We start from the raw sequence: 68,621 nt of genomic DNA, 5'->3' as shown, positions 1-68,621 counted from the left end.
AATGGGGTGGTGCTCTAGCTGATTGTGGTTGAAAGGGGTTTGTCAATGTAAGTCATGTATGTCACTGATTAACACAACAAATATAAACAAGATCTTGCGTAAACTACAACAAATATACGACACTTGTACCAAGAGTTAATGACAGAGCAGCGTATAAGGGAAATAACCTATTGCAGGCTACAGACTGTAGTTAATAGTGAGATACTGATGCTCTTTCATCAACAGTAACAGGTGTATCACACAAACACCAAGGCCAACAGTGGGGGGTAAGGGATATGGGGCATTCAGGGTTTTCTTTTTGTGTGTCTTATTTTTTTTTCTTTGGAGCAATGAAAAGGACCTAAAATTGAGTGTGATGATGATTGCACAACTAAGTGATGATGTTCTAGACACTGGTTGTATACTTTGGATGGATTAATAGTTTGTAATTATATCTCAATAAAATCTGAAAAATTTTTGAAAAAGAAAATAAGTGAAGCTCTGACGCAGCACCTGGATGAACCGTGAGGAGCTCTTGTTGCGTGAAATCAGCCAGATGCAAAAGGACAGATATTGTGTGATCTCATTTATATGAAATAATTGAATATGCAAATCCATAGAGATAGAAAGCAGATTGGAGGGTAGCAGAGGCAGGGATGGGGAAGGGAATGGGGAGTTAACACCTAAGGGGTTCAGAGTTTGTGTGAGGCTGATGGAAAAGGTTAGGTGATGGATGCTGGTGATGGTGGAACAGCCTGGAAATCTAAAACCAGTGAGCTGTATACTCAAAAATCACTACCTTGGGAAATGTTACATTTTATGCATGTTACCACAATACCTTTCTTTATATATATAAAAAAGACTATGATAGCTTTTTTTTAAAAAAAAGTCTATGAACAACTATATGCCAACAAATTAGAAAACCTAGATAAAATGGAAAAATTCTTGGAAACACACAAATAAGCTACATTGACTCAGGAAGAAATAGAAGATCTCAACAAACCAATCACAGGTAAAAGATTCATCGGTCATCAAAAATCTTCCTACAAAGAAAAGCCCAGGGCCAGATGGCTTCACTGGGGAATTTTATCAAACATTCCAAAAAGAACTAACACCAGTCCTGCTCAAACTTTTCCAAAAAATTTGAGGAAAAAAGGAGCACTACCTAACTAATTTTATGAAGCTAGTATCATTTTAATACCAAAAACCAGGTAATAGTTTGTGTGGATGCTATAAGAAAGGAAACCTGTTGGCCAATCTCTCTAATGAACATAGATGCAAAAATTCTCAACAAAATACTAGCAACTTGAATCCAACAACACAATAAAAGAATTATACACTGTGACCAAGGGGGGTTTATACCAAGAATGCAAGGATGGTTCAATGCAAGAAAATCAATTAATGTAATACATTAACAAATCAAAGGGGAAAAATTGCATGATCAACTCAATTGATGCTTAAAGCATTTGACAAAATTAGACGTTCTTTTCTGATAAGAACACTTCAAAGGATAAAAAATAAAAGGTAACCTTTATTTGATATGATAAAGGGAATATATGAAAAACCAATATGATAAAGGGAATATATGAAAAACCAATAGCCAGCATCATACTCAATGGAGAGAGACTGAAAGCTTTCCCCCTAAGATCAGGAATGAGACAAGGATGCCCTCTGTCACCGCTATTATTAAACATTGAACATTGTGCTGGAAGTTCTAGCTAGAGCAATCAGTCAGGAAAAATAAATAAAAGGCATTCAAATTGGAAAAATAAGTGAAATATGAGGAATTCAACCCACCTGGAGGCAGTTTATTGCAGATGTATTGGTGATTGGAGTTCACTTGTGCTCCTGGCACGATGCCTAGGTCTGCACAAATCTCACCCTCCTAATCAGCAGGAGTTGGTGACGGTGCTGCCGGGCACCTTGTCTTTAATCTCACTTAATTTTTATTAAACATGCTCCATACTTTTGTCGAGAAAATGGTTTCTTTATCCTAAAGATTATTATCTTTTTAAAGGGTTCTTATATTTGCATGAGTGTTTATTTTGTCTCTGAGGTTTTCGTACTCCATATTCTAGGACATTTTGTAATTTGGCTCCTTGCCAATATCATTAAAATCTTACTAAAGTGTAAAAAAAGAAAAAAGAAAAAGAAATTCACAAAATATCACCCTTAGATTCTGCTAATTATATGCTTATGTGAGGCAAGGCTCTGTGTGTTTTGACACCTTTACAGAGTTTTATGGAGTTAAGTGGTATAATGGTGTTGGCTGATTGTTGTTAGATATGCTGGATACAGTGATGAGGGAAAGGGATGAGCTGAAGGCTTCAAATTTGAAACTTCAGTACCATATGAACGATGTCAAAGATTCCTGGTGTGAGCTAAAAGAAAACCTTATTTCCTGTGGTGGCAGACTTGAGATCTCTGAAAACCAGACACAGAGCCTCACTGTGCGAGTAGCAGATTTATAACATAAACTAAAATCTCAACCTTGCAGGGTGTCTTCTGTTAAAATCCTGAAATGTGAGATGATGATATATGGCTTGATAATGATGGTGATGGGGAGATGGGATCCCCGGAACCTGCTGAGCCTTTGTTAGATAGACCTGCGATGGACTGCCCTGAGCAAACAGCTTCCCAACCTTCAGTCTTCCCAGAGAAATCTGCCATCTGATCGCCACCTGACAAGATGAACCCTTCAGTACCTGCCAACCCTGTGACCACCTCCCTGGGGTAACAGCTCTCACTGTTTCCTGTTGTTCCTCTGTCTGGAACAACTAATCCTCTTTTACCAAATGAAACTGCAACAGAATGCCCTGAGATAACTGGCTTAAAAGACACTTCTGATTCTTTTCGTGACCCACCCCCACCACCCCTTATTTCTTCCAGACCCATAACTAGACTAAAGTCCCAACAGGCCCCTAAAGGTGAGGTGCAAAGTATCACACATGAGGAGGCACGTTATACTCCAAAAGAACTGTGAGAGTTTTCCAATTTATATAGAGAGAAATCAGGGGACTGTGTGGCAATGGGTTTTAAGGGTGTGGGATAATGGTGGAGGAATATAAGGCTGGATCAGTCTGAATTTATTGATATGGGCCCACTAAGCAGAGATTCTGCATTGAATGTTATAGCTCAAAGGGTTAGAAGAGGCATTAGCAGTTTGATTGGATGGTTGATTCAAACAAGCATCAAAAGGTGGCCGACATTACCTGAGGATGAAATGCCAGAACTGCCCTGGTATAATGTAGATGAGGGGATCCAGAGGATTTGAGAGATTGGAGTGTCAGAGTGGATTTATCATGCAAAGCCTGCTCTTACACCCCAGGAATGTCCAGAGGATGCACCTTTCACCAGAACAGTGAGAAATAAATTTGTGAGACCAGCACCATCCTCCATGGTCCAAAATGATCTTAGTCTCCCTAGCAGCTTTCTGGAGCATCTCTTCATCACTATTGGCCAGTCATGTAATAGATCTGATTCTAGTAAAAGCATTCAACAAGTAAGCAGCTGTGTTTCCTCTGTCATCTAGCATTTTGTCAAAGGAAAAGATGTAGTCATGCAACCCGGTATGGGAAAGATCAGCACATTTGATACAGCCGTAAGCAACAGATGTCTGAGCAGCTTTCAATTCTTCTGGAGTTAAGACCTTGTCTCTTTCTTTTTCCTTCAGTTTGTCAATGGATCGTTTTAGTCCTTCTTCTAGAAGGTCTATGAGGCGCAACATCTCACCTGGATGTATTTTAAACTTTTTCTTGTCCTCCCCCGGCACAACAACAAATCCAGCATGTGACACTTGAGTTACTTTAGGGTCATACGAACCAGTCATTTGAGCAGCGGCAAACACTGTCTGGAAATGCAGAGACTGTCCACTGTCCACTACATAGATAACCATGTTTGCTTTTTTCTCAAATAGTCTGTTTAAGAGCAGCCAGGTCAGATGCATCATAGGTGTAACCTCCATCCAATTTTACTATGGTTAATGGTACAGAATACCCTGGTACAACACAATTTTTCTGCCATCATCAACTTGCACAAAACCTTGAGCTTCAAATTTCTTCACAACATCATTCACCCTCTTGATAGAAGGACTGTCCCCTTTCTGTTAACGAGATGCACAATGCAGCATGGATTTGATTGAACTCTGGGCGGGAAGCATCCCAGATGAGCTTCCAAGCTCTTATGATGTCTGGATTTTGCTCTGGAGCAGAACTACACACTGATATGCTCGCCTCTTAAAATCCTCCTCAGTATCAAATCTCTTTTTGGATTCCTTATAAAAGGCCTGAAGATCCCCAATAGGAGGTGAAAAGTTAGATAATCTGGAAGTTTATCTTGCAGGTGAGCAATGAGCATACCAAATTGAGTCCCCAGTCTCCTACGTGATTTAACCTTAGCCCACCATACCCTGCAAATTCAGAGGTGGCACATGCTCTCCCCTAGGATGGCTGGCCTAAAGTGTCCTACAGGCATCTCTTCCTCTCCCAATGTAGCTAAAAAGTCAACTACAACCTTTTTATTCTCTCCAAGAGTAGGCAGTTGAACTCCATTGACCAGGAGATTGGTCAGTTGTCCTGATACAAAATCCTGTCTTAAGTGGACATTAATAAAACCAGGACCAGCAATTTCAACTTTTCCAATATATTCATTGTCTGGAAGGTGTTTGGTAATGTCTTCAGCAATTTCTCTTGGATTAACTTTCTGTTCCTTGGTTTTGAGCATCTGAGAAATACCTGTGGCACTGTTACACTGATAGTCTCCCAACTTGGGCTGTTGACTTGGTGTGACTATCAGAGGACGATTTTCCAAATCTGGATATGCAGTCTTAATGGCACAACCAAAGACCTCTTGTAGGCGGCCATTGATGTTAATCATATTTTGGGTTGGTTTATTCCTTTCTACTTGAAGACTCTTTCGAAGAATATTCAATCGATACTTTAATTTTAAATTCTCTTCTCACAATTGCTCCAAATTTGGAGAACCTTCTAAACAGCCACAGTTTTTCAACCGATTGATCTCAGCAGTCAGAAACTTAATTTCTTTTTTCCTTGGTTCAAGAAGGCCGATGATGTTCAACGTTTCTCTCTCAGCTGGAAGGGCACATGGCAAACATGGTGGCATCTGCTGGCTTTCTCGTGGCTCTACAAAAAAAGTGCACCCTGTTTGTTAACTGTTAAGTTGGAGAGCCAGCCCTAGGGCTGCACCATAACTTCTCAGGGATGTGACTATGGGCAAGTTACTCTCTCTGCTTGAGAGTCCACATCTGTAAAGCAGGGCTAACTTAGGGTACCTGCCATAAGCTTGTGGTGAAATAATCATGTAATGAACTCCCTGGTGGGGGCTGCCCTCCAATCCACTAAATTGTTATGATGATCCTTTCAAGACATAGTTCTAGCATTTAGATCTATCCCCCACAACCCTTTCTCAGAAAGCTACTAAAGGATCTACTCCATGAAAAGAAGGGAGTAAACCAAGAAAGAGAAAAAACATACACAGGAACATAGATTGCAGAAGCTGGAGACCCAGCTAATGAACAAAGGACTCCCCAGGAAAACCTGGCTGGCTGTTGGGAAAACCTGGCCGGCTGTTGGGAGAAGAACCCACTGCAGGCAGCCCAGACCGGAGGCAGCAGGACAGTAGTGCCAGGAAGACGAGTCCACAGGAACAAAATTACCTGAGGAATTAGACCAAACTAAGAGTTCCTTTATTCTGTCAGCAAATCTGGGAATGAGTTAGTAATAGATACATATTTTTTTTCAATGCAAAAGAAAAAAACACAGCAGGAAAACAAATAGTTCTACATGAAAGAAGATGGGATCTTGATGAGCCGTAAGGCCAAGTGTGCACAGCGCTAGAGGTGCAAACTCAGTGCCACCCACTGGGGGCTGCACCAGGGGTTGGGGGGTGGGCAAATGGGGGCAAGAGGTAAAGCAGAGTGGAGTCCTCCCAGAACGGGAAATCAGCACCTCACGTTTAAAATTGAGAAATCAAGAAATAGAGAAGTGTATGTGTGGTAGTCAGGTTCAGTTGTCAACTTGGCCAGGTGAAGGTGCCTAGTTCTGTTGCTGTGGACATGAGCCAATGGTACGTGAACCTCATCTGTTGCTGATTACATCTGCAGTCAGCTAGGAGGCGTGCCTGCTGCAGTGAATAACATTTGACTTAATTGGCTGGTGCTTAAATGAGAGAGCTCAATGTAGCACAGCCCAAGCAGCTCGGGATTCCTCATCTCAGCACTCGCAGCTCAGCCCAGGCTTTTGAGATGCAGGAAGGAATCACCTCGGGGAAAGTTGTGGGAACCCAGGGGCCTGGAGAGAAGGCCAGCAGAGATCACCCTGAGCCTTCCCATGTAAGAAAGAACCTCGGTTGAAAGTTAGCTGCCTTTCCTGTGAAGAACTAACGAAATAAATCCCCTTTTATTGAAAGCCAATCCGTCTCTGGTGTGCTGCATCCTGGCAGCTAGGAAACCAGAACAGTGTAATTTAGAAGCACCACAACAACAAATGCAGGAAGACTCCGTGAAGGTGAGGGGAGAACTCAGTGGCGGTAAGGAGTGAGGCAGGGACAGCTGTTTTGTTGTCAGTCTTATAGAACAAATTTACTTTATACATGACCTTAGCCAAAAAACTAAAAATAAAAATTTGAATGACAAATACTGTTCTAGTTTGCTAGCTGCCAGAACATAACACACCAGAGATGGATTGGCTTTCAATAAAAGGGGATTTATTTAGTTGACGTATAGTTCTTCAGAGGAAAGGTAGCTAACTTTCAACCGAGGTTCTTTCTTACATGGGAAGGCTCAGGGTGAACTCTGCTGGTCTTCTCTCCAGGCTGCTGGGTTCCAACAACTTTCCCCGGGGTGACTTCCTTCTGCATCGCCAAAGGCCTGGGCTGAGCTGCGAGTGCTGAGATGAAGTATGCTGAGCTGCTTAGGCTCTGCTGTGTTAAGTCTCTCATTTAAGTGCCAGCCAATTAAATCCGACATCATTCCTTGCAGCAGGCATGCCTCCTAGCTGACTGCAGATGTAATGAGCAACAGATGAGCTTCACCCGCCATTGGCTCATGTCCACAGCAACAGAACTAGGTGCCTTCACCTGACCAAGTTGACCCCTGAATCTAACTACCACAAATACAAAGTCATAAAACATCAAAATCAACACAGGTGAGTGCTCCTCTTGGAGGAGGGGAGAGGCAGAGCCCCACCCAGCAGTGCCTCTGCACCTGCCCCCCCACCTCCAGGACCCCGGCTGGGCTGGTGAGCCCCAGAACCCCAGCCTGCTGCTGCCTGTGAGTCCACCAGCCCCACGTTCCTCATGAGTGTCCACTCCACTCCAGGTTCCAGGGTCACTGGGACTGGCAGGGGGCAGAAAGGACGAGGCACACCCGAAGCCCTGGGTTCCATGAGACAGGAGCAATGGACGCACATGAGCATCAAAGCCCCACAAGACCCACCAGCAGTGATGGGACCTGCCTTGTCCGGGTGAGGGAGGAGGCCCAAATTGTTCTCACTGCTCCAGGCATGAATGCTTTGTGGTGAGTGCTCCATGGTGAATGCTCCAGGGTGGAGCTCCATGGTGAGTGCTCTGGGGTGAGTGCTCCATGGAGAGTGCTCCGTGGTGAGAGCTCGTTTACTGCCCATTCTGCTGTGTGGGGTCTTGGCAAGAGGTCCCACTGCACACATCTGGGCCTTTCTCTGACTTGCGCTCTGGGTCGCCCTGGCCACTGCCCCCAGCTCTAGGGGATACGTCCTTCTCAGTTCTCCAAGGCAGCTGTGCCAGTTCACACTCCCAAAAGGCACTTTTTTTTTTTTTTAACATGGGCAGGCACCGGGAATTGAACCCGGGTCCTCGGGCTTGGCAGGCAAGCATTCTTACCTGCTGAGCCACCATGGCCTGCCCTCACTTTTTTTTTTTTTCAACAATGAAAGATACTTTCATTGGTTCTGTTAAAGACAAATGCAAATGAGAATACCTTATTCAGAAAATTAATTTTCAGAACTGTCTTAAATGAAATAAATATACCTAATACAATCTCTTTCTAAAAGGACTTATGAGGTGGACAATGCTAAAAACCATGTTCCTCGCTTGGGAACTCCTAGAACTGGTAAAACCCTTAAAAAAAAAAAGATTTTCTTATAAAGGATATTTAGTCCACCCATATTTTCTTAAAATTTGCACTCTCCACAGAGTACTCACCACGGACCACTCACCACGGAGCTCCACCACGGAGCACTCACCACGGAGTGTATTATCTTTAACACCCAAATGTTTCATATATATAATTAGGTTCACTTAATTTAAAATTAATGAAAAGATATTGTCCCGGTCTGAATCTGTGGTGGACCCCAGAAAAGCCATGCCCTTTGATCCTCATTCAATATTGCTGGGTGAGAGCATTTTGATTGTTTCCATGAAGATGTGACCCACCCAATTGTGGGTGGTAACTTTTGATTAGATGATTTCCATGGAGGTGTGTCTCCACCCACTGAAGGTGGAGTTGTTTACTGGAATCCTTTAAAGGAGGAAACATTTCAGAGAAGGTCCCTTTTGGTAGAGCCACGAGAAAGCCAGCAGACGCCGCCATGTTCGCCATGTGCCCTTCCAGCTAAGAGAGAAACTTTGAATGTTGTTGGCCTTCTTGAACCAAGGTATCTTTCCCTGGATGCCTTAAATTGGACATTTCTATAGACTTGTTCTAACTGGGACATTTTCTTGGCCTTAGAACTGTAAACTAGCAACTCATTAAATTCCCCTTGTTAAAAGCCATTCCGTTTCTGGTATATTGCATTCCGGCAGCTAGCAAATTAGAACAGATATCAATACCCAATTTATAAGAAAATAATCCAGAAAGTAATTTAGGCATGGTTATTTATAGAAAGAGTTTTATGGAACAATGTAAATAACATGGTCAAAAATGTGACAAAACCTTTCTAATAATCCGCATTTTCAGTACACTTTATATAGAACAAAAGATGTTTCATGTGCAGTAACTAGATGAATCTAACAGCCAAACATAAAGCACTTGACATGGTAATAATTTCACTTTTATTATACTAAGTGTCAGGTCAAAGGTGAGTGGCATCCACATGCGGGGAGACAGTTATCACTCAAATTTCTCAATTATATTGAGAAATAAGCCAAATGTGACTGGCCATTGCTGCAACCAACGTTATAGTTTCTTCCAAGTATATGCAAATCTTTTAAATGGGCACATATACAAATGTATAAAACAAATGAAATAGAACTATTTAAGAGACTAAAATGGCTTTTAAGAATGAACTACCTGCTGCTCCATCATGAAGCCATCTCCCGTCTTCACCAATCTGTCCTCCATCCTTAGCTGTCGTCCATTGCCTTGTAGGCTGGCAGATCTTCTGGAAGCTTCACACTGCTGTAGGAAAGGAGTGCTTGGCCGATGCTGTCTCTAAGAAGAAATGTCTTGTTCTCTGGGCAGCTGCCACACTTTCAGACATATTTCTGACTTTCAGATAATTAACAAATTCTCTGAAGAAAAGGAGACCAAATACAAAAAACATCCACCAAAGCCAATACTGTCCATTGAAATACCCAGTAAAGCGATCAGAAACCTGGCAACAAGGATCCATGCGAGAGCCCCAGACAGCAGCACGCCTTCCAGCCACGGCACTGCCTGTGCAGAGGGACGGACAAAGCCTCAGCCAGTAGAGAATAAATACCGTGGAAAATGCTGGCATGAAAACGCTACCGCTGCCCACTCTGAGCCGATCTGGCCCACGAAGGCCGTCTCCTGGTGGCCATGCTTCCGTGACCTGTCCTGCTGCGGCTCTAGCTGTCTCGACCTCCTCACGTGTCGGAAGAGAGGTGGCGGCACCGGGGGCACAGGACGGAGCTCTGCAGCCACGGTGGCAGCAGCCGCCATGTGCCAGCGTGGGAAGGTGGAGGCGGAGTCCGTGTCCCGGCCTGGTGCTGGCCGCCGCATGCGGGTCTGGGGCTGGTGGCTGTGCCACGCCTGTGACAGAGCTGTCCTCCTCTCCGGGCGGCCCCGGCACTTCCTCATCCCAGTCTTCATCCCACGCAGCGGCCTGGGGCGTTCACACTGTTATTCAGCCCACGTGCTCTAACAGGTGGTCTGGAGCGCAGGAGCCGTCAGTCGCCGTGGCGAGGGTCCTGTCCCTCAGGGAGGAGGAAGTTTTCAGCGCTGAGCCACAGGACCATCCGAAGTCCCTCCACGAACACACCTAAGGCCTTCACGCCAGCCCACGAGCTGCTGGAACGAAGACACGTGTCCACTCTTCGGTGTGCAGAACCAATGCCAGCGCTACTTTCTCATCCTCGTGGCACCCAAAGGGATCCTTTCTCCGGAGACACCCACGAAGGATGTGGCTGGATGACATACGAATAAGACGCGGGGTTGGCACGTCAGGGGCCTAGAGACGGCCCGGCCCAGCCCCAGGGTCTCCCTGGAGAGGTCAGGATAAACCTACCGCTGGTGACCAGATTTGCAGCTCTTACATAGGAAAGCGTCCACCTTTCGCCAGCCGTGGAATTCGTCACATGGAGGCTCCATTTGTGGAAATCGCCGTCAGAGGTTCTGGCACCAGCAAGTCACCAGAGCAGTTCTGGAACGTTCTGCCTTGGAGCTGTAGTGCCAGCGAGCCTCGTGGCATCACCTCGGCCGCGTGTGCCCCCACGGGAAACCAGCCCTGGCGCCAAGCGCAGCTCTGCAGCACTGGGAGGCTCAGGCAGGCGAGGGGTGGCCATGGCAGGCAGCAGGCCCCGGGCCAGCCCCCGAGTGCCCCGAGGGTGGCGGCGCCAGCTTCCTGCTGGACTCAGCCTCAGGACCCTTCTGTGGCCCCCCCATCTGTGGGGGTCCTAAGAGGTGGTGGGCGCTTGGCCCCAGCTGGCCGCCCCAGGGTGAGGACAGCTCCCCCCTCCCCCACGCTCCCACCCTGCACTCGGACCGTGGCACCAACCTCATCCTCACCCCCACCCTAACCCCACCCTCCAGTCAGACCCCACCCGGGGCCCCTCAGCTCTGCAGGGGAAAGGGGGCACTTCTTAGCTGCACCTGAGTCACTTTCAGTTTCTCTCCAAACCAAGAGAGAAAGGCGCCCTGGAGCTGGGGTGCCGCCCTGGAGAGGGGGCACGGTGCAGTGCGGGGGGCTGCTCACTTCCAGGCTCTGCTCCAGGCACAGCGTGGCGCCCAGGCCCTTCCCAGTCCGTGGGCAGCGCCAGCCCTTACCCCGCCTTGCGTGGGCTCCAGACCCACCCAGCCTTCCTCCCACTGCCCCAGAGCCCATTCCCCACCCCACAGGGCTGGCCCCTGGCAGGAGGCGGCAGGTGGCATCCCAGCACGTGCCCATGAGCCCCCAACACCGGGCCTTGCTGGGGATCCCCTGGCTGGGACCCAAGCCCTGGGCACCGCTCGGCGAGGCTGGGGTGAGGGGTGGGGCCCAGGCTGGGATGGCACAGGCAGCTCAGCAGCCCCAGGGAAGGGAGAGGGGTGTGCTGTGCACCCCAAGTCCGGGGCAGGGTGCAGGCTCGGGCTGGGTAAAAGCCCAGGAGAAGCAGCAGCGGCTGCACCCTGAGGCCTGGGTAGGGCTGCAGAGATAAAAATACAGTCCCAAATTGTCTCCCAAGGCCACATTTGTGGCCCAACCGCAGGCTGCCGCCCTGGGACAGCCCTCCCAGGGCCTGTGGGCACAGGCGGGGGCCAACAAAGGCACGCAGGTCTGGGGCTGGCCTGGGCAGGGGCTGGGTGCTTAGCAGCGCCCTGGCTTTCCCCCCCCCAGACACCTGCGCCCCACAGAAGTGCCAGGGCTGAGCTGCCACCAAGTGGATCCACCTCCCGGGGCCGCCAGCTGCACCCTGGCTGCCTCCCAGCAGCTGCGGAAGGGCAGAGGCCTGTGCTCGCAGCGTCCCGGTCCTGGGGCTGGGCCGGGCTGGGCCAGGTTGGCCAGTCACACCCCGCGCACTCAGCCAAGCCAGATTGGGCCATCCATCACGCTGTCCTCGCCGCCTGCCTCCAGACAGTGGCACAAACTTAGCCTCCCACGACCCGGAGGAGAGTGGGGTGAGCCGTGGGGCAGCCTCCCACGGCAGGGGTTGGAAGGAGCATGGGGAGCAGCTGCTCTGCAGCTGCAGGCACCAGCAGGGCCGCGCAGGGAGGTGCAGGAACAGAGCCCAGACTCGCTTTGGGAAGGAAAGGCTGCCCCCAGCCCCTGCCGGCGCCTGGCCTTGGCCAACTCTGCAAAGGAAGCCAGGACCCAGGAAGGCTGCTTCCCCCACTGGGCCCCCCAGGCGCTGGGCAGTGGCCCCTGACTGCTCTGCTTCTAGGTCTGGCTGCCAGGGGCCAGCTACAGCCTCCTGCGCCTGACGGCTCAGGGCCCGCCTCCTGGTTAGCTGGGGCTGAGCTGTAGGACATGGGCTGACCTCACTGGGCAGGGGGCCACCTGTCTTACCATCTGGTCCTACCATCATCCCTTCCAGGCCAGAAGTGTTGGGAAAGGCCTGCTCACCTGAAGGCCCCAATGAGGCCTCAGACATGTTTCTGACCAACAAAAACAGCCCCCAAGGCCTCACTGCAGCCCAGGCAGGGTTGGGCCCGGGTGAGTAGCTGGGCCCCCCCTCTTCTCTGCTTCCGGAGAGAAGACACACCCTGCTCTCCCCAGCCCACTGGAGGGAGGATGGGAATGGGCCTGAGTCAACACTACTGTGCCCCAGATTCTCCTCTGGCCACAACCCAGCCTCCCCGAGCCTTGATATGGGTACCCACGGTGCTCCCTTGTTAGAAGTAACGAATTCTCCTCAACCCAAGGAGGATCAGAAACCCCTACACTGAGGTCAAGAAGTCACTAGAAGCCTCTGGCTCACACTGATGGACAGGGATTCTCCTGCCTCCCCAAACAGATAAGCCTTCCTCAAGCAGCCCCCTCCCCACACTCTTCAGAGCCCCAGAAATGGCAGCCAGCCAGGTAGCTCCTGTGGCCATTTGTGGCCAGGCCCAGCTGAGCAGGCGGCTCAGAAGCTCACGCGAGCTGTGAGTCCTTGGAGCCTCCAGTCGCCAGCTCCTCCCTGTGGGTGCTGCCTGCTCCCTTACCCTCCCTTCAGGGGTGCCCCCACAACACCCTCCCTGACTACCAACCTCAACCCCATAAAACCTAACCTGCCTGTACCCCCACGGCTGCCTGGGCACTCCCGAAGCCCTGGAGCCCCTCAGCACTTTTGGCACCTGTGTAGCAAGCACTGAGTTGGCACCAGCAGGGACCCGAGTGCCCCAAGGACAGGGCTGCCCACTGCTCACCACAGCCCCCCCCCCAGGCAGTGTCCCCAGTGGCAAGGCTCCTCTTCCCACAGGCCCAGCACTTCAGGATGGGCCCGGGCAGCTGCTCCCAGCACCAGGAAATGTGCCAGCCATGCAAAGGGACAGCTGATGTGCCACGCTGGTCCCATGGGCTTTTGGGAACCCAGAGACTGGAGCAGCCTCGATTCCAGGTTAGCCCATCCCAGGCAGGATAGCCCAGCCTAGGCTAGCTGAGCTCTCAAACTTTATTACAGGGACCGCCAACAGCAACTGCGGGAAGGGGGGCTGGGGCAGCACCAAACTCATTTGCTCCGCAGGTAGATCTTCGGTGTCTGCCAGCCCTCCGGCGCTTCCTTCAGGCCCGCCTTCCGCCACATGCGCTTCAGGTCTTTCTCAAACTTGATCTGTAAGGAGAGAGAGAGAGAGAGGGTCACTGACTGGCTTGTGGTAAAGCCAGACATTCTCAGCTCCTGGTCCCACATCAGCCGGCGAGGGCCCTGCGCTCACCTGCTTTCGTCTCAGGCGCCCTTCCCGCACTTTCCGCCGCAGGAACCGAGTTCTCTTGACCAGCTTGCGGTACTTGTGGTGGTTCATCTTCCGCCGGCGGATCTTGAGAACGTTTTTGCACTGCAGGTGGGGTGCCTCCCAGACCCCCTCATGTCCCCGCTCGGCCTTCTCACCCACTTTGCTGAGTGGCCATTCATAGAGCTGGACAGAGGCTATAGTCTCTGGGGTCCCAGGGTCCAGTTTTGGCAGGAGGTAGCGGGAGGTAAGCCAGCTCTCCAGGGGGCTGATGGACATCTTCCTGGGCACCAGCATCTCCTCAAGTTCCAACTGGGCCCGCTGGCCGGAGAAGGAGGCAGCCCCATGGGAGCCGGCTGGTTGTGTGCTGTAGCAGGACCTGCTAGCGTGGCTGCCCAGCACCCCTGAGACAGGCCAGGACAGACTGCGGCCTGCAGGAAATAAGACAGCAGATTTCCCACTCTGGGCTCACACCAGGCCTATCTGGGCTGGAGAGCAGCAGAGGCACCACAGACTGCAGTCGTCCAGTGGCCCAGACTCCCCCTTTGTGAAGCAAGGAGGTCTGCCTTTTCAGACTCCCTAAGCCCAGCAAGCATGAGGCGGGAACAGGTCAAACTGCCTGTGGGGAGGCGCAGCAACTGAGGGCACTGGGCCCCAAGTCCCTAACCCAAGCGTGACTCCTGCCCACCTGCCCCCACAGGGCCTCTTACCTGCCCGGGGAGCAACCCTGACCAGCTGCGAAGCCAGGCGCGCCAGGAACATTGTCTGAGGGTAGCGGCGGCCGCAGGTGCCCGAGGGAGCTGGAACACAGGCGGCGGGGGGGGAGGGCGAGGTCAGGCGGGAGCGGCGGGCAGCGCCCTGAGCAAACCCAGGCAGGCCAGGACTGGGGACTCTGGTCCTGCCCCGACTCCCGCATCCCATCACTCCCTCCCAACGGCCAGATTCGGGTTCAAGCCCCGCGTGCGTCAGGCCCCGGCGGCGTGGCTTTGGGCACATCACTGCGAGCCCCTGAGCCTCAGTTTCCCTCCCTGAGAAACGTCAGCCCAGAACGCGGGGAGGCGGCGATGCTCAAGCGTGCGGAGAGGCAGGCCCGGCGCACTGCGGCGGGGCGGATGGTGGGGTCCCAGGACCTTTTCGCTCCCTCCGCTGCCCTTGGGCCCCCCGCCGACCCTCCCCAGGTCGGACCGCGGAGCCTCACCCCGACCATTCCGTGGCGCGCCACAGCGACACTTCCGGTCCGTCCCCAACGAGGCCCCCAGCCCCGCGCGCGGCCGCCGGACGTTCCGACGCCCAGCGCCCCCTGGCGGCTCAAGGAACCCGCCTCGGCGGGAAGCCCGGCCGGGCCCAGAAAGCAACGGTTTCCGGCGAGAAGCACCACCCTTCCGCCCACAGGTCAGCCGCAGCGGGCCAGCTCCGCCTTATCCCTTCCGGAGGGGGAAAACGACATTTCCCATAATCCCCCACGGCCGGGCTTGTGCGCCTGCGTGTCCAGAATTCGCCGCACGTCCGGCCCAGTGAGCGAGCCGGTTTCGTAGCGGAGCGAGCGCTCGCCGAAGCGTGCGGAAGTGGCGTCTCGGGACGACGGAAGTGGCTGGAGCTTCTGGCCGGAAGCGAGGACCCCGGAACCTGCGGCTGCGTGTGCAGGGCCTGGCCGACTGTGACCCTGGGCTCGTGGCGGCGCGGCCAGCTGCACGCTCATGCTGTTTGACACCCAGCCGCGCCCTTGGCCCGCCTAGCCTGGAAGAGCGGACGCTGGGTGTGCGGACAGAGCGCGGGCGCCCGTCCAGGAAGGGCTGAGCGGGCCTCAGGGTTCCGTGCCCATCCTCGGGCTGGCAGCGCCCGCAGCCCCATTCCTGGGGCGTGGCAGCCGCCTCTTTCCAGCCAAATAGGACTGTCCGAAAAACAAAAGCAGCCTCCGCGTAGGATTGAGTTTAGTCAGGCCCCCCATGCTGGTCCCCAGGGGACGTGGCTCCTGAAGCCCCGCTTCACCGCTCTCGTCTGGGGCGGCCCAGTTGTCCTCGCTCGGTTTGGCTGGGGTGGACAGGAATCGCCGGGTGGACTCCTGAACTCGCGGGGGCGTCCCGTGGGAGAGTGAGAGGGGGTGCTCTGAAGGCCCCAAACGTTCTACAGAAGGATTTTCCAGGTGGCTGAGCGGGAAGTGGCCAAGCCGGGTCATCACATCCCTAGCCCTCAACCTGGCCAAGCTGTTCCAGACCCAGCCCTGCAACCGAGTCATAAAGAGCCCCTGCCCTCCCTTCCAGAGGGCTGCCCCGGGCTCCCCAGCAGGTCTGTGCACATATTCTGTGAGCCCACCTCTCACCACAGCTGCTCAGCTTCGTGATTGCCGAGGAGTAAAAGCAAGCTAGTACCTGGAGACCCTGACCTCGGTGTTCAGCTGGGAAAACAGAGAATCCTGTCAGGCAGCAGGTCCTCAGCCAGGCAGCAGGTGATGGTATTGAGAGCAGTCTGGACAAGGGCAGAACGCGCCCAGGCACGGTGTGACCACACAGATTTCCAGCCTTATGCATGGCTGCATGCAGGTAGAGTAGCCCCCACCCTGAACCAGGTACTGGTGGAAGCATGGGGTGTTGAGGGCTGGAAAAGCCACAGCATACCCCTGTTCCATGTCCCAGAAACAAGCCGGCCAGCTCTGACCTTTAGGGAAGTGAGATGAGTAGTATGCCCTAGGCCGTGAGGGAAGGGCCCAGCGCCCTCGCCTTGGCCAAGGCAGTGTGGGCACATGGGGTGAGGGACGTCCTTATTTTCGCAGGAGCTGCTTGGATCCTGCATGGGAGGGATGCTACAGTGGCCGCCCCGGGGGGAGGACACTGGCATGAGCAGGGCCTGCAGAGTCAGGTCACAGCTGCAACCAGATGAGGAAGGTGACTCCCACACAGGGATCAGAAGGGCTGGGGAAGAAAGACCACAGCAGCAGAATTCTGCGTGTGTGTGTGTGTGTGTTTTATTTTTTTCTACAAAGTAGTCTCTCAAGGAAGGTGCACAGTTACTTTACATATTTCTGTTTCTTCTTCAAAATGCCCATTTGCCTCCACAAAAAGCTTTTCTTCAGGAACTTCAGACATTTTGAGAAAGTTTGCATCCCTAACCTGGAAGTTGAGGGAAGGGAGAGAGCAGCCCCCAGGCTGGGGCTCATTTTCTCACCTGAGCTGGGGAGCCCAAAAGACTTGAGCCACTGAGACTGTGAACCAGGCAGGGGATCTGCTACCTCTGCAAGACTTGAGACAGCCTGACTGGAGTGCACTGGAGCCAGCTCATGAGAGCCAACCATTAAATTCTCAGGAGTTTTGCAAACATGTTGTTAGACACAGCTACTATGAAGAATTATATAAACTTGTACAGACTAAATAAATTAAAAAGCAGATTATGAAAAGACATAATAGCAAGCTCTGGGACTCAGTCCCTCCACCAAGACACCTATTGAACTCTGAATCAATGCCTTTGGAAGTCTGGATTCTGGTGGAACGCTGTGCTGCACTCAAGGAAGCACTGGAGGAAGAGGCTGCTAGCTTGCAGTAAATATTGGTGCATTTCACCCTCCAAGTAGTGCTCCCAGCCCCTTGCTGCATGGCCAGCAGCAGTGGGACTGCATTCCTGGCACCTGGGGCAGTCTAGTGGTGCCATGGTGGGCTGGAGAGATCAAATCCTCCAAACTACAGAGGTGCATGCTCTCATCGCAGATTTGTTTTGGGTCAGCTACTTGAGCGTGCTGGGGTGGGGGACAGGCAGTGGTGCCCCTGAGGGACCCTGATCCAGCCCCCTTTGGAGAAATGTGGTGGAGAAGTCTTTAAAAGGCTGTACCTATTTTTTTTCTCTTTTCTCTTTCCATTCCCCATTCAGGGGGAAAAATGGTTTAGAAAAGTCACAAATTCATCCCTCAACAACATCACAAAAAAACGTTGTAGTCCCAGGGGAGCAGGAGAACTAGATAACAATGTAAGATGCAGAATGTCCAGTTCCAACAACAAAATGACAAAACAGGCTAAGTTACAGGAAAGTACGGCCCATTCACAGGAAAAAACATTGTCAGAAACTATCCCTGGGAAATCTCATGAATCTTAACTATTAGTCGCCTTAACCATTAAATATGTTTAATGAGCTGAAGGAATCCATACACAAGGAACTAAAGGGAATTAGGAAAACACTGTCTGAACAGAATAAAGAGAAATGATAGAACTAAATGGAAATTTTGGAGGTGCAGTTACAGTAAAGTGAAAAACCAACTCACTGGCAGATTTGAACAGGCAGAGGGACCATTATCCAGTATGAGAAGCAGAAAGAAGAAACTGGAGAAAAACGAGCAGAGCCTGAGGGGCCTGGAGGACCATGAGGAAAACCAACACGCACGTCACGGAGTCCCTGAAGGATGCGAGAAGCGGGCAGAAAAAGTATTTGACCGTTTTGGCATGTCATGTTGTTTTTCACTCGCCTCAAGATATTTCCTAATTTGGCTTGATTTTTACTTTAACCCATTGGTTGTTTGGAGTCTGTTGTTTAATTTCCATATAATTGTGAATTTTTCTTTTCACCCTGTATCATTGATTCCTTGCTTCATTCTGTTGTAGCCAGTGAATGTACACCGTGAGTACAATGTTTTTTAATGTGTTGAGACTTGTCTTGTGACCCAACATATGATCTATCCACAGGAGTGATTCATACTGTGATGCCCCAATACATTTCAGAGTAATCTGGGCAGAAGATTAAAAAGTATTTTCAAAGTCCATTGGAGACTGGGGAAAATGTGGAAATATCAAACTTCCCCACTTGGAGACCTGATATTCTCACAAGCATTGGAGACTGCCAATTTGATGAGCCAGGCACTCGATCTTGGGTCTTGCTCTCGTGGAACTTGTCCCTACAAAGGAGAAGCTAAGCCTACATAATCATGCCTGGGAGTCACCCCCGGAGAGCCTCTTTTATTGCGAGATGTGGCCTCTCTGAGCCAACTCAGCAGGTGAATTCACAGCCTTCCCCACCACGTGGAGCAGGACTCCCAGGATGCGCCTGGCTTGGGCGGTATGGGACTGAGAAAGCCTTTTGACTGAAAGGGGGAAGACAGAAATGAGACAAATTATTAAGTTTCAGAGGGTGAGTGATTTCAAATAGAACCAAGAGGTTTTGTGGAGGTTATTCTTATGCAGTAGATAGAAAGTCCTTTTCTTTTTTTGGTGTATTGGAGTACCTAGAAGAAAATACTTGAAATTGTTGAACTATAATCCAGTTGCCTTGATCCCTGAAGATGACTGAATAACTATAGAGCTTTTAAGGTGTGATTTTATGACTGTGAAAACCTTGTCACTGATACTTCCTTTATCCAGTGTATGGACAGATGAATTAAAAAAAAAAAAAGACCAAAAATAGATAGATGATAAGGGGAGAGAGGGTGTATGGAATGTTTTGGGGGTTCTTCTTTACTAATTATTATTTTTGGAGTAATGAAAATGCTCAAAAATCAATTGTGATGATGACAAATGCACAGCTATATGATGATATTGTAAACCACTGATTGGATAATTTGGATGATTATATGGCATATGAACATAAATTGCAATAAAATTGCATTAAAAAGTAAAGAAATAATGGCTGAAAATGTCCCAAAGCTGAAGAAATGAACCACATTCAGGAAGCTCAGTAATTTCCAAGCAGAATAGACTTTCACAGACCTACAAAGACATGTTATAATGAACTGTTGGACTCCAAAAACAAAGAGGAATTTAAAAACAGCATGAGAGAAGCAACTTCGTCACATACAAGGGGTCTCCAATAAGATTAAACCGGATTTCTCATTAGAAACCATGGAGGCCAGAAGATGGTGGGATGGCATGTTTAATTCTTTAAAGAAAAAAAAAACAAAACTGTTGACCAACTGGCAAAATTATCCTTCAAAAATGAAGGCAAGGGCAGGCCACAGTGGCTCACTGGCAGAGTTCTCGCCTGCCATGACAGACCCAGGTTTGATTTGATTCCCCGTGCCTACCCATTAAAAAAAAAAAAAAAAAGGAAGGCAATGTAATTTAACTTATATGGACAGTTTAATTGAACACCATAAGTACATGAAACCTTGAGTAGTGCATGAGATTTTGTAGGTTTGTCCAGAGTGCTGCCCCAATAAATCCCAGAGTGATTGGAACAATGAATAAAGAAGTATTTGCTAAGTCTCCTTGGGGGAATGGTGAGAAAGGGGGACAATTCAACTTCCCCAAGTGGAGTATTCCTGATATTCTCACAAGCAGTGGGGACAGCCAAAGCTATAGGCTGAGCCCCCAATCTTGGGGTTTGTTCATAAGAAACTTAACCCCAGAAAGGATGGGCTAAGCCTACTTAAAATTAGGCCTAAGAGTCACCCCCAGAGAACCTCTTCTGTTGCTCAGATGTGGCCTCTCTCTCAGCCAACACAACAAGCAAACTCACTGCCTTCCCCCTTTCTACGTGGGACATGACTCCCGGGGGTGTGGACCTTCCTGGCAACATGGGACAGAAATCCTAGAATGAGCTGGGACTCTGCATCAAGGGATTGAGAAAACCTTCTCAACCAAAAGGGGAAAGAAAGAAATGAGGCAAAATAAAATGTCAGTGGCTGAGAGATTTCAAACAGAGTCGTGAGGTTATCCCGATGCATTATATAGATATCATCTTTTTAGTTAAGGTGTAATGGAGAGGCTGGAGGGAACTGCCTGAAAATGTAGAGCTGTGTTCTAGTAGCCATGTTTCTTGAAGATGATCGCATGATATAGCTTTTGCATGTGACTGCGATTGTGAAAACCTTGTGTCTGATGTTCCTTTTTATCAATGGTATGCACAGATGAGTAAAAAAGTATGGATAAAAAAATAAACAATAGGGGGAACAAATGTTAAAATAAATTGAGTAGATTGAAATACTAGTGGTCAATGAAAGGGAGTGGTAAGGGGTATGGCGTGTATGAGTTTTTTCTTTTTGCTTTCTTTTTCTGGAGATGCAAATTTCAAAAAAATTCATCATCATGGTGATGAATACACAACTATATGGTGATATTGTAAGTCATCGATTGTAACTATGTTAAGAATGTTTGCATGTTAAAAATGTTTGTATGTCTGTCCGTTATTTATAATACAAATATATATTTTTTAAATGAAGGCAATGAAAGAAAAGATAAATGGGAACTCCTCAAAGTTGACTTTGTGAAAAAGCTGAAGAGGCAGCAAACTCAATAGAAGAAAATATTTGAAGACTATATATCTGATTAAAGGGTTTGATATTCAGTATATAAAAAGAAATCATACAACTCAACAAAAAAGAACAAACAACCCAATTATAAAATGGGCAAAAGATATGAATAGACATCTTTCTGAAGAGGAAAAACAAATGGCTAAAAAGGATGTGAAGGGATGCTCATTTTCATTAGCTGTAAGGGAAATGGAAATCAAGATGACAATGAGATATCAATTCACAGCAGTAAGAACGGCTGGTGTTAAGCAGGAAACTATGAATGTTGGAGAGGATGTGGGGAAACTGGAACCCTTATTCACTGTGGTGGGAATGTATAATGGTTCAGTTGCTATAGAAATCAGTTTGGCGATTCCTCAGAAACTAAATATTGAGTTGTCCTATGACTTGGCAATACCAATACTTGGTATAGACCCAGAAGAGCTGATGTTAGTGACACAAACAGACATCAGCACACCAATGTTCATAGCGGCATTATTCACAATTACCAGAAGATGGAAACAATCCAAATGCCCATCAACAGACAAGTGAATAAACAAAACGTGGTATATAGACACGATGGAATATTATGCAGCAGTAAGACAAAATGACGTCCTGAAGTATATGACAGCATGGATGAACCTTGAGGACATAATGCTGAGTAAAATAAGCCAGACACAAAAGGGTAGATACTGCATTATTTCACATAATATAAACCACCTGGAAAATGTAAACTCAGTCTTAAACGGTAGAATACAGGAGACTTAGAGATGGACTAGAGAAGGGGAGCAGGTACCTACTATGTACGCGCTTGTTAACGAGATTGATCTTAAGTCTAGGGACTAGACAGAGGCGTTGGTAGTGCATTAGCAGGGTTATAAGTAATAGTACCTGTTGAAAGTATGATTGGAATGGGTTGTTTAGAGCTGGTTAGTACTACAAATAAAAGTTATTGCATGAACTACTTCAAAGGTATGACACTTGTACAAGAAGTTAATAACGGAGGGTTATATGGGAAAACTACCTATGGCGTACCATGCTTTATATTAACAGGAATACATCACTAGAACCGCAGCAATACTAGAGGTAAATATTTGACGGGATAAGAGTTGTGGGGTGTTTGGGGTTTTCTCTTTGGTGTGGGTATGTCTACCTGGTACTTTTCTCTTTGGAGCAATGAAAACTGTCTAAAATTGAGAGTGATGATGATTGTACGGCTAACTGAGGCTCCTCTGAGAGAGACACTGATGGTTTATTTTGGATAGAATATGTGCTGTGAATATATCGCAACAAAATCTGCAGATTCAAAGTATGTAAACAGAAAGATGAAGTGCCAGAGAAGACGTGGAGAGCTGTACACCTAATCAGTGTTGGGAGGGAAGTGGAATGGGGCAGACCCTCTGGAGGGGAACGTAGTATCCACAGGAGGCTAAATATAGGGTCGTCACAGGATTAGGCAATCCCATTACTAGGAACATATTCAGAGGAACTGAAAGCAAGGACTCAGATGTTTGTACACCGATGTTCATGGCAGCATGATCCACGATGCCCAACGGATGGAGGTGGCTGAAGGATACATATATGACTGAGAAGTAGAAAGGTCAGCCGTGGTGTAGACAGATGATGGAATGTTGTGGCTACGGAAAGGAATGAAGTCATGACACATGCAACAAGGTAAATGAAACTTGAGGATATTATGGTGAGCAAAATAAGCCAGATTTTTAGAAAATACTTATAAGAAAATTAGGGCCTAGATTATAAGCTTGCTTATAGCACTTAAATTTATTCCTGAGCTTTAAGTGTTATTTCTAAACTCTGAGATGCTGTGCTCTGTGGAACTTGGGTATCTGTGTGCCATCTAAGACTTGCTTGGAGCTCTGCAGCTCTGAAACTCAGCATTGCTACATCAGCAGCTGTTAAAGAAGACAAAAAAGAGACCAGGCTTCAGTTAGGTAAGAATGAAGCCAATCTGGTTGGGACCAAGGTAGAGCAGATACAGGGGTAAGGATGATATTGTCTGTATTTTATTTATTTTTTAATATAACCTATACACAAAGCAAAGAAAGAGAAAAAAGCAATTTTTCTATGGACACTTCAGCAAGTGGTTACAGAAGATTCCAGAGTTTGTCATGGCCTACCATTCTACCATTTCAGATTTTTCTTTCTAGCTGCTCCAAAACATTGGAGGCTAGAAGGAATATTAAAAGAGTGATTCAACAGGATTACTCGGTTGTTAAATCCTGTTTTCTGTTATACCTACTTCCCCTTCTCCTTTAATCCTTCTCCCAATCTTTAGAGATCTTTGGGTAATGCTTGTTTTGACTTTTTCATGCCAAGAAGGGTATCCACGCTAAAGGATTGGGGGATGTAATTAATTGATAATCCTGGAGAGGCTGGTCCCTCTGGGTTTCAGGATTTATCTGATCTATAATTCCTCTGGAAATTAATTATATGTTCCAGGAAGGCAAACCTAGTGCATGAAACCTTTTATATAGAGTCTCAGCTTGGGCCCTGGGTGTTCGTCAGTCAGGAGGAGTAATGCTGATTAGGGTTTATTAAACCATGGCAATCAGTGCTGTCTAAGTGAAGCTCACATTAAGAGCAGCCTCTAGAACAGCCTCCTGACCCCATCTGATCTCTCTTGGCCACTGATGCCTCAGTTGATTACACTTTTTTTGCCCCTTTTGATCAGGAAGGTGTAGAACCCATGGTGCCTGGGGCTGATTCCTCCCTGGGAGTCATGCCCCACACTGTCAGGGAGACTTTCACCCTTGCATGGCTTATACCACACAGCGGGGAGGGCAATGATTTTCTGTGCAATTGTCTGTATTTAGAACTTCACCGACTTTATGAGATCGTAGGAAGAGATATTTATTTTGTTCAAAACCTAAATTTTCTGTAGCACATAATCTAACTCAACCTGCCTGGATAACTCATTTAAACAACCTGAACACATGGAGCCCAGAATGGGAGTGAGGGCTTGTAATCTGTATAGCTAAATGTAATACCTAGACACATTCCAGGGTGTGCTGAGCAAGTAACTCAAAAGCACTGGCAAAGACCCTTGAGGGACTAGAGAAAATATATACTATTTTCTACTATAAAATACAGACAATATCATCCTTACCCCTGTATCTGCTCTACCTTGGTCCCAACCAGATTGGCTTCATTCTTACCTAACTGAAGCCTGGTCTCTTTTTTGTCTTCTTTAACAGTATACTATTAGTATATTATATATATATACATAACATTTTATAATATACTATATTATAATACATATATTAGTATATACTAATAGTTTCCCACCTGGGAAATTCCTGATACTCTTGCAAACATTAGGGACTCCTAAATCAATAGGCCAAGCCCCTGATCTTGAGGTTTGGTCTTATAAAACTTACTTCTGTGCAGACAAGCTAAGACTACCTATAATTATGCCTGACAGCTACTTCCTAAGAACAACATCTGTTGCTCAGATGTGGACCCTCTCTCTAAGCCCAACTCTGCAAGGAAAATCATTACCCATCTCCCTATATGGGACGTGACATTCAGGGGTGAAAGTCTCCCTGATAACGTGGGGCGTGACTCCCGGGGATAAGCTGCCTGGCCCTGGCCTGTGGGATCGATGATGCCTTCCTGGCCAAAATGGGGGGGGGGGGGGGGGGGGGGGAAGGTAACAAAGTAGAATATCAATGGCTAAGAGAGAGAGGCTATTCTGGAGACTGCTCTTGTATGCAAGCTTCAGTCAGTATTGCTAATTGCCACAGTTTTCAAACTCCAACCAACAATATTCCTAAAAACCCTAAAGAATACCCAGGCTCTATAAAAATTTCACTCACTAAGTTTATTTTTCAAAAATTTAAAACCTAGTAGCTCCTAGGCCAGATAAGCCCTGAAACTGAGTTACCAGCCTCTCCAAGAACATCAATCAGTTGCACCCCATGACCCCATAATGTCGACACCCCTTTTCCACATGAAGTGAGAGTGGTCATTGCCCAAACCCCCTAAAGAGTGGGAGGAGGACCAAGGGAGGAGGAGGAGGAGGAGTTGAATCAGAGAAGATTGATTTAACAAATGATTGTGACTACTGAATCACTGTATTGACATTTCTTCTTCTAAGTCTCCAGTATCTTAGAGCAGCTAGAAGGAAATACTTGAAATTATGGAACTGTAACCCATACCATACATTGAAACGTGTTCTATAACTACTTGTTCAATGTACTTTGAAATTTACTGCTTTCTTGAATACATATATTTCACAATAAAACATATTTTAAAAAATTGAAGGCAAAATTAAGCCAGTTTCAGATAAACAAAAGCTGAAAAAGAGTTCATCACCAGAAGACCTGCCCTAAAAAAATTCTAAAGGGAGTTCTTCATGCTGAAACGAAAGGACACTAGACAGTTATTTGCAGGAGCAAGAATAAATGGAACTATGTGGGCAATATAAAGTCATGTATTACTGCACCTGGGTTTTTAACTGCCCCCAGTGACTTGGGTTTGAATGGATGTGAAGGGGCAGAGTGTGAACCGTGGAATCTGCGCCCGAGCAGTGCGAAGTGGGGGACGCAGGAGTGGAGCTTGCTGGTTCGGCTGGAACTAGGCAGGTGCAAGCCTGCCACACCATGGAACAACCTTCAGCAATATAAAGCAACGAATTCTTGAAATATGCAAAGAAACAGATGAAATCTCAAAGTAATTATGTGATTAAAGTACATACCATATGATCTCATTCACATAAAAATCTGAAAATACAAATGACTGTGTAGGGACAGAAAGCAGAGCAGAGGCTGCCTAGAGACAGGGGGATGACAAAGGGGCAGAACACTAGGGAGTGACAAGTGTTCTCCATCCTGACTGGTGGGTTGTGGTGAGGCTCAGGGGTCCACATGCCCCACGGGCCCTGTACCCGCCACCCAGGAGCCGAGGTGGGTGTGGAGCCTGTGCAGGCGCATCTCACTGACCTACTGAGGAGCTGTGCCGCCCATGCTGTGTCCCCTGGGCCATGTCCCCATTTGCGAGTTTCTCCTCAGCACCAGCCATTAGGAGTCAGTCCCAGGCACTGCAGGGTGGTCAGCAGTGACACCAGATGCTGCAGCAACCCCAGCATGTTTCCAGACATTGCCACGTGTGCCCAGGGAACAAAACCAGCTTGGGTTGAGACCCATGCCCTATACTGGGCCACTCATGGCCAGGTCCCCTGGCTACTCATCCCCGCCGTTTCCTCCTGATGGGCTCCCAGGAGCTGGCCCGCACAATGAACACCCATGAAGTTGACGAGGCTGAGGCTGACGCTGACGCTTGTCCACCTCACGTCCCCATGCGGCCACCCAGCACCCTTCCTGGACACGCCCAAGAATGGACCTGGCCAGAAAGCACTCTTGGGTGCAAACATACCTGTCCCCGCCGTCCTGAGTGCAGATCTTGGCGCCAGCTCAGGTATTCCCCAGGAAAGAGCCAGGACTTGCAGTGACTGACACCCACGGCTCCAGGCAGCTCTGCAGTCTGCATGCGGAGCGAAGGGGGTGCACACTGGGGCCTAGGTGTGGCAAAATGCCCTGGTTCTTGGGTGAGTTTGCAGGGACCCTGGTGACCCCTTGTGTCTGCAGGGAGCTGCAAGGAGGCAATACCACCATCTGCTCAGCCCACAGCCAGGTGCTGGGGAGGCTGCCACCAAGTCTTCCCTCCTACAGGCCCCCAAGAAACCTCTTGCCCTGACCTGCAGGTGGGCTCGGGACCCTCCCAGCCCTCTGAAGAAGGGAAGGTTCAGGGAGGAGCGTGAGATCCAGCACTTCAACAAGACCAGAGAGTAGGACACGAACGCAGCGTGCCTGCTAGGATGATGCCCCAGTGCGGGGCAGGCTGGACACAGCTCCACAAGCAAACGACAAGCGACAAAGTCTTCAGCATTCCAAATGTCCTGAGTAGAGAGAACTGAGTTTATTTAAACCACATAAAATGCATATATAGGAAACTTCTCTATTAGGAGCTGGTGACCTGCACTCAGCATTGCACAGATAAAAATAGACGACTTTCAACACAGATCTAAATACCTTCACATTTTAAAAATCAGAATTCTCTACACAAGTTTTAAGCTGACAGAGTTCAAGTTCTGAATGTTGATATATAGCTTTACCTTGTATTAAACACATGTTTATTTACAATGTGGACAGAAAACAAAGGGCTATTAAGGCCATTTTCTCATATTGTTAAACATCGCAAAGTATGTACATAAGTACAACCTAATATAGGCAAAGGTTCTAAAAATCATCTTCTTGGTTTAACGTAATTGGGTGTCATCAGGAGAGAGAAGGGACGGCTTGCCGTCAGCACCACGCCGCGCCTGCCGGCCCCACAGGGCTGTGGTGAGCGGCTCGTGCTTGGCCGGGCCTTGGCCCCAGGCCACACACCCGCGGGTCGTAGTGGAGCATCCAGGGTGCCATGCTGTGCCCATCCTCATCTCCAAATGCCTTATAAGGTCCAGAGTCAGACACAGGGCTGGCAGCAGCAAGGCAGGGCTCACCTCCGGTGCCGGCGGTGCCCAGGGTGGTCCCGCTCATAGCGGTGGCCGGTGCGCTCATAGGACCGTGAGCGCTCCCGCCGCTGCTCTCTACAGTAATGACTCTTCTTCTTGTACTTCCCCGAACTGTCGGCCCGCTCCCGGGAGCGGCTCCTAGAGCGGGATGAGCTCCGGCTCCGAGACTTGGGTGGCTTCTGGGAAGCGGCATACTTGCAGTCCTTGGCCTTCCGGTAGCCCCTCACCTTGGAACTTTTGTAGGGAGCGCCAGGGTGCACCTGTCTTGGTGGGGAGTCACTCCGGCTCCGTGAGCGGCTCTGAGACTTAGACCCGCTGGACGTCGAGCCACTTTCGCTTTTCCTGTGAAGAACAACCACACAACGCTGGAGCCAGCAGCACCTCTGATGCACCCTGAGGGGTCTGCAGAGATGCAGACTCAGAGTAGAAAGTGAGAAGCCACTTCAGGACTCAAGAACAAAGCACTGGCTTAGCACCCATGTCCCCACCTCTGCCAGGCCCAGTCCCCTCGCCCCCATCCCGTACCTCCTCTTGGGAGAGGCAGATCGCGAATGGGACCTTGAGTAGCTCTGCTCATGGCTCCGGCTCCGACTTCTGCTCTCTCTCCCCTTTGGTAAGCTGTGAAGGTCGGAGCACAGTCAACACCTCACCTTTCCTCTGGACCCCACAATGGAGCACTGGAGCAAGGCGTGCGGTCTTACCCATTCACGGGACTATCAGCCTTGGCCTTCTTCGTACCCTCCACTTTCCTTTTGGTGTTCTTCACAGAGAGCGGAGAAGTCTTACTTCCTTTTCCTTCTTTGGGGGATTCTACTAGAGTCAAGTACAAGAAGTTAAAAATCAGAAAAATGTTTCAAGAAGAAACAAACACTAGCAAGGCAAGATGATGCCCCTGCTACGGGATGAATGGAGGAACTCGCCAACGGTGACTCTACTCAGAAGTCGAGAATCAGAGATGCTTAAATGCTGTTTGTCCCAAGTCTGTCATCCCTTAGGGCCCAAATCCACAAATAAAATTTCCATCAAAGGACAAGTTAATTGGGTGGGTCCGTGACCAAAAACATTTCAGAAAGCCTGTCTATTTATCTCGTTTATGCAAGTATAAAAAACAAACTCCTTCAGGAACCCCTTTGTCTCACTTCAATGTAGAAAATTCAGGCAAGCTACTAATTCAATTTCAGGAGGAATCTTAAGAGGAGGCTAGACCAGAAACGAAGTCCAAAAAGTTTGCCCACAAGCAGCTTGACCGTACCCGATACACTCACCCAGCTTGGGGGCAGGCGAGAAACCTGACGGGCCGTCTGGGCCCTGCATGCCGCCTGGCAGCAGCCCCCTTGCCTGAGCCCTCGCCCCCTCTGTAGCACGCTTCCTCTTCTCAACCTCACTCTCCAGGTGTGTCAGATCAACCTACAAAAGCCAAAACCCAGCCACTCAGAAAGAGACGGTGCCGGCCAGACATGAATATGTATAGGTATATAAAACAAGCATATATAATGCGAAAAAATAAAGAAAAACCTTCTTCCGAGTATAAAGCTGTAGGATTTTTAAGCAGATTTCTTGGATTTCTTCTTCAGTTGCTCCAAACAAAAGAAACCAGTGGGGACGATTGGGCAAAGGAATCTGCAAATACAAATACCATCACTGTTCCCTTCTGTGAGCAACCTCATGGCCAACAAGGGTTGTTTTTAGGTCAACAACAGACTCTGCTGGCCACCAAGTGTGCTTTCTAGTGGCACAGCTGAGCAGGAAGAGCCACAAGTGGAGGGTTACTGGAGGCCCCAGTGCAGAGCACTGACCTCCAGTGTCCGGGCAGCAAGGTAAATGCAGGCACAGGCAATGCTCTCGGGCTGGAATCTCACAAAGACGTCGGTGCGGAGGCTGTCGTTCATGTAATTCCTGAAAACCAAACACAGGGAGAATCGCAGTGTCCTCACAACCCAGGGTGTCCGCCTGTATCACCTAGACAAGCCTCTACTCCTCTAAGTGTCTACAGCTAGCACTCAGCTAGAGAGCCCTGCAAATCTCAGGAGTCGATGGAGAAACATTCTAGCTGGTTTTTCTGAATACAGACAGAAAGAGAAATTAGGGGAAAAAAAAAAGCTGGCTGAATGTCAGACAATACGTATTGCTATGAAAGAGAACCAATTTTAACTTTACTTTTCCCCCTCAACTCTTGGTCTGCTCTCATGCAAAGCACAATGCCTCAAAGAAAACGTCTACTGTAGTGGTTAAAATGTAGAATCTAAATGCTCAAATCCGTAGTGCAGAGAAGCATGCAAACTCAAATGGCTGGATGAGCGCGAAGCCCCACATGGGCTTCAGGAGACAAGCCCTCCTCTTCAGTTCCTTTCCTCTGGGGCGCCCACAGCTTGTCCCTCCTCCTCTTGATGGCCGAGTCAGCTTCCAGAAGGGAGTCCACTTGGAGAGGGAAAGCGACCCTGGATGCAATTCAGGTGCATGGGGACATCATGCAGAGCAGGGCTCAACACCCAAAGGACGTCCTCTTCTCAGGCTTAGCAAAGAACCGTTTCCAAATTGTCCCATTTCAACAAGGAGTCTTAAAATGAACATTCATAAAATCAGACAAAGCAACAAAATACTAAGAGCTTCATCACATCAGTACATCTTTTAAACTTTACTGTACTTTAAGAGACATAACAATATAAAACATGTACATTTTCTAAAAAGTTAACGGATTTTAAAACTGGCTACACTTTCAACATTGTCCTTAAGCTATATTTCTCTAAAACTTAAGAGACTAAAATCAGATACTAGGTTTTCAGTATTACAAAAACAAAGAATTAATTCCATGAGAGAACAGTTGAATGGGTGACACATTTATTGGTCCTCACACACCCCAATCCTGGCTGCACCCATAACGAGATAAGACACACTCACTTTACTTCCTCACCCCCCACCCTAAACCCTGGAGACTGTAACGTACAAACCCACTCAGAGGTTTTAAGACTACAAGTGCTACAGACGCCTGTATCAGCATCTGGTTCTGAAAGATCTCGCAATAGGCTGCGAGAAATAGTCACGGAAAAGCCGTGATGAAGACAACATTCTTTTATGTTTGAAGACTACATTGCAAGTGAACAAATCACACATTTATGCACTTAACCGTCAGCAGTCATTTCTTTTGGCTCTAATAAAATTTTTAAGTAGTCAAAGAGTGGTAATATTGATTCATTAATATTTAAGTCCTAAAAACAAAACAAATGAACTCCTTAAAACATATAATTAAACTTATTGCTATATTTGAAATAAGTTACAATATAAAAATAAGTGCCCATGGAATAATTTAAAGATGCACACCTTTTACTAGAATATTTTTAACCCTTAGCTGCTACAGAGAGCAACTTCAGGCCTTCTGGAAATTACATAGTCCCCTATCGTGAGTCTGAATCCCCAGCAGCCAATCTGACACCTCAATTCTTACAACCTTCCAAGTAATTTTTTTTTTCAAAGGAAAAGGTACTGCATCTTTATTGTACAGGTACAATTTAAAGGGACAAAATTCAAGTCACAACAGGTATCGGGTCTCATCGGTGCAATGATCAAAGCACGACAGGATCAACAAGCAGCACAGTCGCCAGAGCCACAGCAGCAGTCGGCCATCGCTACGCTACCGTACGCATACCACCTGTCTAGAGCAGCCTTCTGTGGAGAGCCTGCCTTGGACCGGCTGAAGACGGCCGCTGTCCCTGCACCAAAGCGCTTGGACAGCAGAGGAGAAGTCTTAGTCACTTACCCTCAGAGGCTACCCTTTGATTGAAAGAGTACAGAAAAGAAAAGTCAAAACAGGTTCTCTAGTAAACACATCATAGCACCAGACAATTCAGTCAGCAAAATTATGACTCTTATAGACTTAACTCCATGGAAGAAAATTCACCTGACTCTTACAGACTTAACTCCATGGAAGAAAATTCACCAAAACACCCCCAACTAAACCTTGGGCTTCACTGCTAGCACATGTATTGCTAAAATTCACCCTCAGAACTCTAAAAGAATCTTAAGAGCCTTCTCATCCTCCCACCAGTCTTTTAACAGAGAAGCAGTTAGAAGCAATTTCCCAGTAGATACATGACCACTAGGTCTACTTCAGCACCCAATATCTCCAATGTCCCTGGGGAAAACCCCCATGTGCTGAGAACACAGTTCCCAGAGGGAGCCCCCAGACCTCTTTCACCTGAGAGTGGCAGAGGGGGAGGGGAGGGTATGGGCCACCTACCGTTAAGCCAGTGCCTGACATTTTGGGAGGCTGACTGGAATTTACACTGCAGTGACACTGGACAACTGGAGCCCACAACCATAGTCATGGGACTGACTACCCACTGCCCAGGTGCCTCAAATCAACACATTCTGCCACTGCCCTTGCTGGTCTCATAAAACAAAAGAAAATCAACTCACCATGACGTCTGGACCAGGTGTTGGTTACGCTCACACTCTAACACCTGAAGGTACATAACGATTATCTGGAAGATATGGGTCAGGCAGTTATTACCAAGAATCTGGAGAGCCAAGAATTCAGCTTTCTGGGCATCCATGCAGCAAACGAGAGCCTCAAGCTAGATTCCAGGAGTGGCTTCCCAGTCACACGCCCAGTGGATGGAGCTCGGCTGGAGAGTGAGCTTTTGCTGACGCACCTGCTACCTGCTTTGGCAGCTGGGCAGCAAGCATGCACACGAGAACAGAGCTGCACCCCGGCAGGGAAGGCCTCGTTTCATGGCCAGCATCTAGCAGATTCTCAGTCTTGTCTTCGACACCTTTTCCACCAGTGAGATTTGCCTGCCTAACATCTCTGTATCCCAATCACCAACTTACATAAAACACATGTGAAAGTCCTCCAGAAAGTGAAGAAAGCGCTTAAAGCTGCTTAAATTGGAGAGTTTACCAAGAATTTGAAATGACAAAAAATCAAACAAGTAAAAGAGAAGATATGAGGACACCCATCAATGAGAAGGGAATGAAATCAAAGATGCAAACAGCAATCTTTTTTAAAAGCAATTTTTTAAAAAGTATGACACAGCAGATATTCGTGGCACTGTAAATAAACTGAAATATACTAAAAGTATAGTAGTCGTGCTCCTTAATTAATACTTGCTGCAAAACTGGCTTAGTTCATTTCAAAATAAAAAGGCTTAGAATTCTTCCATTTCCTCTATAAGACAATGAAAGATTATTACTAATGGAACTTCAGAAGACAAACTGTGGAAAAAGAAAATGTTTTATAAATTTACCACTATGTCTCTGTCAACTCAAAACTAAAAGAAGCCAATTCCAGTACCCTTAAAAAATATTTAAAATTAAGAAGTAATATTTACAAAAAGATTACTGCGAAATTATAGACACAAACTGGAGAACCAAGTCCAGGATGCATTTCAATTCTCTTTAAAGGCTTGCTTAGCAGTGAAAATAAAATGAGCAGCAGCAGCCAGTGGCCAGGCCTGTGCCTATACTGACCTTGTGAGGATGCTTCACGTGGACGCAGAAGCCAAGCTCCTTCAGAACACGTCTTTCTGCTTTTATGATTTGGTTTTTTAAATTAACATAATCTTGATCCAATAGAAGAGGCACAGGTTTCCTAGAAAGACAAACAAAGCACATGACCTGCATAAGGGTCAAATAAAATGAAGTCTTTCAAATCCCATGATTACCTCCAAAGGCTGAGAACTGAGGACAGAAACGCTACGACACAGACATCACGAGGAGGCCGACTTTACTACCTTCAGGGACAGCATCACAAAGCCTTCCTAGACCCCTACACTGAGCTATGGTCCTCCCCTTTCCCTTATAGATAAATGGCGCTCTAGGGCACAGCAAAGTCCAACTGCACTGGAGCGGGCAGCAGCTAGAGATGCTGCTAAACATCCTAAAATCCAAAGGGCAGCCCTGCAGTGGAATAACTTGGTCCAAAACGTCATAGTATAGAGGCTCCAGAGCAGAGATATGTAGGAGACCAGAGACGAGAGGGTGATGAACTGATATGGGCAACCCAAACACCAGTACCAGGAAAACCACAGCCACAGGCCTCTGTCCTTGCCCACAGCAGCCCCTTCGTTCATTGAGCAATCCCTGTTGAGAAGCCCTGGGCATAACCCCCTGTCCTGGTGCTTGGGAATACATTAACGAATGACCCACAAGTTTAAAACCTCACACCAGGAGTTTTGTTACAGAAGCCCTAAGGCACTTCAAAAACCACAAATATAAGGAGACATTCACCACAGCTGTAACAAAAACACTCACTTCTTCTCTCTCAGATGCCGGAGCCGATGAAACACGTTGATGACATCCCTTATCCGTCTTGGGGCCTCTTCTATTTTGGAGGCCAGGTGAACACAGGCCATTGACACATGCTGAAATAAATGTACACACTGCAACATCCGGATGACTGTTCCCACCCTGATGGCTTCCAAAGACTTGGGAAGCGCGACGAAAGCAGTGCTGGGAGCCCACCATCGTGAACGTAATTAATACCACTCAACTGTGTACTTCAAAGCTACAAAAATGGAAAATTTTACATTGAGCCACAGAGCCAGAATAAAGGTTTAAAGAGATAAAAAGAGCAAAGGGGAGCCGCACAGAGGAAAAGGCTGCCCGGGAGAGCGGGGCTCTGAGCACAACAGGCTCCCCACACCTGGAACACACCGCAGGCCTGCTTCCGCCTCCGCACCCCTGGGGAAGGGGCCCCGGCGGGCGCAGGCCCTCACCTCCATGGAATGCTTCACGAAGGACTTGGTGTAGAAGAACCGCTGGAACAGCACCTGCCCGGTAGCCATGGCCACCTGGAGAAGTGAAAAGGGGTTTCTACCACTTCTAGCCGCACGTTCAGGAGCTTCGCAACATAAAGGAAATCGCCAGCTTTCGCGTGGCTCTGGATCCAGGAATTAACCCAAAGCCTCTGATACCCACGAAGGCTGGCGGCCCCCACCCTCCGCAGGCAGGCCCGAGGCGCGGCGTGAGTGGGCGCGGGGCCCGGGCGGGACGCCGGCGGAGGTGGGCCCGGGGCCGGGGAAGAGGCCGGCGGGATGGGCCGGCGCGAAGCCCGCGCGGCCGCCAACAAAAGGCCGGGCCGGCGGGGCGGTTACCTCCGCCCGCGGCCGCGCACTCACCTGCGGCAGGCGGAGCAGGATCCCGGCCGCCTGGATGAGCTCGCAGCCCACCACGCGGAGGTCGGTCTCCGTGTCGGTGTCGAGGCCGCTCGACATGGACGGCGTGAAGCGAAGCTTGTCGTCAGGCAGGAGGCAGTTCTCCAGGGTAATGAGCACCCCGGAGTACAGCCTGTCCCCGATCAGCACCCCCTGCGCCCCGGGGGCTGCGCCTCCCGTGCCTGGGGCGCCGGCCGCTGCCGCGGGAGCCGCGGGCCCCGGAACCCCGGCCGCGGCCGCCGCCATTTTGTGCCGCCGACTTCTCCTCGGCTCCTTCCCGGCAGGGCCGCTCCTCGCGACGCTCTACGACGGCGGCCATCCCGCCTCCCGCGCGCCATTGGCTGGGCCGGCGGAGGTCCTGTCGCGCCTCCCGCTGATTGGCCGCATGGCCTGCCCGTCAGCGCCGCGCCGGACGCCGGCGCCGGAATCGGCGCGCGCGGGGGTGGCTGGTTACCCAAGGTGCTGCGCGGCGCCGGGGCGCGGCCGCGAATGCTGCGTCGCCGACCCGGAAGCCGCGCGTCTCTCCGCGTGGCCGAGCCTTCCCGGCTGCGGCGCGCGATCCCACGGAGCCCCCGAAGCGCGTAGCTCCGGTCCCGGGGCGCGGGCTGCCTGCGGCGGAGGAGGCTGAGGGGTCGTGGTTTAAGGGGTACGTGCCGTGCACGTGGCAGCCGCGGTGGGCTCACGTTTCAGCCCTTCCGGACCCCGAGGTTCAGGCCGCAGGAGTTGCGCAGCGTCTGCAGCCCACAAGCCCTTGGCCTTCGGAGTTCAGTCCGCAGGCCCGAGACGAGGAGCTCGGTAAGGGGGAGCACTGCGTCCCGCGCCTCTGCCGAGCCCCTGGCCACGGGAGAAGGCAGGCATCAGACGGTTCCGGCGCGGGGCAGCAAGGCCAGGGGCTGAAGCGGTCAGCATGACTGACTTCGTGGGCCCCGGGCACCCCGTGGAGAGTTTGAACTTGAATAACAGTGGGGGCCTTCTCCACGGAAAGGGGGAAGAGAGAAATAAGACTAAGTGTCAATGGCTGAGAGATTCCAAACAGAGCCGAGAGGTTATCCTGGAGGTTATTCTTAAGCATTAAGTGATATCACCTTGTTATTCAAGATGCAATGGAGAGGCTGGAGGGAACTGCCTGAAAATGTAGAGCTGTGTTCCAGTAGCCATGTTTCTTGAAGATGATTGTATGATGATACAGCTTTTGCAATGCGACTATGTGATTGAAAAAAATAATAATAAAACCTAAAATTGTGGAATTGTAACCCATGTCAAACTCTGAAATACGTTCTATAACTAATTGTGGTGCTGTGATTTGAAATTTATAGCTTTTTAATGTTATTTTTCACAAAAAAAAGAAAAAAGGTCGATTGTGATGATAGAAAAATATTTGAGCCTTCTAGACTCCTATATTTTGGAGCAGCTAGAAGGAAAAATATGAGAGATTCGTATGGTAGCCCATGATAAACGCTGGGATCTGTCCTGTAACTACTTTTTGAAGAGTGCTTTGAAAACTATTGCTTTGTTTTTTTTGCTTGTGTATGTTATACTACACAGTAAAAAAATGTTAAAAAATAAAAACCCAAAAACAAAACAGTGGGGGACCACTGATGGGGCTTTATGCCTTTGAACCCCTCTTGACCTTACAGACCTCCCATTTACTCCTGAAAAGAGAGACTTGTGCCTAGAAGGCCCCGCCTAGTTCTCACCCTTGGGTTCAGTACTGCCAGCCTCCTTTGCAGTTTTTAAGGCACTCAGCATCAGGGCTGTTGGTCTCATTGTACAGGAGGAATAAATGCTGTCGTCATCAACCGTGACTGCACACGTTGCGGTTAAACATTCACCAGTAATGTTGTGAGCCCTGGCCTGGGGGTGGGGGTGGGGAGCCTGAGAGGGGGGGCAACCTGGGGTGGGGTGGTTGGAACTGGGTAGGGGGTGGGCTGAGAAGCCTGGGGGGAAGGTAGACTGTCGCACTTAAACTTGCCTTAGATATTGCCCTCAATTCAAACCGGCCCAAACCCAGAGGCCTCCATTGCTTCCCTCCTCTGAAGTGTCCAGATGGGGCCCTGACTTCTGGAGAGACTCGATCCAGCAACTCCCAATGCTGCTACCTAAGAAGCCAGTTCTCCTCGTCTTTCGTAGCCCCAACATCTCCTCTCCCTAGGTGGGCAGCACCAGGATCCTCCTGTGTGCAGGCAAACTGGCTACAGCAGCACCCTCTAGGAAAAGTTCCTGTTCTCTGGAAATCCCAGCAAACATGTTTCTGATTATCCTTGCCTAGTTGCTTGCCCATCCCCTGGGCAGTGATTGGCCAGAAAAGTGGGAAGAGTTAATGGCCTTAGCTAATCAGGGCCAGGCCCTAGAGCTAGGGACAGGGCCACAGTCCCCGGAACTGCACCAAAGGGAGAGCTGGGCCCTGTGGCTGGAGGAAGGGGTTGGGGTGGGTGCTGGGAGCAGCCTGTAGTGGTCTATGACACCCCCTTTCATTGAGGCGAGATACAGAGCAAAAGGCAGCCCCTTCACTACCATGCAGTGCGCGCATCATTGGACCCCACACAACGAGCTCTGATGCTCCCGTTGCCTGTTCAGTAGCCATCTGCTGATGACTGAGGAGTACTGTGACCTGTGTGCACAGCATGGCCCTGCTGTTCAGTGCAGCAGGACAACAGTGGAGGGGCCGCAGCCCCTGGCCCCCAAGTGCTCATGGTCCAAAGGCCATTGTTAAACAGGACAAAGACCAGAGGGTGCTAAGGAGGCCGGCGCAGTTGTTGAAGCCAGAGGTGATGCTGGAGAAAAGGACGACGATTTTGAGTGGGAATGAAGGAAAGTGGGCAATCAAGAGACAGGACTTGCTCGGGACCTGTGGGTTGGAGGGGGGCATTGAGCCTGAGGGGGAAGCCCACACTGACTCTAGGTGTCTGCTGGCAAAGAGGCAAGTGGAGCATGTGGGGTGGGGGGAGATGGGCGCTCGGCTTAGGAACCTCTGGAGCCGTGGGCAAGTATCCAGGACGCAGTGGGACAAGCATGTCTCGAGCTCAGGGGAGGGCTGCATTGGGAAGGATGTGGGAGCCACCAGCAGGCAGAGAGTGGCTAATGCCATGAGCCTTGTGGCAGTTAGATTTGGTTGTCAACTTGGCCAGGTGAAGGCACCTAGTTCTGTTGCTGTGGACATGAACCAATGGTACGTGAACCTCATGACTGTTTGACTTAATTGGCTGGTACTTAAATGAGCAAGCTCAACGTAGCACAGCCCAAGCAGCTCGGCATACCTCATCTCAGCACTCAGCCCAGGCCTTTGAGATGCAAAAAGAAATCACCCTGGGGAAAGTTGTTGGAACCCAGAGGCCTGGAGAAAAGGCCAGCAGAGATCACCCTGAGCCTTCCCACCCAAGAAAGAACCTCAGATGAAAGTTAGTTGCCTTTCCTCTGAAGAACTAACAAAATACATCCCCTTTTATTAAAAGCTAATCCATCTCTGGTGTGTTGCATTCCAGCAGCTAGCAAACTAGAACAAGCATGGAGAGCTTTCCTGAAGCAGGTGGAGGATTGAGCCCAGAAAACAGAAACACGACATGGAGACTGAGCAGGCGCAGCAAGAAGGAACCCTAAGCATGTTGCACGCCAGCCTGCAGGGAGAGCCAGAGTCCCACAGAGGGCGTAGGTTCTGGGCCCACAGATGCTCAGAAGTGAGAAAAGTTGAAAAAGTGGCTGTTGGTGGTGGTGAGCGCCACCAGAGGCGTAGCAGATCAGTGGACCCAGTGATCACAGGGGCAGAGTGGAACTGAGCAGCCGGCCTACGGAAGAAAGGAAAGCAGACTCAGGAGCGGAGTGGGGCAGGAGGGTCTCAAAGTCCAGAGAAGACAGGCGATGGGTGGAACCAGAGCCCCATGAGGACCGAGTCCAGCTTTGGGCCCCGAGGGAGCACCTGGCCCTGAAGGTGAGCAAGGACCCAGCTTCCATCTTGGCCAGGGGAGAGAGGTGTGGACCCCTCCTGAGGTGCACGTGCTGATCAGAGGTGGGCACGGTGGGCAGGCGGCAAGGCAGGAGGAAGGCACATGGCTGTCCCCATCAGCCCCGTGGGCTTGAGAACAGATTCCGGCCTGACTCTGGACTTAATGAATCTGAGTCCCTGGGGCATGGAACAGGATGCTGCATGCTAAATGGCCTCATCAGATGGGCCAAGGGTCAGTCACTGAGAAGCCCCTGCCTGGCGATGTGCGGCTGGGGTAAAGCCAGGACCAAGAGGGCCAGCTTGCCTGCTGTGGGGAGGGCTGGGCTAGGGACCAGTTGGAGGCTGCAGAGAACTGAGGCTGGCGTACAGCTAGGGAGCTGGGTCCCAGGGTTTCTGCTGGAGAGAGAGGTCAAGGCAAGGGGACTACAGAGGGAAAGAACGAACTTGGGGCACGGGGAGGAGGGAAGTCCGCGGTGAGAAACCTGGATAGGTTTACGGTGAGGCCGCACGTCAGAGTGGAGTCATCTGGGGGACAAGAGGGCCAAGACCCGCCACGAGGCAGGGGCGCGCATGGAATGGGGAAGCAGGTACTGAATGGGCTGTCCAGGCAGCCTTGAGGGGAGCCAGGATCAGAGTTGAGAGGCATAAGCCCCCAATTCACAGAAGAGCATCTAGGATTCCAAGAGAGGGGGTACCATCCCACCTGGTGGCCTCTTCTGTGCCAAAGCTGTGGCAACAAGCCTGCGGGCCCCCAGAGACGCACACAACCCGCACAGCTGAACACCACAGGCTTTATTTTAACAACCTATATTAGATGGTTCTGAGAATCTGTTAATAAAGGACCCGTTTTCAGGCCTATAACTGAACTGTAAATAAACACAACTGTAAACAGAACTTAAAGCTGTTGACTAAATTCTTCTTTGTTCCTATTTCAGTTGTTACAATCATCAGAGAGAAGAGCATCAAAAGGGAGTCCCATCAGTGGTAATGGACCACACGGGAAAATATGCCTTCTGGCTCCTTCCCTTCCCCTAAGGCAGCAGCAAATCCTTCTTCACGCCTCCTTTTAGCCAAAGCCGCCAAAGATTTAAAAGTCTTTGGTTCATAGATGGCTAGATCTGCGAGTACTTTCCTGTTGAGTTCCACCTGACACTGGGAAGAGAAGGAGAAGCTGTAATCAGTACCAGAAATGTCAAACTCTAGAAGACCCCAATTTGTCCAGATTATCAGGAAAGCAGCTGAGTGTCGTGGCCAGGCCCTAAGTGCACCGTATGTGGCTCTGAGGCATATGGTCACTGCCCTCCTAGGGCTGCAAACATCAAGTGTGCACAGGACATGGAGCTGGTCAGGGTACCCCAGCCTGAAAGCCAGACCAGGGAAGCCACGTAAAGTCAGGAAAGAGGCTGGGACCCAGCCCAGGGCTGACCCATGGACCCAGGGACCTTGTTGATGATCAACAGTAATCAACTGGCATTAAGACTCCTGGGCCTAGGGCCATCCCTTAACCAACTCAGAAGAGGAAGTCACAACCTGCAGCCTGCAAAGGCGGGTGAGGCTTGATAAGGGCTGTGCAGCCCCAGGCAGCAGGAGGAGAAAGCAGAGACAACAATATGCGCTCCTAGTTCTGAAAACTGAGCTAACCTGAGGCTATCAAGCAAAACTGAAGGTTACTGCAGAGCACTGCCAGGAAGTCTCCTGAGCAGAAGAGGTAGGATATGTCGTTCCTAATCCAGCGGTGGGAAGATGGGACAGGTCCTGGTTCCACCAGGTATCACCTGGGTGCCCTCAAGCAAAGTTCCTCTCCTTCCACACCTCAGTCCGTATCAGGAAAACGGAGTGGATGCCGTCCAAGCTTACATGACTCTTTATGAAGTGCCAAAGACGGGGCACGGTGCAGGGTGGAGGCACAATGCCTGTACCCCTTAACTCTGTTCTTCAAGGATTTCTTTGTTATAAATAGGAACTGAGTGACAGGAGCTGCATGCACTGATCACTGGTGTCCTGCTGCCCATCCTGAGTGTCCCGAGAGGACCAGCATGATGTTCATTTTCCTAAGCTATTGCTCACAGAACATATGTAATGCAACATACCTGGCTTTAATATAAAACAATTACAAAATGAAAACAGATCTTAAGATCTGAGATAACATTATTTCTGGAGTTACTGCTGGGCATGTTGCATAACTTTTTGCCCCTTCAAAAACAATTCAGCTGACCTTAACAGGACACAAAGACAAAGCTGGAACATAACTGCAGTTGTCCATGACTAGACATGTCTTCCATTCAGTGGCCTGAGTCCCATTCAGAAGCTTAGTTTTTCTGTGCTTTGGAGTACTGTTTTCTATACAACTGCCTTCTTCCGATTTCAGCTCAATTTGTTCAATTCTCTCTCACCTCATGACTGCTTATCTTACCTTTGGGTCTACATGTCATGGAGCAGAAGGACAGAAACTAAAAGAGCCACCTCGTGGACCCTGGAGTGCAGCAAGCTCAGCTGCTCTCCACGTGGGCCCAGCTGGAGCCCACGTACAATCCTCAGTCTTCCTCTGAGCGCTGCAGCATGCTGAGCTTTGTTTGGATGGCCTAGGTCCCTTGATCACATGTTTTCCCTTCATTTGAACACCAACAAGCGCCGGTACTCCCTTCACAGCTCCACCTGGTCCAATTTAAAGGCACTCTGGAATTAGATTTGCCCCTCTGTTCCTTCTGCTCACTTCCCACATAGGGTTTCAGGGACTGAGCAGGTGCTGGGTGTACAGAAGCTTCCCGTCCTCGCAATAACTGTTCTCAGATAGTCCATATGAATTCAAATCCCCAGATGTTGTCAATTGGCCTGTGAGTTCTGCACGTGAAGGCTTTCCTAAAGTGATATATTTTTTCCTACAGGCACACTGGAATGTTCACTCAGGGATGTGACTCTCCGAGGAAAGGTCAGAGTATTTATCCATTTCTCCCCTGGTAGGTTGAATTGTGAAATGTGGATCTGAGGCGGGCTGTTGTTCGCCATGCTCAGGTGTGCTACAGCAAGGAAGCCGGGAGGAGAAGCATCAGGAGCAGCAGCAACCGGAGCTGCTGTGGGCTGAGGGGTGTGTGCACCAGTGGGTCCACCGGAGCTGCTGTGGGCTGAGGGGTGTGTGCACCAGTGGGTCCACCGGAGCTGCTGTGGGCTGAGGGGTGTGTGCACCAGTGGGTCCACTGGTACACTACCCCACTTCACGCAATTTTATTGATGTATAATTGTGCACCAGTCATCCAAAGTGTACAACTGATGCTTCACAGTATCATGTATGGCTGTGCATTCATCACAATCTACTTTTTTTCTTTTCTGTGAAAAAGAACATATTCAAAAAAGGAATAAATTTCAAAGCACACTGTAACAATTAGTTGTAGAACAGATTTCAGCGTTTGCTATGGGTTACAATTCCACAATCTTATGCTTTTACTACTAGTGGCTTCAAGACACTGGAGGCTAAAAGAAGTATCAATATAATGATTCAGCATTCATACTCATCTGTTAAACCCTAATTCTCTGTATAATTCTACTATCACCTTTGATCTTTCTCCTGCTTTTTAAGGGTATTTGGGCTGTGCCCATTCTAGCTTTTTCATGTTGGAAGGGGCCGTCGGTAATATGGGATAGGGGGTGAAACTGGTTGATGCTCTCAAGAGTCTGGCCCCTCTGGGTTTCAGGATTTAATTGGCCTAGGAACCAATCTGGAGGTTGTAGGTTTCTGGAAAGTTACCCTAGTGCATGAAACCTTTGAAGAATCTCATATAAAGCCCTAGGAGTTCTTTAGGGATGGCAGCAATGTTTTGGTTGGGGTTTGGCAGACAATGATAGGTAGCAGTGCAGCTGAACCACCCTAACTTTTTAAGAAAAACGTTAAACATACAAGTATTAGGGCTCTCTAGGGAAAAGAACCAACAGGAAATATCTGTGAATAGCATGAGATTTTATAAAAGTATATCACACAACTATGAGGATATACGAGCCCAAACTCTAAAGAGCAGGCCACAAGCTAGCACTCGGATGAAGGTCTACGAATTCCCCGGGAGAGGCTGGCTGCTAAATTAGAGATGAAAGTTCTCTTTCTGATTGCTGAAGCTATCAGCCGCCGCCGCCGCCGCCGCCGCCGCCGCCGCCGCCGCCGCCGCCGCCGCCGCCGCCGCCGCCGCCGCCACCGCCGCCGCCACCGCCGCCCCCCCCCCCCTTAAAAGCCATCAACTGATTGGATTAAACACCTCTCACTGCAGAAGACATACCCCTAAACCTCCTGCAGATGTCATCAGCCATAGATGCTATCAACATGCATATGATTTCAGTCTGGGAAATGTGTTCACAGTAACAGTAGGGCAAGTGCTGTACAACGTCACCTGGCCAGATAACTCACGAACCTGACCATCACAGTTCACAAAAACAGGGAATAATCCAATCAACCAGTTCAACAATCACCAAGGTTTTGCCACACGTGCTAAATCTATCCCTTCCCCCACAAAACGCTCTCCCCACTTTTTCGATTGTATGTATTTTAACATCATCTGTCACCTCACTAAAAATCATTCTTTAGAGGTGGGACAAGATGGTGGTATACTGAAATGTGGCATTTAGTTCATCCTCCAGAACAGCTAGCAGACTGGACAACTGCTGGGGGAACATGAGTGACCGGACATTGTGTACTGCCGTCTGGACCAGGTGGACCAGCTGAGAACCCCAGAACTGTCAGTCCTGCAGCTGCGGAGGCTGGGCCCCTCCCCCATGGACACAGCAGGCTGGTACCACCAGGGGAAAGAAACAGACTTGACTGGCAGCAGGGGCTTAGCGCAGCCAAGCTCCAATGGCAGAATTAACAAATTCTGACTACTGAAAACAGGCACAAATAAATCTGGAATAAAAACTAAAAGGACTGGGAGTTTTTCCCCTGGCAGAGGGGAGTGGGGCTGATGGGGAAAAAAACAGAGGCTTTTTTAATTGGGCAGCACAAAATACTGGAAAAGGGCTGGACCCCAAGAAAAGGGGGCACATAGAGCCTGGAAATACATAGGGCCACGTACCAAATTAAGCTCTTCAATGGTAAACCTGAGGAGCTAAGAGTGGGGGTCCAGCTCTGAAAGGGCTTGCTTTTTTCTTTTTTTTAACTTAAACAACTCAGAACTGCAATCGCTCTCAGGCTCCAGCACTGCCCCAGGCAAGGATGGAACTTAGGCATGTCTGAGAGTCAAAGTAACCAGTCAGGTGAAAGGGGTTAATTCCCTAACAGGTGTATATCTTCCAATAGAAAAAGGGGGCAGACCCCAGCTCAGGTGGAATCGCTTCTTCAAGGAATTCAGACCCCAGGGCTTGGTAATTTGAAGCCATTAAAACCAGCCTACAACGTCTCCTCAGTCTCTACCATGCCCCAGCAGGGAAAGTCTGCTGAAGTTAAAGGTACCACATCACCTTATACAGGTGGGACCTGCAGGCAGACAAGCACCACATACTGGACAGGACAGAAAAAACAGAGTCCAGAAACTTCACAGGAGAGTCTTTCAATCTGCTGGGTCTCACCCTCAGTGAAAACTGACACAAGTGACTCTTTCCTCCTGATAGGAGGCCAGTTTGGTCTAGGAAAATCTGACTGTGGTCTTTAATACCTGAGGAGACCCTCCTCAAAAAATAAATTTAAAAAGGCTCCATATAGGCAGGGGAAGAAACAGAAAAACAAGAATGGAAAAATTCTGATCAGCTAAACAGAACCTATGGTAAGAAGTTTAGAATAAGTTGAACTGACTGTCAAAGAACATTCATGCCATCTAACAAGAAAATCCTAGGTAAAAGAGTGAAAACAACTTCCAGAATAAAAGAATAAAGGAAATCAAATGCCTAGATGCCCGCAGAAAATAATGAGTCATACTAAGAAAATCGAAAATATGGCCAAAAGGAACAAACTAACACTTCAAATGAGATACAGGAGTTGAAACAACCAGTTCAGGATCTTTGAACAGACATGGAAAATCTCATCAAAAATCAAATCAATGAGTTGAGGGAGGATATAAAGACGACATTGGGCAAACAAAAAGAACTCGCAAGTTTGAAAAACACATTACAGAACTTAGGAGAATGAAAGGCACAACAGAAGAGATGAAAAAAAAAACAATGGAAACTTACAGCAATAGATTTGAAGAGGCAGAAGAAAGGAGTAGTGAACCAGGGAACTGGACATCTGAAATCCAACACACAAAAGAAAATATCGGGAGAGGAATGAAAAAATATGCACAGGATCTCAGGGAATTGAAGGACAACATGAAGCACATGAATATACGTGTTGTGGGTGTCCCAGAAGGAGAAGAGATGGGGAAAAGAAGAGAAAGACTAGATAAATCCCTCAAGTCTCTAGATTCTGAGACAGTATAACTTAGGAATGCCTAGAGTGGACGTATTAGTTAGGATTCTCTAGAGAAACAGAATCAACAGGGAACACTTGCAAATATAAAATTTATGAAAGTGTCTCACGTGACCGTAGGAACGCAGAGTCCAAAATCCACAGGGCAAGCTGTGAAGCTGATGACTCCGATGGAGGGTCTGGATGAACTCCACAGGAGCAGCTCACCAGCCGAAGCAGGAATTGGGACCTGTCTCCTCTGAGTCCTCCTTAAAAGGCTTCCCGTGATTAGATTTATCATCACTGATTGCAGAAGACACTCCCCTTTGGCTGATTACAAATGGAATCAGCTGTGGATGCAGCTGACCTGATTATGACCTAATCCTATGAAATGTCCTCATTGCAACAGACAGGCCAGTACTTGCCCAATCAGCTAAACAGCTACCACAACTTGACCAAGTTGACACGTGTCCCTAACCATAAGAGTGGATAATAATGGCGATTAAATGTACAAATATACATATATATATATATATATATATATATAACATTCATTGTTTATGTGAAGTTTATTTGAACACCATAATCAAAGAGAAACGTGAACAGGGAGTGAGATCTTGTTGGTTTGTCCAGGTTAATGTGATGCCCCGATACATCCCAGAGTAATTTGGGAAGAGAATAAAAAAGTATTTGCAGAGTTCCCTTGAGGGACTGCAGAGAAAGAAGGAAATATTAAACTTTCCTATCTGGGGAATTTCTGATATTCTCACAAGCAGTAGAAGACAATTCAATATGCTAAGCCCTTGATCTTGGGGTTCACCCCTATGAAACATACTCCTGCAGAGGATAGGCTAAGCCTACTTGTAATTATACCGAAGAACCTCTTCTGTTGCTCAGATGTGGCCTCTCTCTCTAAGCCAACTCAGCAGGTGTGCACACTGCTCTCCCCACCACGTGGGACATGACCCCCAGGGGCATAAACCTCCCCGGGAATGTAGGACAGTACTTCTAAGGATGAGCCGGGACCCAGCATTGTGGGACTGAGAAAGCCTTCTTGACCAAAAGGGGAAGAGACAAATGAGACAAAGTATCAGTGGCGGAGAGATTTCAAATAGAGTTGAAAGGTCATCCTGGAGGTTATCCCTTTTTAGTTTTTAGTGGATTAGAATAGCTAGAAAGAAATAGCTGAAAATGTTGAGCTGTATTCCAGTAGCCTTGATTTCTTAACACAAATATACAACTATATGGCTTTCTACAGTGTGACCCTGTAACTGTCAAAACCTTGTGGCTGACACATTCCCTTTATGAACAGATGAGGTCATAAACCCTGTGATTAAAACACAGGGAGCGCAGAATAAGAAAGAGGTTCTTTACTCTTGCATAGCTTAATGTAATGCCTGGATAAATCCCAGAGTATATTAAGCAGGTAATCACAAAGTATCCACAAAAAAAACTGCTTGAGGGATGGAAGAAAAACTATGGAACTATTAAACTTTACCATCAACCCCCTGATACTGTGTCAGACTTTAGGACACCCAAATCAACAGGCCAAGCCCTTGATCTTGAGGCTTACTCTTGTGAAGCTTATGTACGTAGCAGAAAAGCTTAGTCCACCTACAGGCATGCCTAAGAGTTACTTCTGGAGGACTTCTGTTGTTGCTCAGGTGTGGCCTCTGTCTAAGACCAACTCTGCAAGTGAAATCACTGCCCTCCCCTCTACGTGGGACATGACTCCCAGGGATGAGTCTGGCCCTGGCACAGTGGGATCAACAATTCCATCCTGACCAAAGGGGGAAAAGAAGTGTAAATAATAAAGTATCAATGGCTGAGAGAGTTCAAATAGAGTCGATAGGCTACTCTGGAGGTCGCTCTTCTGCAAGCTTCAGTCAGACCTTGTTACCTGTCATCACCTGCCAACCCCTAACCAGGACCATTCCTGCCAATACTAAAGAACACCTACAGTAGTATATGATTCCACAAGGGTTCCATGCACTAGAATAACTTTCCAGAAACCTACAATCTCCAGATGGGCCCCTGTACTAGCTAAGTCCTGAAACCTAGAGGGCCCAGCTTCTTGAGAACATTACATAGTGACATCTCCCTATCCTGTATTACTGACGGCCCCTTCCAATATGAAAAATTTAGAATAGGCACAGCCCAAACACCTCTAAAGAGAGGGACAAAAAGATCAAAGGTGATAGTGGAGTTATACAGAGAAAAAAAAATTTAACAAATGAATATGATTTACTGAATTATTAAAATGGTATCTTTCGGTATAATCTAGGAATGCCTAGGAGTGTACAATGATAGTAACTAAATGTACAAATTAAAAAATGTTTTTGCACAAGGAAGAACGGAGGAATGTCAGTATTGCAGGGTACTGAAAGTAGATGGTCATTCATATTTTAAAACTTCAACTTCTGTGTGAGACTAAAGCAAAAAATGTTTATTTGGTGCAAAATTTATATTTTGACTAGTGCGTTTCCTAATATAACTTATATGGACAGGTTACTTAAACACCATGGGTACATGGAACCTTGAATAGGGCATGAGATTTGTAGGTTTGTCCATGTGGTGCCCCCATAAATCCCAGAGTGATTTCAACAGTGATTAAAGAAGTGTTTGCAAGGTCCCCTCAGGGGAATGGAGAGAAAGGGGGAAAATTCAACCTCCCCATTTGGAGAATTCCTGATATTCTCTCAAGCAGTGAGGACAATCAAATCAATGTGCCGAGCCCTCAATCTTGGAGTTTGTTCATATGAAATTTATCCCCACAAAGGACAGGTTAAGCCTCCTCAAAATGAGGCCTGGGAATCACCCCCAGAGAACCTCTTCTGTTGATCAGATGTGGCCTCTCTCTCTCAGCCAACACGACAAGCAAACACTCTGCCCCCACCCCCCGCCACAACCTGGGACATGACTCCCAGGGGTGTGGACCTTCCTGGCAACGTGGGACAGAAATCTGGAATCAGCTGGGACTCAGCAACAAGGGACTGAGAAAACTTTCTTGACTGAAAGGGAGAAGAGAGAAATGAGACAAAATAAAGTGTCAGTGGCTGAGAGACTTCAGAGTTGAGAGGTTATTCTTATGCATTATATAGATATCCGTTTTTAGTTAAAGGTGTATTAGAGACGCTAGATAAGAACTTGAGCCTGTTCAGTACCCATGTTTCTTGAAGATGAATGTATAATGATATAGCTTTCCAAAAGTGACCATATGATTGTGAAAACCTTGTGACTGATGCTCCTTTTATCAACGTTATGGACAGAGGACTAAAAAATATGGATAAAAATAAATAAATACCACTTCTGGGTCAACATGGCAGCTTAACAACGGGCACATTTTAGTTCATCCTCCAGAAAAACTACTAAATAACCAGAAACAGTACAGAACAGCTCTTGGGGCCACGTCAGTGACCAGACACACAGCGTACCCGACTCTGGACCAGCTGGACCCGCTGCAAGCCCCCGAGAACTGTGAGTTCCCAAAGCTGCAGCGGCCAGTGTCCCTCACCCACAGGCCGCTTCCCAGAGGGGAAAGGAAAGGACTTTACCAGCAGCAGGGACTGGGCACAATCAAACGCCAATTGTGGAACTAATTAACAAATTCTGACTAAAAATAGGCCCCCAGCTTAGGTGAACCTGATCAAAGCAGAGGTTGCTCATTTTTGCCCCAGTGCCAAGGGGGCAGGACTGAAAGAAAACGGGGGAAAAAAAAAAGAAGGAAACAGAGGTTTTTGTGGCTGTGTTTCTACAAAGGCTTGACTGCCTCTGGATACAGCGGCAGAAATTTTCAGGCTACAACCACCCCAGGCATAGGCAGAAGTGAGCTCTCTTGGGGGCTTATCTGGAGCTTGTGCCTTCCCCAGGGGAGGGGTGGGGCCCCACCCAGGTGGAATCCCTCCATCAAGGAATTCAGACACCAGGGCTGTAACTAAGGCCATTAAAACCAGTCTACATCCTCTCCTCTGTCTCCACCACATCCCCAGCAGGGAGAGTCTGCCAAAGTTAAAGGTACCGCATCATCTTATGCTGGTGGGACCTGCAGTCAGACAAGCACCACATACTGGGTAGGATAAGAAAAACAGAGTCCAGAGACTTCACAGGAAAGTCTTTCAACCTGCTGGGTCTCACCCTCAGGGAAAACCGACGCAGGTGATTCTTTCCTCCTGATAGGAGGCTGGTTTGGTCTGGGAAAACCTGCCTGGGGTCTATAATATCTAAGTAGACCCTCCTAAGTGTGTGTGTGTGGGGGAAGGCACCACACAAGCAGGGCAAGAAACAAGAAAACAAGAACTGAAAAATTCTCCTCTGTTAAACAAAACAAAGAACAGATAGAAAACAAATTCATCCAGCAAGAAAACCCTAGATAAAAGAAGTGAAAGCAATCTCTAGAATAAATTAATTAAGGTAATTAAATGTCTAGACACCAGCAAAAAGTAACAAATCACACTAGGAAAATTGAAGATACGGCCCAGTCAAAGGAACAAACCAACAATTCAAATGAGATACAGGAGCTGAAACAATTAATTCAGAATGTACGAACAGACATGGAAAACCTCATCAAAAACCAAATCAATGAATTGAGGGAGAATATAAAGAAGGCAAGGAAAGAACAAAAAGAAGAAACTGAAAGTCTGAAAAAACAAATCACAGAACTTATGGGAATGAAAGACAGTAGAAGAGATGAAAAAAACAATGGAAACCTACAATGGTAGATTTCGAGAGACAGAACATAGGATTTCTGAACTGGAGGACGGAACATCTGAAATCTGACAAGAAACAGAAACTATAGGGAAAAAAATGGAAAAATATGAGCAGGGACTCAGGGAGTTGAAAGACAATATGAAGCTCATGAATATACGTGTTGTGGGTGTCCCAGAAGGAGAAGAGAAGGGAAAAGGAGGAGAAAAACTAATGGAGGAAATTATCACTGAAAATTTCCCAACTCTTATCAAACACTTAAAATTACAGATCCAAGAAGTGCAATGTACCCCAAAGAGAATAGATCCAAATAGACATACTCTAAGACATTTAATAATCAGAATGTCAGAGGTCAAAAAGAAAGAGAGGATCTTGAAAGCAGCAAGAGAAAAGCAATCCATCACATATAAGGGAAGCCCAATAAGACTATGCGCAGATCTCTCAGCAGAAACCATGGAGGCGAGAAGACAGTGGGATAATATATTTAAATCATTAAAAGAGAAAAACTGCCAACCAAGAATTCTATATCCAGCAAAATTGTCCTTCAAAAATGAGAGAGAAATTAAAACATTTTCAGACAAAAAAATCACTGAGAGAATTTGTGATCAAGAGACCAGCTCTGCAAGAAATACTAAAGGGAACACTAGACACAGATACGAAGACAGAAGAGAGAGGTGTGGAGAAGAGTGTAAAAAGGAAGACTAGGAGTAAAGGTAAAAAGAAGGAAAATTAGATATGACATAAAATCCAGAAGGCAAAATAGTAGAAGAAAGTACTACCTGTGGGGAGCCGTTTATGGCACTGGCAGTGTGCCGGCCATCATCTTGGTCTTTGACGCCATCTACTGACCACCTTGTGGTCCAACACCATCTTGGATACTAACTCAAGTTAAGTTTTTATCTCAAGTAAAGTTTCTATTTTCTCATTTCTGCCCTGTTCTGCCCAGAAATCTGCTGACTAGTCTCAATTGAGCCGCCTTTGCTATCTTAGTTTCTGTGGATTGGCCTAGCCACCGTGCAATGCCTATCACCTGCTAAACGCCTGATACAAGGCACTTCCCCCGTCCCGCTGGATAAAAACCCTGGCTTTGCCCTCAATAAACTGAGACTTGATCAGAATCCTGTCTTGTCTCCATTCTCTGTGTCTCTCGTCCCCCCAATTCTCACTCCCTCCCTCAGGTCCAGGTTCGTCCGTCCTGCGGGTCGGGACAACTACCCATGCAATAGTAACACTGAATGTTAATGGATTAAACTCTCCAATCAAAAGACATAGACTGGCAGAATGGATCAATACACAGGACCCATCTATATGCTGTCTCTACTCAAAGGTCACGAGGCCAAGGACACAAATGGACATTTACACACCAATGTTTATAGCAGCATTATTAACAATTACCAAGAGATGGAAACAGCCAAAATGTCCATCAACAGACCGTTGACTAAACAAACTGTGGCATTTACATAAGATGGAATATTATGCAGCTGTAAGACAGAATAAAGTTATGAAGTATGTAACAACATGAATGGACCTTAAGGACATTATGCTGAGTGTGATTAGCCAGAAACAAAAGGACAAATACTGTATGGTCTCACTGATATGAACTGATATTAGTGAATAAACTTGGAATATTTCCTTGGTAACAGAGACCATCAGAAGATAGAAATAGGGTAAGATATTGGGTAATTGGAGCTGAAGGGACACAGATTGTGCAACAGGACTGAATATAAAAATTCAGAAATGGACAGCACAATATTACCTAACTGCAATATAATTATGTTAAAACACTGAATGAAGCTGCATGTGAGAATGATAGAGGGAGGAGGGCTGGGTACATAAATGAAATCAGAAAGAAAGATAGATGTTAAAGATTGAGATGGTATAATCTAGGAATGCCTAGAGTGCATAACAATAGTGAAATGTACAATGTACAAACTTGAAAAATGTGTTTGGCATGAGGAAGAACAAAGGAATGTCATTATTGCAGGGTGCTGAAAATAGATGATAATTAATACTTCAAGATGTCACCTTATGTGTGAGACTAAAGCAAAAAATGTTTGTTATAAAATTTATATTTTGACTAGAGCATTTCCTAATATAACTCACGTAGATAGTTTGATTGAATGTCATAAGTACTTGGAATCTCAGGTAGGACATGAGATTTTGTTGGTTTGTCCACAGTGATGCCCCGATGAATCCCAGAGTGATTTGATCAGTGACTGGAAAAGTATTTGCAAGCCCCCTTTGGGGAATGGTGAGAGTGGGGAGAAATTCAACTTCTCCAAGTTGAATTCTTGAGATTCTCACAAGCAGTGTGGACAACGAAAGCTATAGGCTGAGCCCCCAGTCTTGGGGTTTGTTCATATGAAACTTAACCCCACAAAGGATAGGTCAAGTGTACTTAAAATTTAGGCCTAAGAGTCACCCCCAAGAGAGCCTCTTTTGTTGCTCAGATGTGGCCTCTCTCTCCAGCCAACATGACCCTCCCCCTCTCTGCGTGGGACATGACTCCCAGGGGTGTGGACCTTCCTGGCAACGTGGGACAGAGATCCTGGAATGAGCTGAGACTCAGCATCAAGGGACTGAGAAAAACCCTAGAATGAGCTGAGAATTAACATCAAGGGATTGAGAGAACCTACTCGACCAAAGGGGGAAGAGTGAAATGAGACAAAGTGTCAATGGCTGAGAGATTCCAAACAGAGTTGAGAGGTTATCCTGGAGGTTATTCTTACGCATTAAGTAGATATCACCTTGTTGTTCAAGATGTAGAGGAGAGGCTGGAGGGAAGTGCCTGAAAATGTAGAGCTGTGTTCCAGTAGCCATATTTCTTGATGATTGAACAATGATATAGCTTTCACAATGTGACTGTGTGATTGTGAAAACCTTGTGTCTGATGCTCCTTTTAGCTACTATATCAGCAGAAGAGTAGAACATATGGAATAAAAATAAATAATAGGGGGAACAAATGTTAAAATAAATTTAGTTTGAAATGCTAGTGGTAAATGAAAGCGAGGGTTAAGGGGTATGGTATGTATAATCTTTTTTTTTCTCTGTTACCGTTTTATTTCTTTTTCTGTTGTCTTTTTATTTCTTTTTCTAAATCGATGCAAACGTTCTAATAAATGATGAATATACAACTATGTGATGATATTAAGAATTACTGATTGTATATGTAGAATGGAATGATATCTTAATGTTTTGTTTGTTAATTTTTTTAATTAATAAAAAAAGTTAAAAAAAAAGATTGAGATGGTATAATCTAGGAATGCCTAGAGTGTATAATGATAGTGACTAAATGTATAAATTTAAAAAATGTTTTTGCATGAGGAAGAACAAAAGAATGTCATTACTGCACTGTGATGAAAATAAATGGTACTTAATATTTTAAAATTTCAACTAATGTGTGAGACTAAAGCAAAAAATGTTTATTTGGTACAAATCTATACTTTGACTAGTGCATCTCCTAATATAACTTATGTAAACAGTTGATTGAACACCTTAAGGACATGGAACTTTGTATAGGACATGAGATTTTGTTGCTTTGTCCAGAGTGATCCCCCGGTGAATTCCAGTGTGATTTGATCAGTGAGTGGAAAAGTATTTGCAAAGTCCCCTTCGGGGAATGGTGAGAACGGGGGAAAACTCAACTTCCTCAAGTTGAATTCTTGATATTCTCACAAGCAGTGTGGACAACCAAAGCTATAGGCTGAGCCCCTAGTCTTGGGGTTTGTTCATATGAAACTTAACTCCACAGGGGATAGGTCAAGCCTACTTAAAATTAAGCCTAAGAGTCACCCCCAAGAGAACCTCTTTTGTTGCTCAAATGTGGCCTCTCTCTCCAACCAACACAGCAAGCAGACTCACCACCCTCCCCCTGTCTACGTGGGACACGACTACCAGGGGTGTGGACCTTCCTGGCAGCGTGGGACAGAAATCCCAGAATGAGCTGAGATTCAACATCAAGGGATTGAGAAAAACTCTAGAATGAGCTGAGACTCAGCATCAAGGGACTGAGAAAACCTTCTCAACCAAAGAGGGGAAGAGCAAAATGTGACAAAATAAAGTGTCAGAGGCTGAGAGATTCTAAACAGAGTTGAGAGGTTTTCCTGAAGGTTATTCTTACACCTTAAATAGATATCAAATTTTTAGTTAAGGTGTAATGGAGAGGCTGGAGGGAGCTGCCTGAAAATGGAGAGCTGTGTTCCAGTATAGCCATGTTTCTTGAAGATGATTGTATAATGATACAGCTTTCACAATGTGACTGTGTGATTGTGAAAACCTTGTCCCTGATGCTTTTATCTACATTTTTGACAGATGAGTAAAACATATGGATTAAAAATAAATAATAGGGGGAACAAATGTCAAAATAAATTTAGTAGATTGAAATGCTAGTGATCAATGAAAGGGAGGGATAAGGGGTATGGTATGTATGAGTTTTTTCTGTCTTTTTATTTCTTTTTCTGAATTGATACAAATGTTCTAAGAAATTACCATGATGTTGAATATACAACTATATGCTGATATTGTGAATTACTGATTAAATATGTAGAATGGAATGATCATACGGTAAGAATGTTTGTGTTTGTTAGTATGTTTAAAAAAATAAAAAAATAAAAAAAAGGAAAAAAATAGTACAGGGTGATATATGTACCTTATACCTTAATGATAATATCTTGAAAACTTGCAATATAATATCATAATCAAGATACTGATATCGATATATCAAGACAGAGTGCATTTCCATCTTACATGGATCTCTCCACCTCACTTCCACCTTGTCCCTGGCAAGCACTAATTTGTTCTCCATTTCTATAATTTCATCATTTCAAAAGTGTCATATAAATGGAATCATACTGTATGTAACCTTTTGATATTGGCTATTTTTCACTGTGTATGATTCTCTGGAGAGTCATTTCAGTTGCTGTATGTATCATAGTTTATTTCTTTTTATCACTGAGTAGTATTCCATGGTACAAATGTACTATGGTTTAACTATTCAACCAGGGAAGAACTTCTAAGTTGCTTCTAGTTTTTTTTTTACTATTATAAATAAAGTTCATATAAATAAAAAAAAAGAATGTTCATGTTTGTATGTTGTTTTGGCTTGTCAACTAAAAAAAAAATTTTACCACCAAAAAAAAAAATATATATATATATATATTTCTTTCAGTCTCCAGTATCTTAGAGCACCTAGAAATAAACACCTTAAATTGTGGAATTGTAACCCACGTTGCACTCTGAAGTATGTTCTACAACTAATTAAGCTGCTGTGCTTTGAAATTTACTACTTTTTTGTATATATTTTTCACAAAAAAGAAAAAAAAAGTCGACTGTGATTATAAAAAAATATTTATGCCTTCTAGCCTCCTATATCTTGGAGCAGCAAGAAGGAAAAATCTGAGAGGATGGTATGGTAGCCCATGACAAACTCTGGGGTCGGTCCTTAACTACTTGTTGAAGAGTGCTTTGAAAACTATTGCTTTTTTATTTCTTCGCTTTATGTTTTTATGATATGCTATATCATACAATAAAAATGCTAAATAAATAATGGGGGGATAAGGGGCATGGGATCTTTGGGTTTTCTTTTTCATTTTATTCTTACTTTTATTTTTGGAGTTATGAAAACGTTCAAAAATGACTGTAGTGATGAATGTACAACCACATGATGACACTGCGATTCAATGACTGTATGCTTTGGAGGATTATCTAGTATGTGACTATATCTCAAAATCGCATTAAAAATCATTCAGGGTGGGCCACAATGGCTCAGGAGGCAGAGTTCGCGGGCCAGGCCAGAGACCCAGGTTCGATTTCCGGTGCCTGCCCATGCAAAAATAATATTAATAATAAAATAATCATTAATTGTTCAAAAAGTTAAAGCCAAGTTTTCCTACTTTCTCCCTTAACAGGGAACCATCACGGCTCACACTTCTGCACCATAAGCCCTGTTTCCAATTCTATTCAGCTACCAACAGGGTAAGAGAGGTGGGTGGGGAGCCCTGAGCTGCTGGAACTCCACCCCCAAAATAGAAGTGCGAGATGCAGGCCCAGCAGCTTGGACTGCCGGTGCTGGAAATTATGACAGATGGGACCGTTTCTGCAGAAGTTTGGCCTTCTAAATAGTGTCCACACCCTCACCAGCTGGCCACCATACCTTAACTAAGTTGCCAATGAACACTGGGTATCTCACACCATGTTCCTGGGAAGCAGCTGTAATTCGATTTATCCAAAGCTAAAACAGGAAAAAGAAGACACTTAGTAACTAGGTTGATATGCTACTCACCTCCACACCTCACAGTAAAGGTCCTGGCAGAAGTAGAATGTATTTTTATAAAAATAAATAGACCCAGGGAGGAGATGTGGAATGGGGAATTAAAGCTTATATGGTACAGAATTCCTGTGGGGGACGATGGAAATCTCTGGTAATGGAGGGTGGATGTGGCAAACACCACGAATGTAACTAACACCACTGAATTACACATCTGAATGGGGTTAATGGGAGAAGTTTTAAATTGAATGTTACTAAAGTTAAAATTACAAAAGAAAAGTAAATAGAATGCTGTTTCGTACTTAAACAAATATGGCTTGTGGTACAAAAAATAACAGCAAGCAGAGGCTGGCATGCTCCATCCAAATGGCAGCCTCATGAGCAGGGGATTCACAACCTCAGTATTGATCTAACACAGCTAAGCATGGAGGATGCAAAGATGAACAAGAGGTATCAGAGGAGACACAGCAGAGTACGCGCAAAGGGCCGTGTGGATGTAAATTTCAACACACCAAGAGGAATGCTAGTAGAGGCGGGGGCAAAACATGTGAGGAAAAAGCTACGGGAGGTGAACAATCTCAAGGGAAGAGGGGCTATAGGGTCTGGAGGGAGGGTCCCTGGCAGAGGTCCTGGCTGGCAAAGAGTATCCAGGTGCTACAAACACAGAACAAGCTGTGCAGCACAAGGCGAAGCTGGAGGCAGGGAAAGACCTGGGAAGCAGTGTCTCAAGGCACATTTATAATGTAGAAGTGAAGGATGGGACAGGAAGAGTCAAAGTGGCGCTTGGACGGTTGGGAGACAGTGTGATGGATGCTTTCAAGAGGACCTGCTTTGAGGCTTTTACAGCACAGTTAACTGACACGCATCCCAGTGTGCTGAAACCTTTTCTAGTGACAAGGGTAATCTGTGTGCAGGGAGACTTTCTTTTAAGCTATCTTTTAATTGTATATCTTCAAGCAGTAGTAAAGCCTACTCTCTTTCTCCAGGTATTTTCAAACTTGAGTGCGCGTAAAATTATCTGTAGGTCTGTTAAAATACAGACTGCTGGGCACAGGTTCAGTTTCACTCATTAGGTCTGGGGTAGGGCTGGAGAACCTACATCTCTGATGAGTTTCCAGACGATGCTGATGCTACCACGAAACCCAATGGAGCCACTGCTCTCCTCCACAGCACATCGTCACAGCACTCCTCCCTGCCAGAGCTGCTCAACCCTTTACCGAGACACACAGCCTGAATTTTCCGGGCCCCTGGGGGATAGCACCTGTCCCACGTTGAGATAACAAGAGACCCCAAGGCACACAGAATAGGCCCAGAAGAGGGCTGGATCCACACCCACACCACCTGCCGTGGACACCCTGACCCTTATCTACTGTTATTCAGAACTTCCTAACTTTAAAGACCAGAATTATTTTCTAACTCCAGCTCCTAACTTTATCCATTTAGCCAGTATTTCCTGATTTAGGTCCTGGATTGCAGCATTAAAAAACCCAGAAATGTTCTAGTAGAAGGACAACATCAAACTCTGAGTAAAACACGTGGTGTGTTAGATGCTGAGTGCCACAGATAAACTCTGGTGAGGGCGAGGGGCAGCTGGGGTGGGGGTGGTGGACCATGCGGAACCACACAGCAAAAGTGAGAGCCATGCAGAAGTCCAAGGGAAAACTTCCACCAGCACAAGACCTTGCAAGGAAACATGCCTGACTTCTCGGAGGAGCACGTGGAAGCCTGAGTGGCTCTGGGGCCAGCAAATGAGGAGGAGTGGTCAGAGGCAAGGTCAGAGACCTTCAGGGATTCGTATCTTATCAGGAGAGTGATGGGAAGCCAGCAGAGGGTGCTGAAGGGGAGGTCTGGGCAGCTGAGATAAGGGTGGCGGTTGAGTCAAAGCAGGGAGATCAGCAAGGGAAGGCCCTGAACAATGGCTTGGGGCAGTGGGTGCGGGGTGAAGGGGGAGTTCTGGATATCCCACGTTCTGTCCAGAGGCAGAGAGAACCTTCCAGGGGTTGGGCTGGATGTGAGGCGTGAGAGAAACATGGGGACTGAGAATGACTGCAGAAGTGGAAGGATGGACTAGCCACTCTACGAGACGGGAGCGGCTGAGGGCCGCGTGGTCAGGCTTCAGACACAGTAGGCTCGAAGCGGCTCGCACAGGATCCAGCTGGGGCTCCCAGCCCGGAGCTGGGGGGAGGCGACCGAGCCCCTCTTCCCTGCAGGGACAGGGATTCCCGTGGAGTACTACTGCAGGGGGTCAGGGACAGCAGGGCTCTGCTGAGTCCACGCTGGGGTCCTCGCTTACAGTCCTCAGGTTCCTCTTCTTTAGTCTCCGGGCTTTGGTGCATTTCACGAAGGCTCGCACCACAGCTCTGACAGCCAACCTGTAGCATCGATTTTTCCTTCCCCGGAAGTGCTAGGTTAAAAAACGAGGTTTGTTGGCGGGGCCTGCTCCGCGAGCCCCAGGCTTCCCGGGAGCCCCGCGGCTGCAGCGGACTATTCGGGCCCACGTGTGCCCGGGACAGCCGCGGTCCGGCACAGGTCCCGGGTGGGGCGGAGGAGGGGGCGGCAAGCACGCGGGGGCCGGCACTCACCCGGGCGTGCTTCAGCACCTCCTGGATCCGCCAGTAGCGGTCGGTGAGGCGGTTCCGCAGCCAGAGCTGCGTGGTGAGGAAGACCATGGCGCCCACAGCCCGGCTTCTCGGCTCCTCAGCGACGCACGCACCACGCCGCCATCACCGCCAAGCCGCAGCGCGCTGAGCCCCGGCAGACGAGCGCTTCCGGGTCAGCGGCCTGACGATGACTTCCGGGGCGCCGCTCATGCGCCTCCCGCTGCCGCTGGCCCCACGCGGGCGGTCGCGGACCCGGCCGGCCCTGGCCCCTCGTCTTGGCAGCAGGGCGCCGGTCCTTAACTTAGCAGATCCCCGGAAGCTGCAGGTGCTGGGGTGCGGCTGGGAGCAAAAGGGCGCGCACCTGTGCCCAATGCCCTCAGGCCGGGCGGAGACCCGTGCGGCGGCCGCGGGGACGCCCCGGTGCCGCCCCCAGGCGCGTGGGTCGAGCGACTCGGTCTCGCCCCGCACCGGGCGGTTGTTCCGCCGCAGAAGGAAGGGCTGGGCGTCCGGGCTCCCACGCGGCGAGCCCCGAAGTCCTGTGCTGAGGGAACTGAGTCCAGTGTCTCTGCGTCCAGGACAGGCGAGTCCGGAGCGAGGGTGAGGGTGGGGCCGGGACCGGGCCGGGGCCTCGGGGTGGGGGCAGGTCGAGGCGGTGCTTCACGACGGCCTAAGTGTTCTGCGTGCCACTCAACTGTGTACCTACGATGGTAAATTCTGTTGTTGGTTTGCCACACGTATTTTATCACAAAAGAATATAATAAAGCGGTTTGAATCTTGATATCAAATTACGGAAAAGTTGCGAAAGGGCTACAAGGAGCTCCAAAATATTCAACCCGTGTGAGCCAACTGTTTACATTTTGCTCCCTTTATCATTGCCTCTACAAACACGTATAAACACGTGTCTTTTTTCCTGAACCATTTGAGAATAGGTTGGAGATATCTAAATACTTCACTGTGTATTTCCCGAGAATAAAGACATTCTCCTAACAAAACACAGTAGTCAAAATCAAGAGATTCAGCATTGTTACAATGCCATCGTCAAGCCTGTGGTACGTATACAGATTTCGTCAAATGTTCTTTATACCTTGTTTTCCACGGGTCTGGGACCCACTAAGTGTACTGCCTTTAGTGGGCAGATCCTCCAGACTGGAACAGTTCCTCAACCCTGCTTTCTCTTTCCTGATCCTGGCATTCTCTCAGTCTAGGCCAGTTATTTTGTAGAATGCCCCTCAATTCAGTTTTGTCTGGTATTCCGTCGGGGTTAGATTCAGGTTATGCGTCTTTGAAAGTACGACGGAGGTGACATTGTGTCCTCGGTTCATCACCTCCAGAGGCTCCCATGTGCACCCGTCTCAACACGGGTGATGCTAACTTTGACTCTGGGTAAGGTTAGGTGTGCCAGGTGTTTCCACTCTTATTCCCTCATTAATGAGTAAGTACCTTCTGCATTGTGAAGGAACCACTGGGACATTGGGTGAGGCGACATAAGCCAGAAACAAAAGAGCAAATACTTTATAGTCTCATTTAGAAAATACTTATAGGAAAATTGGGGCCTAGATTGTAAGCTCTTATAGCAGTTGCATTTAGCCAAAGTGGTAATTATTTTTTCTGGGTTTTGAGAAGCTGCTTTATATATGTATTACCTGGTATTTAGAGGTAAGAAGGAAACCAATCAGGTTGGGATTAAGGTGATTCAAAATACAGGAGTAAGGAAGACATTGTCTATATTTTAGAACCTCATCTGCTCTTTGAGACCAAAGGAAGAAAGGTTTATTTTGTCCAGAACCTAAATTTCTTGTAGCACATAATGTAGCTCAACCTGTTTGGATAGATCATTTAAATAATCCAAACACAGGGAGCCCAGAATAAGAATGAGGGCCTTTAATCCTGTGTAGCTTAATGTAATGCCTGGATACATCCCAGAGTATCAAAAAGCAGATAATCAAAAAGTATTGGTAGGGCGGGCCACGGTGGCTCAGCAGGCAGAGTTCTCACCTACCATGCTGGAGACACAGGTTCGATTCCTGGTGCCTGCCTGTGTAAAACAAACAAACAAAAAGTACTGGTAAAGCCCTTTTAGGGATGGGAGAAAAAATGTAGAGCTATTAAACTTTACCATCAGGGAATCCCCTGATACTATGTCAAACATTAGGGACACCCAAATCAATAGGCCAAGCCCTTGATCTTGAGGCTTACTCTTGTGAAACCCAAGTTTGCAAGTGAAACCATTGCCCTCCCCCCTATGTGGGACATGTCATCCAGGGGTGAAGGTCTCCCTTGCGACATGGGAGATGACTCCCAAGGATGAGCCTGGCCATGGCACCGTGGGATCAACAATTCCATCCTGACCAAAAGGAGGAAAGAAATATAACAAATGAGGTATCACTGGCTGAGAGAGTTCAAATCAAGTTGAGAGGCTACTCTGGAGGTTGCTCTTACAGAAGCTTCAGTTAGACATTGCTATCATCATAACTTGCCAAGCCCCAACCAGAACCATTCCTGCCAATCCTAAAGAACACTTAGGGCTTTATGTAAGATTCTGCAAAGGTTTCATGCACTAGGGTAACTTCCCAGAAACATGCAACCTCCAGATGTGTACGTGGACCAGATAAGTCCTGAAACCTAGAGGGCCCAGCCTCTCTAGAACATTTAAGTAGTTCCATCCCTCACCCCATATTACCACAGCCCCTTCCAACAAACAGAAGTTAGAATGGCCATAGCCCAACTACCCCTAAAGAGTGGGAGAAAGACCAAAGTTGATGGTGGAGTTATACAGAGAAGGTTGGGTTTAGCAAATGTTGTATGACTGCTAAGTCATATTGATATTTCTTTTTAGTCTTAGAGCAGCTAAAAATAGAAACCTAAAATTGTGGAATTGTAACCCATACCAAACTCTGAAGTCTGTTCTACGATTAATTGTTGTGATTGGCTTTGAAATTTATTTATTTTGTATGTATGTTATTTTTCACAAAAAAAGAAAAGTCAATTGTGATGATAAATGCACGGCTATATAATGATATTGTGAACCATTGATTGTACACTTCGGATGATTACATGGCATGTGAATATACAATATATATATCAATAAAATAAAAAAATAAGTAGCTTGTGGAGAGAGTCCAGCAAGCAGAGACAGGTGAGTGCAGATCCTGGACAGGGCGTGTTGAAGAGGGAGGAAGCAGAGGTGAGGAGAGCCACACGGGATGCAGACTGGACGGCGCCTGGCACCTCCACTGACCCAGTAGTTCTGGGGCAAAGGTTGCATGTTGGAGAAGTTTGGGTTGAGCTGGCATGGCCAGTCCCTAGCCCCTCGTGGTGTCAGAGGCTGGGGCTGTGGGGAGAGTGTGGCTGCAGCCCAGATGCTGTAGTAGCCTTGCAGCTAAGCTCCAGGCCCTGAGCTGTACCACCCTCCACCCCGTGACATCACATGAACATCCTGTTCCTTGTCTGACTCGTGCTCACTAATTGCAGCACCATTGGTGATTTTCTAACTCCATCACTATATATTTTTGGCATTCTAGTTTATTCTTCCCTTTTTTTTATTTTGGCATGTACAGGATCCGGGAATCAAACCCGGGTCTCTGGCTTGGCAGGCGAGAATTCTGCCACTGAGCCACCATGGCACTGCCCTTTTTCTTTCTTTTTGAGGTGCAGTTTTAAAGTGTTAGAAGAATCTTCCCTGAGAAGGTGATGTTTGAATGAAGCAGGGACGAACAGTGCAACAGGTGTCTGATGGACGAGCACCCCAGAGCCCGGAGTTGCTCTCGGGGCCAAGCCAGCAAGCAGCCTCAGAGCCCGGGACTGCCGGCCACGCACCAGAGTTTCAGGGCCCCGGGTGCTGTGACCACACCCCAGGAGGGACAGAAGGGGCAAGTGGCAGGCCCCTCTCAAGCCCCAGGTCTGCAGCCGCCTCCCCCCACCGCGTCCTCAGGGCAGGGCTGGCCCCTCGGTTCAGCAGCAGCTCTGCGGTGGGGGCATGGTGACCTTCCATAGCAAAATGTAAAGGTGTCTTGTGCAGCCAGCCAGCGGCGTTGACCTGCGCGCCCTGGTCCAGGAGGTGGCCCACGACCTCCACGTGGCCTTCCCGGGCGGCACGATGCAGGGGCGTCAGGCCCAGCGAGTCCTGTGCGTTCACCTCTGCACCCCCGGCCACCAGCAGCTGTACTACAGGCAGGTGGCCGGCGGCTGCGGCCCTGTGGAGGGCAGACCGGCCGTGTTGGTCCCGGAGGCGGGGATCAGCCCCGTGGCCCAGGAGTACCTGCACATCCTGGAAGAGGAGGGCAGGGGAGGTGCAGCTGCACGGAGGGAGCGGACAGGGGCTCTGGACGCAAGTGCTTGCCCAGAGCATCAGTCTCGCTGATGCCCCGGGTGGCCAGGCCAGGCGCCCTCCCGGGATCCCAAGAGAAGGTCATACCTGGGATGGGGGTGGGGGCCCATGAACGCTGCCCTCTCCTCCTCCGGCGCCCTGCCAGCCCTCGGGCTCCCGGAGAGAACTCCCCAGCCTCCCGACCCCTGGAGCGGGGTGAGCCCTGGCAGCTCAGGCGGGCTGCCCCGCCCTGCACCAGCCGTCAGGGGACCGCACCTGCGGGCGGCCCAGGGCCGCCGAGATGCCCAACGCCGTGGCCCCCTTGCCATCTTGGGCGTCCACACGCACCCCGCGCGCCAGGAGCAGCCGCAGCGCCGCCCCGCGCCCGGCCGCGGCCGCCACGCACAGGGCGCCCTCGGATCCCTCGCCGTCCGGGCCCGCGGCCGCCGCCAGCAGTTCGAGCACCGGCAGCCGTCCGCCCGCCGCCGCCCAGTGCGCCGCCGTCCAGCCGCGCGCGTCTGCCGCCGCCGCCGCCGCCGCCGCCGGCCCGGAGCCCAGCGCGCCCAGCAGGCGCCCGGCCAGCAGCGTGCGGCCCAGCGCGGCGGCCCAGTGCAGCGGCGTCAGGCCGGTCCCTGAGCGCGCCGCCGCCGGGGCCCCGCGCAGCAGCAGCAGCTCGGCCACCCGTGAGGGCCCGCGCCAGGCGGCCTCGTGCAGCGGGGTGCGCCCCGCGCCGTCGGCCGCGTCCGCCCGGGCCCCGCGTCGCAGCAACAGGCGCACCAGCGGCACGTGGCCGCGCAGCACGGCCAGGTGGAGCGGGGTCCTCCCCAAGCGGTCCCTGTGGGACAGGAGGCGGTGTCGGTCCGAGGGCAGGGCAGGGCGGGGGGAGCCCGGGGAGGGGACCCCACCCCGCACCCCAGGGCTCACCTCTCATCCACGCTCGCCCCCTGCCGCAGCAGCTGCACCACCAGGCCCTCGCGGCCGCGCCACACGGCCCAGGGTAGGCGACCCCAACCCTCAGAGGCACCGTGCCCCTGGGTCCCCGCCTCCTGGGCTGTCTCAGAGCCCAGCTCCACCCACCGCAGCTCCTGCTCGGCCTGGGCCGGGTCCTGCTCCCCCAAGTCCGTCTGGGGATCCCAGGACTCCTGCAGCCCCGAGAGGGCCTCACGCAGCGTGTCCCCAGACCACTGTGCACACTGTGTGACTGAGGTGGGCCGCTGGGGAGCTCGTGTTACCCTCAGAGGCAGCCGGCGGGGGGGCTCTGTCCTCGAGCTGGGGGTCCCCTCCATGCCTTTCCTGGCCTACCCCCACGGGGGCCCTCACCTCAGGAAACTCCTAGACGCCGGAGGAGGGGTCTGATGGCCAGAAATGCGACTGGCTGGGGGAGGTGAGGGGGCGCAGAGCAGGGCCCCGCCGCCTCCCGGCCGCAGCTGCTCACACTGTTTTCCTGCAACTTAGCAACTCACAGGGAGGCCCTGCCCACTCGGTCCGGCCTCCGCTCTCCCTCTCCCAGGAGACGAAGGCTGCGGCCGGGAGGACAAGCAGCTGCACGTCCAGGGCCGCCTTCTCCATGGGGCACAGCCTCGCTGGACAGGGCGGGCCTGGGTGGTGTCTCTCCGTCGGGCCCCATGTCCGCGCCAGCCCGCTAAGACCCGTCGGTGCTGGGGGGCCTGTCCTGACCCTCAAGGCTGCACGAGGCCAGAGGATTCAGTGAGGAGGGGGTGCCCCTGGGTTGTAGCTTGGACAAGTCAGCAGAGGCTGGAAGCAGCAAGGACTGGGCCACAGTGGGGGAGCCCAGGAGAGGAGCCGCTGAGGCACCTGCACATCTAGAAGGAGGCAAGTGGGCTGCAGAGCCAGATGGGCTGGGTCCAGGCCTTAGGGGTCTGGAGCCTTGGGGGTGGGGGACGGGAACTGGCCCTGAGACCACCTTCCCGGCCCCACCACAGGGACTAGGCACCTCTCTCCTCTGAGCTGCCTTCTCCCCTCCACCCTGTGGATTCCCCCCCGCCCCCACCTCCCGCAGCCTCTCCCTCCATCTCCCCCTTGGGAAGGCCCAGCAGGAAACCCTGCAGCTCCCGGACGGCCTGTTCCCTGGCTCCGGGTGAGCTCCTGCTGCCTGCAGTCTGCCGCCCTTCCAGGGTCTCCAGGTGGGGGCCAAGGGGTCCCAGGCCACATACCCTGTACCCTTTGTGCCAGTCACTGCTCAGGTGTCACCTCCCCAGAGAGGCCTGGGGCCGGTCACAGACCTGCAGCAACCTCTGAGCCCCCCCACCCAGCCTATTCTTAGTACCTCTGACTCCATGAAATCATCTGTCGGTCACCTGAGGACAGCTGGCATACCCGGGCAGCTGGGGAGCACCTGCAACTCAAGAGGGAGGTGGGCTTATCCCTGTTTCCCTGCGGCTAAAAGTCCACTTATGGGTGGGCTTGCGGCAGGATTCTCCCACCGTCGCTGGCAGAGGCTGGAAGGCGCACTTCCTCCCAGGTGGGTGTCTCCAGCTGGTACACCAGCGCCGGGCGCCTGGGCTTCTCGTTGCAGGAAGACACACATGGCGGTGTCCTCTCCTGTCCCTGCTGGTTTCTCCTGGGGCTTCTCTTTCCGTGTCGCTCTCTTTTGTCCTGGGGGACTAAGGAGCCCCTCGTTCAGTCCGGGCACCCGAACGAGCCACATCTTCAAAGGTTCTGTTCGCAGACAGGCTCCCAGGTATGGAACCGGGGTGGGACCTGAACGTGCCTTTTGTGTGGTGCAGGTGCGACTCCCACAGAAGGGACGATGCAGATGGGGGGACGTACTTTGCCTGGGCACCACTCGGCCCACGAGCAACCCACTCTCTGGGTTAAGTATCACACGGTGTTTGCGGTCCTTTATGGTGTGCAGGAAAACCTGGAGGAGAGGACGTGAGGTGGTGCCCCCGGGGAAGTAGCCGGGCTGTGGGGTGCGCTGGATGAGCTTTTTCTATCCCAACATCTAAGAATCTGCCACCTGCCCGCCTTCCGGGTTGGATTCGGACAGGTGTGTGCCCCCTTTCGCCCTCACCCACCCCACCGTGCAGAGGAGGGTGGGTGCCCACATGGTGGGTGCCCGGCCTTCACCCGGCAGCTGGACGGGGCAGCTGGCGGCATTGGGCTCTGTGACGTGAGGCTTGTGTGCAGGGGGGAGGCGGGGGCAGGAAGAGCCCAGGAGGGCGGAGGGCCCAAGCACCGGGCTATGTGGACAGCGGTGGAATCCTGACCACAGCACGCAGGAGCCGGCTCAGGACCGAAGCTGCGGCTGCTGGCAGCGGGGAAAACCGAGGCAGGGCTGTGACCCTGGGGGATTGGCCTGCCTGGCCAGAGTCTTGACCTGCAGCTGGACCCACTGTCTGGTTGCTGGGGTCTGGGTAGGGGTCTGAGCCTCCGCTGCGACCCGGGGCTCTGGGTCCCGCTGCCTGGCCCCCAAATCCTTGGTGAGCCTGCCAAGCCTGCTGTCTGTGGAAGAATGAGCGAGACTGAGGAGGAGGAGGGCGGGGGTGCTGTGGACACGGCGCCCATGCTGCCCCGGAGGCCACCTGAGCGCCAGGCCCCAGCTCTGCTGGCTGCGGGGTGGGCAGGCCCTGGGGTCCCTGGCCTGGGGCCCCTGCTGCTGCCTGGCCGGGCCCTGGCAGGGCTTGTGCTCCACCTGCTGCTGCCCGCTGCCCTCTACCTGCTGCTGCTGCTACCTCCGGCCGCTGTCGTCTACCTGGGCTTCCTGTGCCACTCGAGGGTGAGCCAGTAGGGCCCTGCTGGGGAGGGGGCCAGCCCCAGGGTGAATCTGCCCCTCCCAGCACGGCCTCTGCATCCCTCCCCAGAGACCCCTTCTGGCCTCAACCCACCACTCCCCACCTCTGAAACAAGAGCTTTTGTTTGTTCCCCAGGGCCCGGCCCTGTCCCTCCCCCATGCCTCCCAGCCTGGTACCAGGGGCCGCCAGGCCGTGCACAGCCACCCAGGCCTGGGAGCCAAGGGCGTGCGGGGTGGGGGTAGCAGAGACCAGTGGCCGGCGCTTCCCAGCCCGCCCCCCACCCCGCATCCCCAGGCCGGGGCTGCTTCCCTTCGTGTGTGGGGAGGGGGCCGCCCTGGGAGCCCCACAGGGTCCAGGGATGCTGAGTCCGCGCCCAGCCCTGGGGAGCAGGCGGGCAGGTCCCTGAGCCTCCGGGGGGTCCCGGCCCCCACCCCCGTCCCCAGGTCCAGCCAGCGCCGCGCCCCGCGTGCCGCGTGCTGCTATCGGATCGCGGTTCTGCGGCGCTCGTCGTGCTCGGGCTCTTGGCGCTACCGCCGCTGCTGGCGCTTGCGGCTGCGCTGCGCGCCCGCTTGGCCCGGCGACTCGGCCCGCTGCTGCTGCCCCCGGCGCGGAGCCCCGGAGCCCGGCGCCCCGACCCGGACGAGCTGCGCCGCGCCTGGGTGTGAGCCCGGAGCCCCCGGCCGCAGCCCCCCACACCCCTCCCGGCAGGGAGCAGGGGGCGAGTGTGCGTGGCCGGGGGCGGGGTAGGGATGGCCGCCGCCACCCTGAGCTCCTGCACCTTCTCCAAGAGCAGCCCCTTCCACCCCATGCCTGGGCAGTCAGTGGGTCCGCTGGTACTTCCAGCAAGTTCCTTCTTGGGGTCACCCATGCCTGGCCGGAAGGCGGAGGCCATGGAAGCTCAGCCTGCGCCCAGGGTTAGCATTTGGGCACAACATTTGGAGCTGAAGGTGCAGTCTGTTTCCTGGGCCACTGTAAGATCTCTTCCTCTTCCATCTTCTGTGATTTTATCAGCAGGCTTCTAGGCCTGGCTGTGTTCTTAACTTAGCCTGTTTTCCTGTTTCCACAGATTCACGTCTTTTACATTTCTGGAAAGTTCCCAACTGTTATCTCTTCAGTTTCCCCTCTCCTGCATTCTCTTGTTCTTTCTCGGGGTGCACCCCTTAGATGATGTTCTTTTACCTCCCAAGTCAATTAATCCTCCTTATTTTCATTTCCTTGGGCTGCATCCTGGTCAATTTCTTCATTTCCCTCTTCCACATCACTAATTCTCTCATTCACTGTATCTAACTTGTTGAGTAGTTAACTCATCCATTTAATTAAATTATTATCCTATCTAAAAGCTGCATTTGGTTGTTTTTCAAATTTACCTGATGTTTGTTGGTCTTCTGGTACATGCTTACCCCATCCGACTTCCTCGGCACGTCCTATGCAGTTAGTTTGAATTCCATGCTTAGTAATTCCTGTGTCCTAATCTCTGGGGACCTAAATCTTTGTTATCTCGTGAATAGCCCAGTATTTCTGTAAACATTTGGTAATTTTGAATCGGCAGCCCACATCTGTGAGGATTCTCAGGTCCGAACTTGGGGTTGCCTCCTTCCCCCCAAAGAGGATGTGCCTTTGCGTGGCGTAGCCCAGCCCTGAGGGTCGCGGAGGGCTGTGGATTCCATTGGATCGCTCCATCCTCTTCTATTAACTCATTTTTGATGTTGAATTTGGGGCAGCCTTGGGGATAATTGCCTTCTCCTAAGCCCAGCTGTGTGTCGAAAAGGCCTGTTGCGATCTGCCCAGCATGGAGCAGACTGTTGCGACTGTAAGCTCAGGGCAGGGGCAGGGGTGGGGCAGGGACAAGGGCAGGCAGGGACATGGGCAAGCGCTGGGACAGGGCAGGAACAGGGGCAGGGCAGGGGTGGGGCAGGGGCAGGGCAGGGGCTGGGCAGGGGCGGGGTAAGGGTAGGAGCAGGGGCGGGGCAGGGACATGGGCAGGGGCGGGGTAAGGGCAGGGCAGGGGCGGGGCAGGGACATGGGC

General features: G+C 49.4%; 5 protein-coding genes, 1 long non-coding RNA gene and 1 pseudogene across 9 annotated transcripts; 2 read left to right on the top strand and 5 right to left on the bottom strand.

Annotated features, from left to right (window-relative positions):
- Positions 1-1,562: 1,562 nt before the first annotated feature.
- LOC143675058 (arginine--tRNA ligase, cytoplasmic pseudogene) lies at positions 1,563-9,349 on the bottom strand (annotated as a pseudogene). The gene is made up of 2 exons (XR_013171353.1): positions 9,263-9,349; positions 1,563-5,120 (listed from the first exon to the last, which is right to left on the bottom strand). The product of XR_013171353.1 is annotated as an arginine--tRNA ligase, cytoplasmic pseudogene (transcript).
- Positions 9,350-13,446: 4,097 nt separating this feature from the next.
- AURKAIP1 (aurora kinase A interacting protein 1) lies at positions 13,447-15,298 on the bottom strand. Its single transcript, XM_077151604.1, has 4 exons — positions 14,982-15,298; positions 14,494-14,583; positions 13,769-14,214; positions 13,447-13,665 (listed from the first exon to the last, which is right to left on the bottom strand). Exons 2-4 carry the CDS (start codon positions 14,543-14,545, stop codon positions 13,564-13,566), a joined length of 600 nt encoding a protein of 199 aa, XP_077007719.1. The 5' UTR covers positions 14,546-14,583; positions 14,982-15,298; the 3' UTR covers positions 13,447-13,563.
- Positions 15,299-26,906: 11,608 nt separating this feature from the next.
- On the bottom strand, positions 26,907-34,913 carry CCNL2 (cyclin L2). Of its 2 annotated transcripts, none has more exons than XM_077151602.1 (11): positions 34,632-34,913; positions 34,230-34,304; positions 33,766-33,875; positions 32,983-33,103; positions 31,930-31,994; positions 29,313-29,412; positions 29,032-29,136; positions 28,782-28,923; positions 28,218-28,329; positions 28,042-28,134; positions 26,907-27,858 (listed from the first exon to the last, which is right to left on the bottom strand). In XM_077151602.1, the coding sequence occupies exons 1-11, from the start codon at positions 34,911-34,913 to the stop codon at positions 27,501-27,503; spliced, it is 1,563 nt and encodes a 520-aa protein (XP_077007717.1). In that variant the 3' UTR covers positions 26,907-27,500. The 2 variants fall into 2 exon arrangements, with proteins under 2 accessions (XP_077007717.1, XP_077007718.1); XM_077151603.1 differs by having other exon boundaries at positions 28,218-28,326.
- Positions 34,914-35,171: 258 nt separating this feature from the next.
- LOC143675057 (uncharacterized) lies at positions 35,172-54,903 on the top strand. Of its 2 annotated transcripts, XR_013171352.1 has the most exons (4): positions 35,172-35,462; positions 38,150-40,315; positions 41,493-41,564; positions 53,518-54,903. It is a non-coding gene; the product is annotated as an uncharacterized LOC143675057 (long non-coding RNA). The 2 variants fall into 2 exon arrangements; XR_013171351.1 differs by lacking the exon at positions 53,518-54,903 and having other exon boundaries at positions 41,493-42,631.
- Positions 39,385-58,705, bottom strand: MRPL20 (mitochondrial ribosomal protein L20). The gene is made up of 4 exons (XM_077151600.1): positions 58,517-58,705; positions 58,228-58,338; positions 55,821-55,898; positions 39,385-39,759 (listed from the first exon to the last, which is right to left on the bottom strand). Exons 1-4 carry the CDS (start codon positions 58,601-58,603, stop codon positions 39,586-39,588), a joined length of 450 nt encoding a protein of 149 aa, XP_077007715.1. The 5' UTR covers positions 58,604-58,705; the 3' UTR covers positions 39,385-39,585.
- Positions 58,706-61,409: 2,704 nt separating this feature from the next.
- ANKRD65 (ankyrin repeat domain 65) lies at positions 61,410-64,262 on the bottom strand. The gene is made up of 3 exons (XM_077151599.1): positions 63,765-64,262; positions 63,117-63,675; positions 61,410-62,801 (listed from the first exon to the last, which is right to left on the bottom strand). The coding sequence occupies exons 1-3, from the start codon at positions 64,124-64,126 to the stop codon at positions 62,358-62,360; spliced, it is 1,365 nt and encodes a 454-aa protein (XP_077007714.1). The 5' UTR covers positions 64,127-64,262; the 3' UTR covers positions 61,410-62,357.
- Positions 63,805-67,260, top strand: TMEM278 (transmembrane protein 278). The gene is made up of 3 exons (XM_077131010.1): positions 63,805-65,214; positions 65,377-66,579; positions 67,039-67,260. Exons 2-3 carry the CDS (start codon positions 66,316-66,318, stop codon positions 67,258-67,260), a joined length of 486 nt encoding a protein of 161 aa, XP_076987125.1. The 5' UTR covers positions 63,805-65,214; positions 65,377-66,315.
- Positions 67,261-68,621: the final 1,361 nt, after the last annotated feature.

This window comes from Tamandua tetradactyla, chromosome 2 (assembly GCF_023851605.1).
Source record: "Tamandua tetradactyla isolate mTamTet1 chromosome 2, mTamTet1.pri, whole genome shotgun sequence".
In the NCBI taxonomy this organism is placed as follows: domain Eukaryota; kingdom Metazoa; phylum Chordata; class Mammalia; order Pilosa; family Myrmecophagidae; genus Tamandua; species Tamandua tetradactyla.
The sequence above is the reverse complement of the archived record's forward strand: the minus strand, read 5'-3'. Positions and strand labels throughout refer to the sequence as shown.

Coding starts and splice junctions, on each gene's coding strand:
- AURKAIP1 (XM_077151604.1), bottom strand. CDS start 14,545: ATGTTCCTGGCGCGCCTGGCTTCGCAGCTGGTCAGGGTTGCTCCCCGG. Junction 14,215..14,493: donor CAGGGTTGCTCCCCGGGCAG/GTAAGAGGCCCT, acceptor TATTTCCTGCAG/GCCGCAGTCTGTCCTGGCCT. Junction 13,666..13,768: donor GGCGCCTGAGACGAAAGCAG/GTGAGCGCAGGG, acceptor CTCTCCTTACAG/ATCAAGTTTGAGAAAGACCT.
- CCNL2 (XM_077151602.1), bottom strand. CDS start 34,913: ATGGCGGCGGCCGCGGCCGGGGTTCCGGGGCCCGCGGCTCCCGCGGCA. Junction 29,413..31,929: donor CACCTGGTCCAGACGTCATG/GTGAGTTGATTT, acceptor TTTGGTTTTCAG/GAATTACATGAACGACAGCC. Junction 28,924..29,031: donor AGCTTTATACTCGGAAGAAG/GTTTTTCTTTAT, acceptor TGGCTTTTGTAG/GTTGATCTGACACACCTGGA.
- MRPL20 (XM_077151600.1), bottom strand. CDS start 58,603: ATGGTCTTCCTCACCACGCAGCTCTGGCTGCGGAACCGCCTCACCGAC. Junction 55,899..58,227: donor AGAAGAGGAACCTGAGGACT/GTAAGCGAGGAC, acceptor TTCCTGTTTTAG/CTTTGGATAAATCGAATTAC. Junction 39,760..55,820: donor TCATTGGCAACTTAGTTAAG/GTATGGTGGCCA, acceptor TTCTCTTCCCAG/TGTCAGGTGGAACTCAACAG.
- ANKRD65 (XM_077151599.1), bottom strand. CDS start 64,126: ATGGAGGGGACCCCCAGCTCGAGGACAGAGCCCCCCCGCCGGCTGCCT. Junction 63,676..63,764: donor GGGGCGAGCGTGGATGAGAG/GTGAGCCCTGGG, acceptor CCTGTCCCACAG/GGACCGCTTGGGGAGGACCC. Junction 62,802..63,116: donor CGGCCCTGGGCCGCCCGCAG/GTGCGGTCCCCT, acceptor CTCCTCTTCCAG/GATGTGCAGGTACTCCTGGG.
- TMEM278 (XM_077131010.1), top strand. CDS start 66,316: ATGAGCGAGACTGAGGAGGAGGAGGGCGGGGGTGCTGTGGACACGGCG. Junction 66,580..67,038: donor GCTTCCTGTGCCACTCGAGG/GTGAGCCAGTAG, acceptor CCCCGTCCCCAG/GTCCAGCCAGCGCCGCGCCC.